At 37.1% G+C, this 68,164-nt stretch overlaps 9 protein-coding genes, 1 long non-coding RNA gene and 1 pseudogene across 20 annotated transcripts in view; 5 read left to right on the forward strand and 6 right to left on the reverse strand.

Moving 5' to 3' along the window:
- The window catches only part of LOC137748827 (transcription initiation factor TFIID subunit 14b-like), a 5,093-nt pseudogene extending 235 nt beyond the window's left edge, over positions 1-4,858 (reverse strand). The window contains exons 1-6 of the transcript XR_015957357.1: positions 4,522-4,858; positions 4,093-4,181; positions 3,789-4,010; positions 3,515-3,702; positions 3,293-3,417; positions 1-141 (exon numbers count right to left, since the gene is read on the reverse strand). The exon at positions 1-141 is cut by the window's left edge and continues 235 nt beyond it. The product of XR_015957357.1 is annotated as a transcription initiation factor TFIID subunit 14b-like (transcript). The remainder of the gene's footprint in view (positions 142-3,292; positions 3,418-3,514; positions 3,703-3,788; positions 4,011-4,092; positions 4,182-4,521) is intronic.
- A 419-nt stretch (positions 4,859-5,277) lies between these two features.
- Positions 5,278-8,617, reverse strand: LOC137747311 (uncharacterized). Its single transcript, XM_068487402.2, has 3 exons — positions 8,365-8,617; positions 6,431-7,293; positions 5,278-5,807 (listed from the first exon to the last, which is right to left on the reverse strand). Exons 2-3 carry the CDS (start codon positions 7,288-7,290, stop codon positions 5,633-5,635), a joined length of 1,035 nt encoding a protein of 344 aa, XP_068343503.2. The 5' UTR covers positions 7,291-7,293; positions 8,365-8,617; the 3' UTR covers positions 5,278-5,632.
- A 3,358-nt stretch (positions 8,618-11,975) lies between these two features.
- Positions 11,976-13,317, forward strand: LOC148698727 (uncharacterized). Its single transcript, XR_015957369.1, has 2 exons — positions 11,976-12,868; positions 12,951-13,317. It is a non-coding gene; the product is annotated as an uncharacterized LOC148698727 (long non-coding RNA).
- A 3,504-nt stretch (positions 13,318-16,821) lies between these two features.
- Positions 16,822-23,861, reverse strand: LOC137747579 (disease resistance protein Roq1). Of its 6 annotated transcripts, XR_015957363.1 has the most exons (7): positions 23,460-23,743; positions 21,802-22,482; positions 20,548-21,640; positions 20,006-20,272; positions 18,412-19,916; positions 17,968-18,143; positions 16,822-17,488 (listed from the first exon to the last, which is right to left on the reverse strand). XR_015957363.1 is itself a non-coding variant. In XM_068487710.2 (6 exons), the coding sequence occupies exons 3-6, from the start codon at positions 22,461-22,463 to the stop codon at positions 18,588-18,590; spliced, it is 3,351 nt and encodes a 1,116-aa protein (XP_068343811.2). In that variant the 5' UTR covers positions 22,464-22,482; positions 23,058-23,078; positions 23,460-23,861; the 3' UTR covers positions 16,846-18,587. The 6 variants fall into 6 exon arrangements, 3 of the variants coding, with proteins under 3 accessions (XP_068343811.2, XP_088543092.1, XP_068343810.2); XR_015957361.1 differs by having other exon boundaries at positions 16,822-18,143; XR_015957360.1 differs by having other exon boundaries at positions 16,846-17,488; positions 17,968-19,916.
- Positions 23,862-23,906: 45 nt separating this feature from the next.
- Positions 23,907-27,241, forward strand: LOC148698728 (uncharacterized). 3 transcript variants are annotated; one of them, XR_015957366.1, is made up of 5 exons: positions 23,907-25,227; positions 25,352-25,530; positions 25,840-25,920; positions 26,233-26,358; positions 26,541-27,241. XR_015957366.1 is itself a non-coding variant. In XM_088686995.1 (5 exons), exons 2-5 carry the CDS (start codon positions 25,162-25,164, stop codon positions 26,279-26,281), a joined length of 375 nt encoding a protein of 124 aa, XP_088543121.1. In that variant the 5' UTR covers positions 23,907-24,694; positions 25,154-25,161; the 3' UTR covers positions 26,282-26,489. The 3 variants fall into 3 exon arrangements, 2 of the variants coding, with proteins under 2 accessions (XP_088543121.1, XP_088543116.1); XM_088686995.1 differs by lacking the exon at positions 26,541-27,241 and having other exon boundaries at positions 23,907-24,694; positions 25,154-25,227; positions 26,233-26,489; XM_088686990.1 differs by lacking the exon at positions 26,541-27,241 and having other exon boundaries at positions 26,233-26,489.
- On the reverse strand, positions 26,472-27,209 carry LOC137747580 (uncharacterized). The gene has a single exon (XM_068487711.2). The coding sequence runs from the start codon at positions 27,207-27,209 to the stop codon at positions 26,661-26,663; it is 549 nt and encodes a 182-aa protein (XP_068343812.1). The 3' UTR covers positions 26,472-26,660.
- Positions 27,242-28,511: 1,270 nt separating the features above from the next.
- LOC137747245 (RNA demethylase ALKBH9B) lies at positions 28,512-31,899 on the forward strand. Of its 2 annotated transcripts, XR_011069933.2 has the most exons (7): positions 28,613-28,919; positions 29,097-29,654; positions 30,176-30,261; positions 30,436-30,746; positions 30,900-30,971; positions 31,074-31,494; positions 31,626-31,899. XR_011069933.2 is itself a non-coding variant. In XM_068487316.2 (6 exons), exons 1-6 carry the CDS (start codon positions 28,736-28,738, stop codon positions 31,426-31,428), a joined length of 1,566 nt encoding a protein of 521 aa, XP_068343417.2. In that variant the 5' UTR covers positions 28,512-28,735; the 3' UTR covers positions 31,429-31,899. The 2 variants fall into 2 exon arrangements, 1 of the variants encoding a protein (XP_068343417.2); XM_068487316.2 differs by having other exon boundaries at positions 28,512-28,919; positions 31,074-31,899.
- A 10,045-nt stretch (positions 31,900-41,944) lies between these two features.
- Positions 41,945-43,812, forward strand: LOC137746720 (protein WUSCHEL-like). The gene is made up of 3 exons (XM_068486721.2): positions 41,945-42,703; positions 42,797-42,900; positions 43,279-43,812. The coding sequence occupies exons 1-3, from the start codon at positions 42,235-42,237 to the stop codon at positions 43,690-43,692; spliced, it is 987 nt and encodes a 328-aa protein (XP_068342822.2). The 5' UTR covers positions 41,945-42,234; the 3' UTR covers positions 43,693-43,812.
- Positions 43,813-48,789: 4,977 nt separating this feature from the next.
- On the reverse strand, positions 48,790-51,562 carry LOC137748210 (protein ANTHESIS PROMOTING FACTOR 1). Its single transcript, XM_068488323.2, has 10 exons — positions 51,379-51,562; positions 51,190-51,278; positions 50,800-51,001; positions 50,614-50,680; positions 50,412-50,511; positions 50,225-50,338; positions 49,977-50,114; positions 49,763-49,847; positions 49,398-49,447; positions 48,790-49,294 (listed from the first exon to the last, which is right to left on the reverse strand). The coding sequence occupies exons 1-10, from the start codon at positions 51,383-51,385 to the stop codon at positions 49,151-49,153; spliced, it is 996 nt and encodes a 331-aa protein (XP_068344424.1). The 5' UTR covers positions 51,386-51,562; the 3' UTR covers positions 48,790-49,150.
- Positions 51,563-55,973: 4,411 nt separating this feature from the next.
- LOC137746613 (WEB family protein At3g51220-like) lies at positions 55,974-57,483 on the reverse strand. The gene is made up of 2 exons (XM_068486622.2): positions 57,194-57,483; positions 55,974-56,849 (listed from the first exon to the last, which is right to left on the reverse strand). The coding sequence occupies exons 1-2, from the start codon at positions 57,335-57,337 to the stop codon at positions 56,325-56,327; spliced, it is 669 nt and encodes a 222-aa protein (XP_068342723.2). The 5' UTR covers positions 57,338-57,483; the 3' UTR covers positions 55,974-56,324.
- Positions 57,484-59,748: 2,265 nt separating this feature from the next.
- LOC137747058 (uncharacterized) overlaps positions 59,749-68,164 on the forward strand; it is a 22,331-nt gene continuing 13,915 nt past the window's right edge. The window contains exons 1-14 of one of the 2 annotated variants that reach the window (XM_068487062.2): positions 59,749-60,113; positions 60,478-61,253; positions 61,399-61,524; positions 61,621-61,706; positions 62,458-62,566; positions 63,247-63,342; positions 63,437-63,499; positions 63,603-63,662; positions 64,521-64,589; positions 65,641-65,722; positions 65,877-65,926; positions 66,005-66,103; positions 66,190-67,422; positions 68,037-68,164. The exon at positions 68,037-68,164 is cut by the window's right edge and continues 877 nt beyond it. In XM_068487062.2, coding sequence (XP_068343163.2) covers positions 60,056-60,113; positions 60,478-61,253; positions 61,399-61,524; positions 61,621-61,706; positions 62,458-62,566; positions 63,247-63,342; positions 63,437-63,499; positions 63,603-63,662; positions 64,521-64,589; positions 65,641-65,722; positions 65,877-65,926; positions 66,005-66,103; positions 66,190-67,422; positions 68,037-68,164 — 3,035 coding nt within the window. In that variant the 5' untranslated portion in view covers positions 59,749-60,055. The remainder of the gene's footprint in view (positions 60,114-60,477; positions 61,254-61,398; positions 61,525-61,620; positions 61,707-62,457; positions 62,567-63,246; positions 63,343-63,436; positions 63,500-63,602; positions 63,663-64,520; positions 64,590-65,640; positions 65,723-65,876; positions 65,927-66,004; positions 66,104-66,189; positions 67,423-68,036) is intronic. The other variant, XM_068487063.2, reaches the window with a different exon arrangement.

Consider the following 68,164-nt stretch of genomic DNA (forward strand, 5'->3'; position numbering starts at 1 on the left):
CGTGATTGACACAGACGAGGAAACTTCAAGGATGATCGAGCATGATCATGCATATTCGTATCCTGGCGGTGGCTTTGACATTTGGGGCTGCCCATCCATCATACTCAATCTTGCTCTCACACCAAGAATGTGGGCTTGGACCTATCAAGTTGAAGGCTATGTAAACAATTTATTCTCCCAAAAATCCATATTTAGAAGTCCGTAGTCAGACCACTCAAACAGGCGCAAAAGGAAGAGCGAAACAAGCCACAACAACTCAGTAAATTGAATTGGACATAGCTAAATGTCAATCCAGGCCGATAATAAAGCTCATCACATGCTTTCTGTATTCGTGAATAACACACAAGACACTCAACAGTAACCCGGCATTAGACTTGACCAACAGTTAGAAGAAAGAGGAACACAAGTTGCAAGAACTGATAAGGGCAACAGTACATGCAATGGCGTCATAGCTACACGTGAAACCCGAGATGAGTTCATACATATATACATGAACTTAGTGACAGACAATTTGTAGGGAGCACATGTTCAACTTGAGTTCATATGCTGCAAAGAGTTCTGGAAATGTCTTACCATTTAAGTCTGCCCATGTTACCTACTTGATAAAACCAAAAAAGGGACCATACGTATGCAGAAGGAGCTTCTAAGTTAAAGACATATATTACTCATAAAATGAGCACCACTTGTTACAGCAGTACTGGTCTCTTTCTTTGTCGCTTTCGAAAGAATTTAGCTAACCTATGTTATAAAGCTCAAAAATTCCACCCGTGGAGCTTCTAGCTAGGTCAGCAGCAGCCGGCATGGCCACTTGTCTTGCTTTTTTCACTTTTTTTCCTTTGTATTATTTCACATTCCTAATGATTACCATAAATTTTGTTTACATACAGATATACAAAGATACAATGTTTCATATCCATGCAAGATTGTCTATATACAAATATGTATGGGTTGGTAGTTTTGAAAACGACACGACAGTCTAAATAGAATAAAATGCGAAATAATCAAGTTCATATTGATCATAATAGTGTCAAATGGGTTGAAATGGTTAATAAACAAATTCATCTATCAAGTCGATCTGCCTAACTAAAAAAATAACACACTTTAACATGTTTACATAATAGTGTAACTTGTTAACACTTATGTGATCCACATAACTCGTAATATAAAAAATAAGCTCATTAAAATTGAAGAGAAACAACAAATTTAACCCTTTTATTTTATATACATTATGTTTTAGCACCCACTATTACGAGACATTATTGGCATTCCAAAAATGTCATTCTGTACTTTCAAATTTCTATATTTGGGAGAAAAATACAATTATAAAAAGGAGTGCACTCACAATGACTTTATTGGAGTGTCAGTAACACCACCTTGTTCTTATAAAGTTTTGTGGGCAATTATTACTGTATAAACACTTTAAAAAACTGTGTCATGCGCGAATTAGGGAAACAAAAATTACGTGTTTATAATCTTGTCGTGTTGAGGTTAACTTTAATCACGTTCGTGTTGAATTCATGTCAACAAACCTTGAAATGCGAATACGAATTGCAACGCTTTCACGTACAACATTCAAACTCTAAATGGGCCCATTATGGTCCTGAGTGTTCATATATCTATATATGCAGCTACACTAGATGTTCCCATTAATTTATCGGCATCTTAATGCCATGTTACTCTTGGCTTTGATGAGATGGCACTATCTTTAAAGAACCTGATGTGAGAGATAAAGAACACAGAAATTGAACAATATATGTACATTGTGTTGCAAATCACTATATCCAAAGTCGGAATTCTCTGCATTTGAATTCAGAGTTCACTCGAACACTCAATTAATCTGACTACGTTCATTGCCGCTGCATCAGCAGAAGTTAATGAACAGATTAAAGCTGTTTGAAATGACTAAAATGTTTGTTGTAACAGCAACTAAAATGTGTGAAATGACTGGAATCGGTTCGAATCATGTATTCAACTTTTAGTTGAGAGCTTATCTTGAACCTCTTGCATTCGGTGAAAGTAAACTCGGCTCGTAAGACCCAAAAACATCAAAATTACTTGGACAAAAATGAGCAAAGAAACAGAGTGCCCTCCTTATGATACTCACAAATTGACCAATTAAAACATAATATAACTGTAACATATGCATAAGTGCATTCATACGTGTTTTACATTCATCTGTTCGTGCATGCAAACTTCTAATTCTTGTTCGGTCATATGCTTCGCTAGGACCTTTCGTTGTTCCTATACTAACCTTTAGTTAGCTATAAAGGAGAGATAAAACGTCGAGTTTACCATAACTGTGGAAGTGTGGATACACATGTTTACATCAACAACCATTCCTTGATCTTCTGTGATTGACACTGACGGTGAAACTTCAAGGATGATCTAGCATGATCATGCATATTCGTATCCTGACGGTGTTTTGACAGTTGGGGCGGCCCATCCATCATACACAATTGTCTTCTCGCACTGACAATGTGAGCTTGGACCTATCAAGTTGAAGGTAATGTAAAACATGTTATTCTCCCAAAAATCCCAATACGGTCCAGTCAGACCAATCAAACAGGCACAAAAGGAAGAGTGAAACAAGGCACAACTCTGTACATTGAATTGGACATAGCTAATGTGAAGCCAGGCCGATAAATTAAAAGTTACAATCATTGCATGCTTTCAGTATTGGTGAATATCACACGACACTCAACAATAACACGGTATTAGACTTGACCAAAAGTCAGAAGAAAGAGGAACACAAGTCGCAAGAAATGACAAGGGCAACAGTACATGCAATGGGTCATAGCTACAAGTGAAACCTGCAATGAGAAAACTAAATCAAATGCATTCAAGATAGTGTGGGACATGTAAGACATCCAGCAATAACCACTCAGACTTGAACACAATGGACAGACCTAGCGAGGATGCACATACACTATAAGGGAAGAGAAACAGATCATAATCACCAGCCCAACAGAAGCTAGTAATAGAACATAATCTCTAGTAAGTAATCTTCTAAAGCAGTACCCTAAACATGACCACAATTTGCATGATCATATAAGCTCTTGCATTAAAAAAGGTTAAAAAGAAAAAGGAAAGGGCCATATTAGGTCCCCCCCGGGGGGGGGGGGAGAGGCGGTGGAATTTGAGAATATGTTAGTTCCAAAGCATTAGCACTTTACAACGAGACCAAACCAAAAAACTATTAGCATTGTACAATGCACCAACACAGAATAAAACTTACAGCATTGACCACATTGATTAGTTAAAAAAGAAAGAGAACACATCTACTAATTCTAACCTCTTGACGAGCCACTGCAAGTTTTAAGAGCTCATCTGCCTCTGAAAAATTCAAGAACCACTGACCAAGTGTATGATCCTTCGTGTTCCCTCCTCATTCCTTGTCATTCTTCTGATCTATCGGCACTGAAAAAAAATCCAGGTAAGACAAATAAAATCCATGGATTATAAGAAGCGAAGGTTCAAAATGATATAAAAAAGATACCAAAGCTATAAAATTTACCAGGATTAGGCAAGTTGAAATCAGCAGGTAAACAGGGCACTATAACAGCTGGATGGTTCTGCACACGAGCAAAACAGGCCTCTAAAGGATCAGGGAAAACTATTTCATTGTAAGACTCCACAACAACAGGTTTCTTGGTTGACTGGGGACCAGATTCATCTTCAGTATATAACTTCAAATGGTGATACCTGCATGCTATGAGCTCAGGTAATTATTGTACTATCTTGTGGATGTTTTCAAGTAGATGAAATCAATATCAGAATACGCAACTCACAAGTCTAATTGTCTCTCACAGACATCATTGTGGAAGAACAGACCGATGGAAATTTCAAATTCACCCCAACCACATTCCGTTAACTCAAATGGGGGCGAATCAATCACTCTCATAGGGTTATTGAAACTAGGATGCAATTGAAATATAACTCGCTTTACCACCACTCCAAGGTCCTCGTTTGTTGCCCCACGAACATAAACCATCCACTTATGGGACTGAGACCTAATTAACGGAAAACATAAGCGGAAATTATTCAAAGGCACAAAAGGCATAAACGAGGACCCAACCAAATGAAAATACTTACTCACTGACCTTCCTGCCGAGGTAGAATGCAACTGTCCCGTATACTATTGGCACACATATATCAACATCCTTCAGTCTCCTGCTTGTGCTCTATGATAACCGAAACGGAAAAAAATCATCATAGATGTTATGCAATTACATCGAAAAATGAAAATTAAGCGGCATTCAAATATATGGAACCAACAAATGTATAAATCTTTCGCCCCTTCCCGTTGCTCCCTCAAAGTCAATGAACTAAAAATTTACAAATTGCAGAAATAAACAGCAAAAGGCTACGATTTGCGCACGAAAAAAGAAGAAAAGTTCAAAACTTTCAGCTTCTTAGTTGTCGTTCACAAGAAACCCACTAAATTATTGAGCTAATTTACAAATTTAAAACCAAAAAAATTGAACCCAAATGTTAAGAACGAACAGCAGAAGAATGCACTACCTTCTTGTCTCCATCTTCTGCAGGATTTGAAGTTCGGACTGGCTGGGACAGTTGGGCGGAGCCGCCACCCTCCTTCGGCTGAGACGGTTCAGTTTCACCTGCTTTTCTCACTGACATTGTGAGAAAATGTCAAGCTATTCGTTTTCCAATTTAAACAAAGGAATCCAAACAAGTAGTTCGTCGAATAAAGCAGAAAAGGGTTTTTCAATTGGGCATATTTGCTAATTGGTATTGCAATTCCCTTGCAATTAGGTTTCAGAAGGGGAAAATTGGAGGAGTAAAGAGGGGTTAGGGTTTTCGTTCGTTTGCCTTTGTTTATTTTAAGCGGGATTTCGAATTTGTTTGTTTTTTCACAAGGAAATTTTTTTTTATTAATTTAGAATCTTATTTTTAAATTTATTTATTTTTACTCGTTTCGTAACTACTTTTAGTTTTTAGTTTTTAGTCAAATTCTATAAATTAAAAAAAAAAAAAAAAAAAAAAAAAAAACCAGCTTTCAAACTAAGTTACCAACAATGAGAACGAAATGATGATCAAACGGCTAGGACTTGCATAAAATAGAAACGCCAAGGTAACGGTATCTTAAATCAACAATGTCATGTGAAAAATTAAAACACACAGCAGCACATTATAGATTTGGGACATTGCCGCCTCGGCATCTCTCTCTTTCCTGCAAGCCTTTCTCTAATAATTAGACTTGTTTAGAAGCCAACACAAATGCTGAGAAAACAGGAGCCGATTAAACTTCACGTAGCCTACAGATTAAATCACCATGCTTGATATAAAACTTCACCGGAGTTTGGACAAATGCAGATCATTCACCAACAATATTCAAATGAAACCTATACAGCAAGTGATTAATAATTTAACAATGAGATCGCATTCCAATCAATGTATGATTTTCTGGGTTCGGTCCAGCAACAGCGCAAACGCAGAACTAGATAACGAGTTCAAGGGGCTCTTCACAATGTTACAATTGAAAGAAGGGGTCTCGGACATAGATTTCCATCTGGAGTCGCTCATTCCTGCATGCCTCTCTGGTATGTTGATAGGTGGAACTGATCCAAACTGTGTTGCAAGGCAAACCACCGGCCAGGTGAGCGTTAGCAAATTAGATGTTCAAAGCACTCAAAGCCATCACCTTGCATTGTTCATTCATGGCCAGAAGTTGGGCCTCTTTCTTGTCAAGAAGAGCGCTCAGCTTCACATTTTCTTCCATAAGTTTCTGGACTTCGGTCTCTTTCTGGATTTTCTCACCCTCTAACTGTGTTGTTTTTGCAACTAGCCTGTTTCAAAGCAGTATCAGATAATAAAGCACCAATATTTCCAGGTAGGGTAGATGGTTGTACAGAAGGACGAGTTTCGATTACCACACAGGCATAAACATATTACGACTGCTGCTTAACTTAAAACCTTGTGTCCACAAGGAAATACACTCATGTGAATGAGAGTGCACATATGCAGAATAAATTCAACAGATATGTTTTAAACATCATCAGTAGCATAAATACTTCAAATACATTTTCTCCGTCAATAATCTATGTACTTTAACCATGTAATTGAGACCAAAACATGAAAAAGCCCGAGAAGCTAAAGCTACTTTCTTAATGAAAGGATCTAACAGTACCAACCTAAAAATCTTTTTCTAGACATATGGTGCCTAGCAAAGCACTCAATCCATGATAATTACCATGGATTATACCAAGAATTATACTTAACCATTTCATGTTTGATGTCACTTGTCATGACACAAGCAATAAAGTACCTAGCAAAGCACTCAATCCATGATAATTTGTAGGACAAACAAGAGAAAAACAAAGATAGCAAAGAATCTGGCATAACCAACTAAATGATCTAGCAGAAGCACTCAAGAAAAATGAATATGTATTTCAGAAGAAAACATACTCACCGCTCAAACAGTCTCTCTATAGTTTGAAACTGCTTCTCTGATGAAAGCAGAGTTTCTCGCACAGTGATAAGACTGCTGACATATGATTTGAGAGACTCAAAGTCCTGCTTCACACGACAAAGCTCCTGTTCGTTTTCTGCAGCTCGTAGCCGCTGTCTAGTAGTTTCTTCAACCAAATCCTCAACTCTCTGCCGCATTTCATTTAAAATACCATTTGTTCCTAGAGCGAAGCGTTCCATCTCCTCTAACTTCACAGACATGTTCTCAATTTGAACTGACTTTTTTTTAATTTCTTCCTGACCAAAAGTCACCTTCTCCTTCTCAATTGCAGTTTCAGATTCTGCCAGTAAAACTCTCTTGACAAGAGCTTCCATTACATCCGTAACCATCTGAACAGATTTAAGAAGTTCACCAATATAAGCCGCATCTTGTTTATCCAGAGGATCATGTTGGTTGCTAATCCCAACCCAAGTCTCTTCATCTAGACTATCAAAGGAAGTGAGATCAACATTCCTAGACCAACCAGACAACGGTGTACCATTTTTATCAACAAGGCCCACCCCTTCTAATTGTTTGATGCCGCATGATGTATGTGCTAAATGCGGAACAGCCATTACTCTTGCTTTTGATTTCAAGTATGTTAACACAGTTGCAGTAGTTTTAACTCTACGCCAAAGAACCTCTAATTCCTTTTTTGAATCTTCCTCGGACCCCTCTATGCAAAGCTGTACCTCCATAAGCTTTGTTTGTAAAACATCCACTTGGGATTGGCGCTGTTCTATCTCCTGCTTCCAAGGTTCAAGTGTTTGACCCAGCTGAGACTTCAAGGTTGACAAGTCAACATCTTCCTCTGCTGCCATCCCCTGTCCAAAGTTACAAAAATGAAAACTTTGAAATTTAATACGACAGTGACCAGTTCCATATCAAAGGAATAACTACCAGTAGATCCTTCAAAGGAATAACACATGTGATAAGCAGAAAGCAAGGTGCCTAGTAACTCAAATAAACTTTATAGCATAAAAATATATACGAAGTTTCCATCTTGCAATATTTGGCATAGTGCTCTAGTTAATGCAGCTGAAATGCACACAAATCAAAATAAATCTAAGCTTAATCATATTAAACACATTCACCACTCCAAATTACTCAATCACGGAAAAAGGCTTAAATCCAAGCAGCATATGCGAGCACTAAGAACTGGGATATCTGAATGATGTAGTTGTTCTAAGCTTCAAGCAATGTAGGTTATACACTCTAGCCCAACGAACCTAATACGTTGCTTAAACAAGACTTAAAGTCGAATAGAGCTACATCCACACCTCGAGAACAAATATTAACATGCATAAAAAAATGTTTTAGTTCGTCAATAGAGGAACAAATGGGTGATCATCACCCGAGCACTTTTCAGTATTTCACTGAAAAGCTACACAATCACTCAAACATGCAATCAGATGACCAAACAACAACAGACCATCAAGTCATACGCATCCCTCAACTACGACTCGGTGAGTATTACGCAAAATAAATCTACCCAAAAACAGATTCAAGAAGATCCAAAATGTGAATCATAAATCCAAGTCCATTTCCAGTTCAAAAAGTCTGAGAAATGGAGGTGAAGATTAAGGAAAATATTATTTGCACGGAAACTTAAATTACGTTTAATTAACACCAATTCCAGCAACAATCACCAAAGAAAACCCTAATTATAATATGTTGAAATTTTGCTCTACAGTTCATCAAACTTTGCAGACAAACAATCCGATCTTAACAAAAGACCTAAACTTTGACCAAATTACAAAGCAGAAACTGAGAAAAGCACGTAAATTTCGAAAACAAAACGGAAAATCTAGCATCGGACGCACCAAAGAGAAGGAAACGATGAACGATTAAAGCAAAAAAGTAAAACATTGAGAGAGAGAGAGATGAGAAGGGACCTTCGGAATCGAGGAAAAGGCGAGCAATTCCGACGGAGGTTGGAGTGTGAGAGGAGCAGATGGGTGGGTGGTGGGCACCGTCTTCGTTCGTCTTCGTCCAGCACGCCGGTGTTTTTATTTTTTTTGGCTGGAGGGTAAGAGAGGGCAATGATAACAAAGAGAGAATGTGAGAGGGAAAGAGCAACAGTGCCAGCTTTTTTGGGGACAAGGACTGTGTGCCCTTTGGCCCCTTTCGTTTTCTGTTTTCAAACGAGCCTCTGCCACGTATGTGAATTGACTCTCTTTTATTTATTTTTTTTAATTTGTAATGTATTTTTGTTCAATAACTATATTATTTATTGTTTCTTTTTAATTATACATATTTTAGTTATTGTTTTGTCACATCCCGGCCGGGATGGATCATTTCTCAAGTCCGCTCCATCACCGTAGCACGATATTGTCCGCTTTAGGCTTACTATTTCCTCACGGTTTTGTTTTTAGGAACTCACGAGCAACTTCCCAGTGGGTCACCCATCATGGGATTGCTCTAGCCCCTTTCTCGCTTAACTTCAGAGTTCCTACGGAACCCGAAGCCAGTGAGCTCCCAAAAGGCCTCGCGCTAGGTAGGGATGAGAATATACATATAAGGATCACTCCCCTGGGCAATGTGGGATGTCACATGTTTCTTATAGATTTTCAAAACAAAAAAAAAATTGGATCTGCTCCGGACCTTAGTGTTCAGATCCTAAGGATCAACTAATCTAGGCTGTACAAAGTGAATTCAATGGTCTCCATTAACTCATTTTTCTAGCCCACCACACACAAATCAACAGCTCTGATTTCTTTTACACATAAAATCATCACCTAGATGGATTGATCCTTATCCGAACACTAAGGTCCGGAACGGATCCAATTCCAAAAAAATGAACTTATAAGGGAAGGGGAAATACAATTTACTTAGGTATTATGAAAGCTTCACTTTTTTATAAATTGGGTAGTGTTATTCACACACTCCATTCTCAATATTCGGCAATCAAATGAAATTAAAAAATATCAATGTCCAAAAATTCTAAAAAGTACATAGAAGGTAAAAAATGAAGGTGTGAACAACACTTTTCTATATATACAGATAACAAATATAAACTTGAATTTTTCGTTTGTAATGAAAAATGTCACATTTGAAAAAAAAAATTAATACAACAGATATGGGCGAGAAGGAATTGAATCTATTATTCGCTTACAATGATAAATGTTGTTCCCTTCATGCAAGCGATGCTAAAAGAGGACGAATCGAACTTATGACCTTAGGGCTTTTTTTTTTTTTTTTTTTTGTTATAACTCAATAGTAGGGTTCAAAATCTCACCAAGGTGAGGGAGTCTGAATAAATATCATGTGATTCAAATATTCTTACCACTTGAGCTACAAACTTATTTTTTATGATAAAATAGACAAGGCACATCAGTATAATTAGCATTATGAATAAAATTTGTTGACTAATTATGTAATTTAGCGTGATTCCTCACTTTCAATATCAATGTATAACTATAAATAAGTTCTAAAAATTATGTTAGGTTTAGGTTTAAGTGGTCCTTGACTTCTGACTTTTGAGCAACAAGCTTCAAAACTACGTTAGGTTTTTTTTTTTTTTTTTTTTTGGAACAAGTTCGTTTCCATTACATAGTATTTGTCGACAACAGTAGGTTGAGATAATGTGTTTCTAACTAGTTGTATATTTTTTTCGTGTCGTTTTCTCTCATCACGTAAATAATAATTAAAATTGTCTAAAGATCTGGAAAAAGACGAGTGGAGCTTAATATGCTTATATAGAATCCGAATTTTTTTGTGAGGATCTTGGGAATCTGTGAATCATATCCGTTTATTGTATATTATGCGGTCAGAATTTTTTTTAAATACTTTTATTTAAACTTAAATACAAACAATACCTGTCAAAAACTTATCGCAAGATGCACGATGAAAAGACACGATTTACGAATCTCTATGATCTCACCAAAAGGATCTGAAGAGGATCTTGTTGGGTTTATATATACCGCATAAATCATTTTCTCTAAATATTACAACTTATTAAACAAAAGTTCTTCAACAGTCGCACAATCCCCATGAGTTATATCTTTTGGAACTGTCGTGGACTTGGGTCGGACACGGTGGTTCATGCCTTTTATGGGCTTATCAGGAAATATTAGCCCGTTATGATTTTTCTAGCAGAAACGAAGATGAATGATAATAGAGTGGATGGCGTTCGGAGAAGAATGGGGTACCCGTCTGGCTTCAATGTTTCTCTTATTGGTAAGTCTGGTGGTTTGACTCTCTGGTGGGATATACACTTAAAAGTTGTTATCGAGTTATTTTCAAAGAACCTTGTAGATGCACATGTGCGAACGGTTGGGGCATCCACCTGGATGCGAGTGACAGGAATATATGGTACGGCCCATAGATCAGAGAAAGCCGAGTTTTGGCAATGGCTGCAGCACCAATTACGACCTACCTCTATTCATTGGCTTTGTAGTGGTGATTTCAATGAATTTCTTTGGGAATCGGAGAAAACAGGGGGCTCGCCTGTTTTGTATAATATGCCTCAGTATTTAGCTGACTTTATGTACTCAGCGAAGCTAGTTGATCTTAGTTTCAACGGTCTTTCCTTTACTTGGCGTGGAACTCGGAATGGTGATCTAGTGGAATAGCGGTTAGATAGTGGACTTATCAATCAGATATGGCAAGATTCTTGGCCAGATACAGTGGTCACTCATGGAACGTTGTTGGGTTCCGATCACTGCCCGTTAATTATTCAAAGTGAGTACCTAGTAGGGAGGAAATTATTTCGATTTCAAGCTTTTTGGGCAAAAGATGAGACTTGTAAACAGGTGGTGACCAAGTGTTAGGAGCATCCGTGTGGTGGCAATGCTTTGGTGAGATGGCAAAATCGTCTTGCCAATTGTAGATCTCAACTCATCCACTGGAATCGGCGTACATTTAAGAGACGGGAACTGAATATCACGGCCCTTATGTCAAAACTTACTAAGCTACAACAGAATTGGAGTGCCCATATTGATGAGATTACGGAAACAACCAAATTGGTGGATCGGTTGTTGGTCCAAGAGGAAAGTTTTTGGCATCAACGTTCCCGAGTGAAATGGCTAAGGGAAGGAGATGTTAATACCAAGTTCTTCCATCAATCTACTTTGCACCGCCGGAGGAGTAATCATGTGCTAAAACTGAAAAACGGAGAATGGTACGTGGGAGGAGAGGCCGCATAAAGTAAAAGGGCTTATTGATGATTATTTTATATCGCTTTTTACCTCTACGAGGTGTAGGGAGTAGGGAACCATTTTGGAGTATGTTCCTCCTTTAGTCACTGACAGTATGAACATGTCCTTGTTGGCTTCAATATCTGATGACGAAATTCATGAGCCTGTGATGCAAATGGGTAGTCTCCAGGCTCCGAGACCCGACGGCTTTTAAGGTATATTTTATCATTCCTTTTGGGAGGCTCTTAAGACGGAGGTTCGTGCCCTCATCCATCTGTTGGAGTCGGGTGAGGTTATCTTTAGCCGAATTAATGCAACTCACTTACTGCTAATTCATAAGACCATCTCCAATGATGGATTATAACCTAAGTTTTCCCTTCTTTTCCCCGCCAAAATCCACTCCAACCCAAAACCTAAACCAAACCTAAAACTTAAAACTTAAAATGAACTCAAATACCGGTCACAAATTTAGCCCACAAATTGAAGTGGGACCCACAGATGAGAGTGAAAAGTGGGTTGTGAAGCCCACACCCCAAAACCCAATCTCCCTTACGTGCATAAGCAGTGCAGCTGAAGGCCCACCCACGTGGGTTGTCCCATCAGCTGTCATTTTTACTGTAGCCCAACGACTACTTTTCTTCATCCAACGGCTCCATTTAAATGGGCCGTTGGTTAATCCAACGGTCCAGGTTCAAATTATTTTTTTTAAGTTTTATATTTATATATTTATTGAATCCAACGGCTTAGATCGAATATAATCAAATCTAATGGTAAAAAAAAAAGATCTAACGGTCCAAATTTAAATCCAACAGCTAAAATAATTTAAAAAAAATTATTTCACTTAAAATTCAACCAAAAACTCTATAAATACCTATGTATTTGTTCAAACATCCACACAAAACTCACTTTTCTCCTACAATTCTTCCAATTCTTCTTTCTACCATTTCTTCTCATTTCCAAAATTTTTGAGATTGCAAAAGAGCATCTTAGAGGTCGCAATTGGACATTTGACGAAGATACTGCTTTATGTTTGGCATGAATTTCTGTTAGCGAAGATGGTGTCGTCGGCACCAATCAAAATAGAAAGGTTTTGTGGGGTAAAATCGTTGATAAGTTCCATGAAAACTCCAACGCCGGTCGAAGGGAAGTTGATGGTGTTTATGATCGGTGGAAGATTATCAACAAAGCGTGCACTTTGTGGAAAGGAAGCTTGGAGAGAGCCATGGTTGACATGCCTAGTGGAAGGGGCGCCTCAGAAATTGTGAGTTTCTTTGTTGATATTTTAGTTGTCATGTACATAATAGTATTTTGCAACTAATTGTTTTTATGTATTTGTTGCATAGGGTGACAAAGCAATGACAATTTACAAGACAAGAACTACACCAAAAAATCAAGCTTTTAAGTTGCATCATGCTTGAAACATCCTCAAGGATTGTCCGAGGTGGGGAACAGATGCGAATCAACAATGTGGAAGATTATTTCATAATGAAGTTCCACCCCCAAATGATGTCAATGAAGGTGTGAATTTTGCCGACAATGAAGGTGTCGACCAAATGAGCCCAACTTCTTCTTTTCCAAGGCCCCCAGGTAGAGATAAGAAAAAGGAAGTAAAGAGAAAAAGAAAGTCCCAATATCCGATACGTGCACAATTTGCTAGTGAAATGGCAAGAATGAACGAAAACCAGTGCCGTCGGCAAGAAGAATCGACCCAAATGTTTTTGGCCATGAAGGAAGAAGGGGATAAGGAGCAAGAAAGGTACGAAACTAATTTGATAATGGAGAATCTCGACAAATACACTCCAGAGAGGAAGAAATACTTACGTGGTAAACAAAAAGAAATTTTACGAAGGAATGCCACAAAGAGTATATTTCAAGATGATGATTCATCTCAAGACTATCACCCAAGTCCATCACCAAGTCAAGATGATGGATATCATTATTAAATTTATGTAGTCTATGAGTTTTCGATTGTATTAAGTTTATGTGGTTTATTAATTGTCTTTTTTTTTTCTTTTTTTTTTCCTTTTTTTTTTTTTTTAAGTTTATGTGGTTTCTCATGATTTTCATGTATTGATTTAGTGATTTTTCAAAATTTATCGGAATTTAAATATTTTTAGGTTAAAATATTCATAAAATTAATTTAAGATAGTCTACATAATTTTTTTTTTTAAGTTAATTTAAAAAAAAAAATTTAAAAAAAAATAGCCTTAATTCATTCTTTGATAATCTGGGGCTAAAATTTTAGGCCAGAATGGTTGGAGTAGAAAAACTGTTTCTGGGCAAAAACCTAAATTTTCTGGGCTAAATATTTTTAGGTTTTAGGTCACCATTGGAGATGGTCTAAGGTTCCTAATCCGGAGATGGTCTCCTATTTCAGACCAATTAGCCTCCGTAACTTTTCTTATAAGATCTTAGCGAAGGTTTTGGCTAATCGATTGAAGCTGCTGCTACCAACTCTCATCTCTCTTATGCAAAATGCATTTGTTGGGGGTTGCCAAATTTATGATAATGTTGGAATTTCTCATGAACTATTTCATTTTCTCAAACTTTGGAAAACTTATCCTAGATTTAAGCTCTGCATCAAGTTGGATATGCATAAGGCAAATGATCGAGAGGAATGGGATTTCCTTGATGCAGTTATGGCAAAGTTGGGGTTTCATGCTAGATGGCAGCATCTGATTATGACGTGTGTGTGTGCTTGGTTACTTTTTTTATGCTTCTTAATGGACAACTAGGCCGTTGGTTCGTTCTGTCACAAGATCTATAACAAGGGGATCCTTTATCTCCTTATTTAGTTCTATTGGTTAATGATGCTTTTTCCAGGATGCTTTATTCAGTGGTGGACCAGAAACAATTGGAAGGAGTGCAAATGAACCCGTATGGCTCAGTAATATCTCATATTTTCTTTGCGGATGACACACTTATCTTCTTGAGGGCAACTTGGCATACTCTCTTCTTAATCAATATTGTACAGCTTCGGGTCAGGGTGTTAATCTGCAAAAGTCTTGTATGTTCTTTGGGGCTAACACGCCAGCCACTGTGGTGTCGAAGTTAGGTCAAGTTCTTAATATGCCAACAGTTTCTGATCCGAGCACTTATCTAGGCGTTCTTGCTTTATAGGGCTGATCAAAGCGGCAAGGTCTTACTTATGTTAAAGGCCGGATTTTACAGAAATTACTAGGATGGAGGCAACGTACTATTTCTCTAGCAGGCAAGGAGGTATTAATCAAAGTTATGGCCCAAGCGATACCTATTTATCCTATGGCTTTATTTAAGTTCCCGGTTGCAGTCTCTAATGACTTAGATTCTCTAATCTCTAGCTTTTGGTGGGGACAAGGTGCAATTGAAAGGAAAATTCATTGGGTCTCTAAAATACTTTGGGCATCTCGAAGCAGGAAGGGGGTATGGGGTTTTGGAACTTTAGTGATTTTAATGATGCCTTACTTGCTAAATAGTGTTGACGGTTGATTTATTACCCTCATTTTCTTTGGGCTCAGGTCCTCAAAGCTCGATATTTTCCGCATTGTTTTTTCCTTCACGCTAAGCGGGGGAGTTAGGCTTCTTGGGTGTGGCATAGTCTTTTAGTTGGTCGAGATCTCTTAATGAAACAGGCACATTGACAAATCATGAATGGGACTTCTGTTCCTTTATGGGTGGATAAATGGCTACCCTCTCTTCCGTTGGGTCATATGTGTGTGTGGGATCTTAGCTTCTTTCACCCTTTTTTTGTCGTATGAGGAAATGACTGCTATTTTGGCTACTCCTCTTGGAGATCCTCGTTGTGATGACTGTTTAGTTTGGCCTTCCACCAAAAATGGATTATATGTTGTTAATTCTGGGCATTACTTGGCGCGATCTCTACATGACCCTCAGGTTGATCCTCGGCCCTCTTCTTCACATTCTCCATCTCGGCAGGTTTGGCATATTATTTGGAAATTGCGTACTCCTCTAAAACTTTGACACTTTATGTGGAGACTAGCTCACTGCGCTATGGTTACAATGAAGAACTTATTTAAAAGGAAATGTGCTCCATCACCACAATGTCCGATCTGTAATTCTGAACTAGAATCTGTGGAACATCTTCTCTTCTTATGTCCTTGGGTGGAACCTATTTGGTTTGGAAGTGTTCTTAACTTTCGAATTGATCGTTCTCGCATTTCTTCCTGGCTTTAGTGGTTCCCAACTATTGCGAATGCGCAATTTGGGTCGAATGTGGAACATTGCTTTTTCCTTGCTCATGTTGCTTTTACTTGTTGGCATATTTGGAAAGCTAGATGCCAATTTCTATATAATCAATCTCCAATCAACCCTTCTCAAGTCATTTTTACCATTTCTACCTCGGCTTCTGTGTTTTTGCATGTTAATGCTCATCAGTCTATTTCTATCCCGGCTCTCTCAGGTGTGGCGGCCCCGATGGTTGTTTGGTCACCCCCCACATCTCCCTTCCTCAAGGTTAATATGGATGCCAGCTTGTCTTCATCAACACGAACTGGTTTTGTCTGAGTTGTGGTTTGTGGACCCCATGGTCTCTTTGTTGCTGCGGCACGGTATGCCATTTTCCCTCCCAATGCTACTACTGCAGAGGCTTTGGCTATGATGCGAGGCTGTGAACTTGCTTCTGCGTTGGGGCATCCTCATGTAATTCTTAAATCCGACTCAAATGACACGATTTCATTTTATCACATTCGTTGGATGTTGGCAGATGTGAGGCTTTTCCCACCTTATCTCGGGTTAAACAGTATGGGGAAGCTTTCCACAACTGTCGCTGGTCTTGGATTCCAAGATCAGCCAACCAATCGGCGGATTTCTGGCGTCACCACGTAATACGGAGATGTGCAATTGAGTTTGGGTCATCCGACCTCCATCTTTGTTGGTTCATGTTCTGAGTAGAGATGGTTTGCCTTGTCCCCCTTTATCTTCCTGAGTAGTTCATGGGGTGACACTTGAATTTGGTTCCAGTGTCTTTCTTTTATCCCATTTGCTACTTTGTTTGTGTTGCTTTTGTTGTTGGCCTCGAGTTAGGCTTTCTTTGTATCTCTCTAGCTTTTATGCCCTGGAATGCTAGCTTCCGGTTTTCTCCCAAAAAAAAAAAAAAAAAAAAAAAACCAAAAGTTAACTTCTTAGTTGACAAATGGCACATTGCTCATCATGAGTGAAAAGTGATGGCCCTTGAAACCTACATGTTAACTTGGTAGTTGCATAATCATTTGAAAATAACAGAAGAACAAAACCCTACAATTTCAAACCAAAAGTCTGCTTATATTACAAGGAGAACAACATAAAAAATAAAAAATAAAAGATATTGTACGAGTGCAAACCTAACGTAACCAAGCTGGTTGGCCAACGCAGTGTGCTCACCTTCTGCACCCAAGTTTGAATCCCTTACCCTAGTTTAGACTACATTAAAATATCGCTCAAACTTATACAATCAAATCTACATGCTACATATTATACAAAAACACGGCTTGCCATAAGTGTAGTAGAAAGAGACGACTGCTTAAGGTGGCTTAAGGCCTCGCATCGAGAAGGCCCCATAAAAAGCTTATGTGTATATTAGAAAGTCTTGCCTACTGGAGAAGTGGTAACTAAGCCTGAGATGAGCCACAATAAGGGCACTATTGTATGTGATGGGTTCACCTTGTATTGGATTGTTCCTGGAATCAATGTAGGTCTTATTCATGAAAGAGCCACAAACTAACGCACCAACAGCTACACTTAGGTTCGGATTGGGAGAGTCAAGCCACTTAAACTTGTCGCTCCAGCCAGTTTTTGCATCAACTGGAATTGAAACTTCCATGTGGTGAACATATTGAGGGTACCTGCTTTCGTACCCTACAAGGTAGCTCATCCTCATAGGGTTTTTGCCTGGCACATAATCCGCCTATAGTTTGCAATTAGGTCAGTTTGGTGAAACCATACAAGAAAAATCAGCTTATGAAGATCGTCGGGCTTGTAGGATTTCCCAACACCATACAGCATTTCAGTTTTAGATTACGCGTGTAGTCACTATAGAGAATGGCTAGAAATGCTGAAGCCACAACACTTTGTAGACTGTTCCGTTCTATCACCCAAACAGACCGCCTAATGAATTGTCCCGATTCATGATCTAGCCGCCCCTAGTTATTCTAACAAGGTACTAACATAATACTAAGAGTGATGTTCCTCCCTTCTTATATCACAAGACCAACACTTTTCGTTGCTAGACTGTGAATCTAGATGACAAATTTAGGCAATGACAAACCTAACAAATTGTCTCGATTCACAATCTAACAACCTAAGCATCGTGGTCTATTCAAGATTAGAGTTAACACCATGTCAACGGAGATTTGAAGTACATATTAAGCTAAAAATGTAACTAACCTCCACAAAAAGCACATTTGGAGAAGGATGTTCATTGATAAGGTAACCAATGATCCGCTTAAAGTAGTCATGGGCATGATCCATTTGCTTCATAGCTTTCATTTGGTCTCCATATTCAAGAATTGCCCAGGACAAGACAGTTGCAGTGAAAGCCAAGGGAAACCCAAACTTACAAGCTGCAACAACAAGAAAATACCACAACATCATAACATGCTTGGTTTACAACATACAAATCAAATCAAGGGCCTTTAGAGATTGTTCCTGTCAAAATAAGCGTTTTTGCTAAAAGTGTTTTTTATGACTCAAAAGCGCTTGTAAGTTTTTCCGGTAAACATGCAAAAACGCATTTATTGATGTCAAAATAACACTTTTAGTCTTTTTCAGAAGCAGTCTAAAAAAAACCGCAAAAACAAGAAACGGATAATAAGGGGTGTCGAATGCAACCGGGGGGTCAGCATGGCAGGTGGAAAGACGTGGCCGGAGAATGATGCCGTTACGAGCGTCAGCAGGCGTGGCTTGTCCGTTGTTTTGAAAGAACAGCTAGAGAGATTGAGTTCCTCGAGATATTTCAACTTACAAATGCTCTTTGGGATACTTGAAAGCCTTTTGCAACCTTGTAGTTAAAGTCTTTTTAGCGCAGGGAGAAACTCAATTGATGAGTGTAGCTCTTTAATTGTTGTTCCAATTAAATTTAAGGACTTCAAATGTTTCATTGGCTCCAAGATCTCTGGAAAGTTTTCAAGTTCAGAGCTACAGAGGAGATTGAGTTCCTCAAGATATTTCAACTTACAAATGCTCTTTGGGATACTTGAAAGCCTTTTGCAACCTTGTAGTTCAAGTCTTTTTAGCGCAGGGAGAAACTCAACTGATGAGTGTAGCTCTTTAATTGCTGTTCCACTTAAATTTAAGGACTTCAAATGTTTCATTGGCTCCAAGATCTCTGGAAAGTTTTCAAGTTCAGAGCTACGAGAGAGATTGAGTTCCTCAAGATATTTCAACTTACAAATGCTTTTTGGAATACTTGAAAGCCTTTTGCAACCTTGTAGTTCAAGTCTTTTTAGCGCAGGGAGAAACTTAATTGATGAGTGTAGCTCTTTAATCGCTGTTCCACTTAAATTTAAGGACTTCAAATGTTTCATTGGCTCCAAGATCTCTGGGAAGTTTTCAAGTTCAGAGATGTTGAAGAGATTAAGCTCTGGGAAGTTTCCAAGTTTAAAGCTGCTGGAGAGATTAAGTTCCTCGAGATATTTCAACTTACAAATGCTCTTTGGGATACTTGAAAGCCTTCTGCAACATTGTAGTTCAAGTCTTTTTAGCGCAGGGAGAAACTCAATTGATGAGTGTAGCTCTTTAATCGCTGTTCCACTTAAATTTAAGGACTTCAAATGTTTCATTGGCTTCAAGATCTCTGGGAAGTTTTCAAGTTCAGAGCTATTGGAGAGATTGAGTTCCTCAAGATATTTCAACTCATAAATGTTGGCCGGTAAACTCACTAGTTTCTTGCAACCAACCAACGATAATTTACTTATATCCCTAGGAAGCTCAGAAAACTCACCAAGAGATATGCAGCCATCTAGATTAAAACAACCAGAGACTTTCAGCTTACACCTGTTGCTTGGAAGTTTCTCAAGGTATTTACAACCAGTAATATCCAAGTGAGAAATATTTTCGTTAGACCAAACTGATTCAGGCAACTCCTTTATACCACTGTTATGTAAATCTAAGTATTTAATATTTCTTGGCATCTCTAGAAGATACTCGAGGCTGGTGCAGCCTCCAACATCAAGATGAGTAAGCTTGTCAAGATGTTGAAAAGACCAAGGAATTTCAACCAAACTTGTACAGCCAAAGAGATCTATGCTCACAACTTTTAGACTCCCAGAGAGATTTGGAAGTTCAGTTAGATTCCAAGAGTGCTTCAGATCGATCACTTCTAAGTTCACTAGTATCTGCAGCAAATTAAATAGAAATATGAAGAATTAAAATATAATTTCTACACTTCATTTAATACAAGAATTAAAATAGGCACATAATATACCTGGTCTTCTTTACAAAGCTTCTTAACATTGCTATATCGCATATGAAGCTCAACTAGATTTTCAGGAGAAAATTTTGACGGCAAAGATTCCAGTGGATAACTAGGCCAGTAAAGATAACGAAGAGAATCGGGAAGGTCTAGAGAAGCAACAAAACTATCCACAATTAGCACTTTTAGGTTAGACATCACTTTGAGGTTTGCTCTATTCAATGGTCGCTTTTTAATCTTTGACCAATCAAACGCTATGGCTTGAACAGTTGGAGCTTCCTGAAAATAAGAACAAAGTTTGTAATGCTGTACAAGGGTATCCTCCTCTAGTTGTCTAAAAAAATAAAAACATTTGTTCCTATTCCAAAGACTTCCAACACAATAACCATCCAATCAAATTATTATTATTATTATTATTTTTTTTTTCTTTTTTTTTTTAAGAATCTGACTTCTTTATTATAAATGAGTTTTACTTTGTTATGTCATCATCTAAAGTTCGTTATTTGTTTTTCTAGAATAAGAAAAGAAAAAAATTGAACGCATTTGGCTCTTACCTTGTTACTCTTCAATACACGATATATATCCTCATCATTGAACAACCTATTCCGTTTTCCAGGATCGTCAATGCATTGTTCCTGAACAATTGTTCTTCCCATTTCTTCAAGCAGATCATGCATCTCTATAATTTCCCATCTTGATGTTAACTTAATTGATATGAGAGACATATCAACGAGAACTTTGATTCCAGCCGCTGCAAAGCGTCCACGGATAGCTAACCTTTTCCTTACCTCTTTCACTTCATTCCCTTTATGAAAACATGCTATATCCAAAAATATCTCCTTCTCGTTTCTTCCCAATCCATCAAAACTTAGTCTCAACACTCTCTGGAGCCTTTCATATGGAAATTCTTTCAGTTTGTCCAATTCATCTTCCCAGTCTGCTTTGCTATTGCAATTGAAGAACAAGGACCCCAGAAGTTTAAGAGCTAAAGGAACGCCTCCCGCGTAATCCACCGCCTTTTCTGCCAACGCCTTATAACTTGTTCTAGGAGTACTGTTATTCTTGAAAGCACGCAAACAGAAGAGTTGAAGAGCGTCATTCTGTTTTAATCCCTTAACCTCATAGATCTTACCCTCTTTATTAAGTGTTCTCCTATCTCGACTTGTGATAATGATTCTACTTCCAATGCCATACCGAAGACCTTCGCCAGCTAAACGTTCCAGTTGTATTGAATCACTCACATCATCAAGAACGATGAGGACCTTTGTACGCCTGAGCCTATCTCGAACAAAAGTTGATCCCATGGATAGAATTTCTTCCTTTAATATCTCTTTAAGAAGTGTTTTTTCCAATTGTTCTAGCCCATCATTTTGTTCTCTCTCTCTAACATTTCTAAGAAAACAACAGGCTTCAAATTTAGAAGAGAGTCTGTTAAATACAGCTTCAGCAAGGGTGGTCTTGCCAATACCACCCATTCCCCAAATACCAACACTGATGCAAGCGTCTTGTGAATGAATGGCCAATAGCTCTTCAATTTGCTGAATGCGGCTTTCAATTCCAACCAGGCCCTCTAAATCACATGATGATTCACAAATCAATTTGGTCCAAATACAATCAACAACATTCTTAATTAGATCTGCTTCCGTCCTGGCATATACATATATATATATATATATGTATGTATGATTATGTAGAAAAAGGCAATAGTTAGTCTTAAATATGCTTTACCAAATTTTAGCACAAATCGAACTGTCACAAGTTTAAAGAAAATTTATAACTTTAGACAAGTTAAAGAATGAGTTAGTTACCCGGATTTGTTTGAATGATCAAACCCAGAAAGATTGGCTGCAGTCGTCAAAGCATCCCTCCACTTGTGCACCTTGTCGATACTGTTATCGAAACGTTTTTCAAGTTGAGCAAATGCATCTGCATAACTCCCGTGTTGTTTTCGTATATCAGATGGATTGATGTCGTAGAATACGGGTATAACCAGGCCTTCTCTGTTGTTGCATTTGAGTATATGCACAAGCTCATCCAAACACCATGTGGAAGAAGCATAGTTTTGTGAGAAAATAATCACCGAAATGGTGGATTTCTCGATTGCTTCTAGAAGGGCAGGTCTGATTTCTTCTCCTCTCTGAAGTCTGTTATCGATGTAGGTTTCAATTTTCTTCTGAAGTAAGGCAGCATGAAGATGGCTGGTAATACCAAGGCGGGTGTCCTCACCTCTGAAACTGATAAACACATCATACTTTTCTCGACGTGGGGGGTTATCAGCATCAGCATCATCAACAACAGCAGTAGAATCAGCAGCAGAATCAGGTACAACAGAATCAGCTACATCAGAATCAGCCGCAGGAGACGAAGAAGAAAATGATCTGCAACACATGTACAACAGAGTCCCGATGGCGATGACGATGATGTTGAAAACTTGAATGAAGCCAATCAACTCCATCTCCGTATTAGGCATGTGCACAAAGTTACAAACGCTTCAAGAGGACAAAAATTGAAAATTTAGAGAGACAAGGATTAGTCACTTTCACATACTTAAAAATTATTTGATAATTGATAATGCTAAACTAACCAACGCTTTCACAAAGTTACAAACGCTTCATGGAGGACAAAACATATTTGTCGAAATGGTTTGTATGGTTTTTATACAAACAATATTGGTGGAGGGGAATTAGACCTCAAACTCTGTCCTCAAATGTAATTCATGTTTATGAAGAAACATAGCGGGTGCAATTAACTGAACTGAGGTGTCATACAAAATTAACTTGAACAATATTTAAGTAGTCACTAGTAAGTATTTTATGTACTCACTCATGACACGTGTTTTATGTTTTAAAAGCCCAAGAAAAATTAATGACATGTACATTATATTATACAAAAATAAAACATGTGTTAATTTATCATTGGACAAAATTAAGACGTGAGTACTCATTACACAAATATTGTCCTAATAATTATATTTTGCTTTCACAGTTTCCTAATTATGTTACAAAATGCATGTCGAATGACTACATGTCCACTAGGACGAAGAAGCAGTAGCAATATCCATTACCTTGAATTGGCTTTTGGCTACCTGCACAAAGTTTCAAAGGCTCAAAAATCAACGAGCGAGAGATGAACGAAGGTGGAAAATGGGGCACATGATACCCACATTTTTTTTTTTTTTTTTTTTTAAAACTATAATTTAAAGAAAGATATTCATATATTTGCAATCTCAATATGAACAATGTCATCTCAGCATGTAAAGGAAGACAATTGATGAAGATGCGAACAAAACAAAGTGACATCCGGTGACAGGTCACCAGCGAAGAAATTAACAGCAGACATAATAAAACTTAATTAGCAAATTAAATGCCAGCATAACATAACACCTAAACTTATTAATTAAAAAGAAATGACAAAAAATATAGAAAGAGCCTTAAACAGTATCAGTAAACATTAAACACTGACTAACCTCTGGCAAGTTACCAATTTGACAATGGCTTGTTTGTTTTCTCCACCTTCAAAACAAGAAAACTTCACCTTCAAAATAATAAATCCAAAACAATTACTTTTTTGTATCATCAGCAGGAGCGGCAGCGGATGACGACGAAGAAGAAGAAGAAGAAGAAGAAGGCATATCCATAACCTCTAGTTTTCAGATCCAGGAGTAGTAGTTGCAGAGAGATTAATTGTGAATAGAGAGAAAGAGAGACTGGTTCAAAATTACGGAGGATACAATAAAGCGAGAGAAGGAGAATAGTTTAGAATTAAGGAGGATCTAATGAAACAGAAAAGAGAGAGGAGAAGTGGGAGACTAGCTCAGATTTTACTTGAATTGGCTTTTGACTAGATGCACAAAGTTCCAAAGGATCTATGAGAAAGAGATGACCAGTTACAAAAGCATAAAAAGGGGTGAACCCGGATCCCTATAAATCTGAGCCTAAGGATCCAACGATCTGAACCGTTCAAATTTGATCCAACGGCTATAAATAAATATTCTTCTAAAGTTATAATAATTGTAGTCATTGGATCGAACTTCAACGGTTTAGATCTTTGGATTCTTAAGCTTATATTATTAGGATCCGGAGAGGATCCGGGTTCAAAAAGGGCACATGGGATGAGGCCCCTTTACGCGCTTTGCCCACTCGGTTTTGAATTTTCCTTGATTAGTATGTCACCAATTTCTTTCAAGAAATTTCCAAACAATTTCCTGAGAGAAAAACTGCTTGGAAATTGTTTGGAAATTTCTTGAAAAAAATTGGTGACATACTAATCAAGGAAAATTCAAAACCGAGTGCGCAAAGTCAATGATCTGGACCAAAGAAATTTCTTTGAAGAAATTTCCAAACAATTTCCAAGTAGTTTTGATTGAGAACTTTTCTAGAATTTTCAAAAGAAGATATGTCAATTCCACACTACAAAATCATAAAGGAATGAGAATATTGTTCACCAATGAAAATTGAACAAGATTTCAATTTCAAAACAAAAGTAACTTTTGTTCTTAAAACTAAAACTAAGAACCACATATGCACACCAAAATCACAAACCTTATTTTCCAGACATAGAGGTCAAAATCTAAATGAAGTCTACCTTCTCAAGGTGTAATTCTTCACATGGTATTGCACCCTCCCTAATCGTTTGCACATGGTACACCGCAATGCCTGCCAACCATTGCAGGTTCCACAGTTCCTGCACTTCAAGACTGCAGTTAAGAAATCATTCAACTTCAATACACTATGAACCTAGTAATGTCATCAAGTACACCGAGAAAAAAATTCACAGCTCAGATTGTTGTTTTTTTTTTTTTTTGCACCTAATTTGGCAGCTTAGAGAGCAACCATCAACAGTGCCATGATTTTGAAAATTTACACATAAAACGTTCTAAATTGTTGTGTGCAAATTACTTCTGAATGATAGAGAATAGTGCCTAGCATAACAAAAGTATACCGCAAAATAATAGAAGGGCAACACCTTTACACACTAATACATATAATTTTCATTTTCTATATAGTTTAGCATGTTTTTTGTTAGATGATTGAGCTACACACACACACCTACGCATATGTACACGGATATGCTGCAGTTATGTTGTTTTATTATTACGCAACTGGTACCGTAGATTGTAAATAATGCTCACTTTTTTACGTCCTCATTTTTCGTATAAAGCTCTTGGAATGAAGCGATTAGCATCCGAAGAGCTTGTTCATGACTGGGATAACAAGAGACTGAACGTAGGACGTGTAAGGATGATCTATCTATTCTATGGAATTCTATATTATAAGTTTATAAGATTGTTACATACAGTATCCTTTGCTTTCTTCTCCTCCTCCTAGTTGTTTCCTTGTTCTTTTCACTAAATTGCAGACAGTTGGGCAGCAGCAATCCTATCCTGGGTTTGAGCGAGTGGTAGGGACCAGTGGTAACCTCGCAACTGGACCTTACGCTCCTTATCATCCCAATATAAGCTCAGGCATGGCTCTGAATTTGCAAGTGCCCATGCCATTCACACAGCAAGCAATGACACCTGCACTCCTTGGAAAAGGGTAAGTTCGGAATCAGCTTTTCCTTTTACATATGCATACTTAGGTACCACATTCGGTTGGTTAGATAACTATTTTTGGTCTTTGAGTCTTTGTTCTGATATGCATATTAGATCTTACAGATTTGTGTTTATTTAACTGTTTTCAGTGTGCTTCCACTCCTTTTTAAACGTGGATAATATCCCTAATTCCGCATACGGCCCTGATAAATGTCAATTATGAAGAGCCTATATTTTTAGCATAAATTCAGCTTATTGTGAGGTTAGCTTCTTTGATAAGGACTTTCTTACTTATAGTTTATTGACTTCGCAGAGCAAAGCAATGGCGTGATGGGGATTGGATGTGCACAAATTGCAACAATCATAATTATGCATCTCGATTGAACTGCAGTAGGTTAGTGTATACACTAAGCATTGATTCCTCTTTTGCTTAACATTCATTACTTCATCCTTTTCCTCGGGTTTAATCCGAACTTAGCACAGTAAACTGTTTTCCAGTATGGCATGGAATATATCCTGATAGAGCAGTGAACCTCTTTCTCAATATGTACCGATAGAACAATAGTTTCAAATCTGTGTATCAATTATTTTTCCAGAACTGCAATTAACGAGTGTACTTTCTGTTGCTTCAAGTTGAGACGCGTAAATGATCTGTGCATTATACATCGTAACTTGCTCTGAATGTTGGAACCTTTGTTATCTGCAGGTGCAAGACTGAAAGAGATGCGACCGCTCAGCCGGTCAATGCCATGTAGCCATTCAAATTCATGAAGTTGCATGCTTAGTGCTCATTCAAGTTTTGATTTAGCCTTTCATTTTGTACTATATTGAGGTGAAAATGAACCTTTTGCATTAAGCGGCTCGTTATCTCACATTATTCAGATAGCCTATCAATATTTCAATGTTAATAATTGCTCTCCAAGAATGTAATTTACAGCTCCATGGTTTCGTCTCACAGAGAAAGCTATGTGTATACTTTATTGATCGAGTAATATTACAGAGTCTCCGATGCAGGTGAACGCTTTTAACCAGTTGAGCTACAAAGCCTATGCAAACGATAAAGATTTGGTATGCAGTCATCGAAATCAAAACGAGAAGTAGAAAATCTCTTGGAGAAGAGAGTGACTGAATCAATCAGGAACCCTTGAGGATGGAAGTGGGAGAGAGAGGAGGTGCATCCAACTGGTAAAGATTAAGAGCCGGTCCAACAAACCTGAACAGAATCCAAGCCCCAATCACTATGTAAATTGAAGCATAAGCAAACTTGTTTAACCAAAACAAAGCACCCTTCTCCCCCACATAAAGCTCCCATGCCTTCTCCCCCAAGCTCATATCTTCCCACTTCTTTGGAGCGTCACTAGCTTGAGCCTTCATGACCCGTCCGCCGTCCCCCTCATTGCCCTCCTCTCGCTGCTGCTTCGTCCGCCTTCTCGACCTCTTTTTGAACCGCACTCCAGTGGGGTCCGGTGCTGCCACGCTGTTGCCGTCAGTGTCCGGAATGCTAGTGCTGCCACCACCATCACTGCCGGTGGTGTTGTAAACTAGTGTGCTGATCCTGAGAGGCCGCGGACGGGTGGCGGGTGAGAAGATATGGTTCAGTTTTGTTGGAGAAGGTTTTGAGTGGGCGAGGTGGGTTGGGGAGGCTGGTGTTGAGCTGAGTAGGTGGAGGAGTTTGGCCTCCATTGCTGAGGAAGTTTGGTGTTGCAGCCGAGTGATTGAGTGAGTGGTTGGATTTTGGTTTTATCACTTTATCTTTTCGTTGTTTTTTTTTTTCCACTACGAAAGAGGCCAGTCTGATTAAGAAAAGTGTGGTTGGGCTTCAACTTTAAGTGGGCCTTAACAAATTTTCAATTTACTTGTAATCAAACTCAAACTTCACCAAAAACTAAGGGCACGTTCCTTAACGTTTTTCAAAACAGTTTTTCCTTTTTTTGACGCAAAAATGGGTGAAAATGCATTTAGTAGATAGATAATTTTGTGAAAATATACTTTCAGACACAAAAAACAATATTTAGCTTGAATTATGTAGAACATCAAATTGATGTTTCTTTTGTTTTTCAAAATAATATAAAATAAAATGTACATTAGAAAATAAATGAGTTTTAATAAAAAAATTAAAAAAAAAAATCATGTATGCTAACACTACCATCACCAAGGCTACCACCACCATCACCATCACATTTTCCATCGTCTCACCATCACCACCACTATGACCATCATCTTTGACACCACCATCGTCGCTACTATCATATCCTCAATTGCCATCACCCTTGCCACCATGGCACGCCCCCCTCCCTCATCTCACCTTCGCCACAACTGACATTACCGCCACCCTCTCAGCATGACCTCCACATGTACCTTTGTTGCCATTATAACAGCCACCATATTATCCATTGTCGCATTATTGCAACCACCACCATTACCACCATCGTCACCACTACCACCACCACCACATGCTCCATCCCATTACCCTCACCATATCCACCACCACCTCCACCATCTCTTGTCACCATCATCCCTAGCATCTAAACTACCATTTTCACAACCATCCCTATTCACTGAACTTCGTGTTTATAATCGGAACCGTTCATATTATAAATCACTCTGTAAATACCATTTTTATAAAATAAAATAAAAATCAATTAACACAAAGATCATTTTGTCAACAAACTGTATAAAAATAGAAGAGCGTATTCAATAAAAGTATTACAAACCATCTATCATTTTGTTTCAGTTGATTTACTAAATTATTTTAGTTTTAATTGATTTTTTCACAGAAATTAACCTTACAGAATAATTTAAAATATAAACAATTTTGATTATAAATACGAAATTCTATAACTAAGCAACGCTATATTTAAAAAAAGAACCCTTCTTCAACCTTAAGGAGCCAAACTCATTCTCGTATCCCAATTAGGAACGAAATCATTGATTGGACTTGGACAAGTGGGCAAGCTTTTATTATAGCCCAACGCAAGATGTTGGACGAGGATCTAAAATTCCAAATCCTACCCGGATCCAACTCTCACCACCCCGCATAAATACCAAACTACCCCTCCTCTATCCCTATTATTACAAACCCCTCGCCGAAGGTTTTACAGTCACTAAAGTACGCTTTTGGCTACCCGCTCTTTAGCATCTCTCTTTTCCAAAGCAAAAACATCCACTCACCCAGTCAACAAGCCGGAGCAACCCAGCCCCACCAATCCATGACCGACAACACCACCGATAACAACCGGGTCGAACCGGTCGACCCGTTCCTCGTAGGGTATCAGCCCTCGGAGTTCCGAATCGCCTCGGAGTTTCTCACCACCTGGCTCTCCTTTCTCACCAGAGATCTTTGTCCACACTGCTCCGCCAAACTCGCCGATCGCGTCCGCTCTCTCGGCCCAGGTACGATTTTTTTTCACTTTCTGTTTGTTTCCTGGGAAAATATAGGGCTAGAAAGTATGTAGAAGTAAAAAGTTTCAGTCTTTATGTTGTCCTGTACACAGAAGAATTTTGAATGTTGAATTTTGAATTTGTGTTTTGGCATATCCTTAATGGGATTTTGTGATTTGGGAATTGAAGAACTTGGTGGGGATTCGAAACCCGTTAACCCGGATGAGAATTCGGGTGATTTGAATACGGAGAGCAAGGAATTGCAGGTGGGTAGTGATAATGATAATGGTGAGGATCATCATGATGATGACACAAAGTCACTAGGTAGTTGGGACGACGGAGATCAGGGGATATCGGAACCCGACCCAGAAGCTTCTAACAGTGGATTGGCCCCCTTATTAGACACTCCAAGCCCTCGAATGTCGTGGGCCGATATGGCACAGGAAGATGAGCTGGAAGAAGAGGAAGAGCATGAGTTTCCAAAGCGGGTGGTCAATGTGAACGAGGCGACTGGAAAGTTGAGGATTACGAAGTCTACATTGTCTAGGGAGCAGAGTGAACGCATTAGGTTCATGAATGTTAGGAGGAAGAAAGATTATATTTGTTTGGAGAGGATTAATGGGAAATTGGTTAACATTGTCGATGGGCTTGAGCTCCACACTGGTATCTTCAGTGCGGCGCAACAGAATAGGATTGTTGATTATGTTTATAAGCTTCAAGCGATGGGCAGGGATGGTTTATTAAAAGGTTAGTTCTTTGCTTTAAGAATGCCATTACAGTACTTGATCTTCCTGTTGATATTTCTTCTTGTTTTCGTACATGTTATATATGTTTGTAATGTTTCCAATAACATGTTTTCCCTATCTATGATGACTTGATACATAGGCCTTATTGGTAAACCTTCTTTACCTAGCTAAAATGTTAGTTGTGTGGAATGCACATAATGTCTTCGATTTTCTTTTATGAATTTACATCTATTTTGTTCCTCAAATTTTATTTATTTATTAATTTAGTTCGTTGTAAGATGCCAAAGAACTTTTTTCAGTGGTATGTATGTGCCAAATGTTAAGGTTCCCCCTCTCTTTTCACGACGAGTTGTAAGTTATCTTTTATGTATTTTTTTCTCTATACAGAAAATATGAAAGGTCTATTATTTAGCTCAAACTTGTTTCAGGATTTTCTAGTTGCATTTTATTATATTGATATAATTTAATTCTTATTAGGAAATGTATGATCTTTTTGGCTAACCTGTTCTGAAATTCTTGCAGCACGTACGTATACAGCACCTCAAAAGTGGATGAGGGGCAAGGGACGAGTAACCATTCAGTTCGGCTGTTGCTACAATTATGCAATGGTATGCCTTTTTGCTATGGCATTTATATTTAATTTCATTTTCTTACTTGACTAACATTTTGTAGAAATCAGTTACATTGTTATTCTAGTGGGTATAATTTCTGAACTTTGCTCAAAGGAACTATAAAGTGATACTGATTTTAATGTTGCATCTGTTGTGCTGTGTTGGTTGCAGGATAAGTATGGTAATCCACCTGGTATCCTACACGATGATGTTGTCGATCCCATACCAGAACTTTTCAAGGTGATCATTAGGAGGCTGGTAGAATGGCATGTGCTTCCCCCGACCTGTGTACCTGATAGTTGCATCGTCAATGTATACAATGAAGGGGACTATATACCTCCGCATATTGACAACCATGATTTTGTTCGACCTTTCTGTACCGTGTCCTTTCTTAGTGAGTGCAACATAGTTTTTGGATCAAACTTAAAGATCATTGGTCCTGGCGAGTTTGAAGGTTCATTTGCCATTCCCTTGCCAGTTGGGTAAGTATGCCATCCTGATTTGTGCCTGTGAATTTACTGCCCATGTTTAGACTCTACCTATTGTTTGCCATTACATTTTATTTATAGTTTTGATATATGCACCAACCTTTTCATGGATTCAAATATCTCAAGAGTCAGCATTTTCCCATGCAGGTCTGTTCTGGTTTTAAACGGAAAGGGGGCTGATGTAGCTAAGCATTGTGTGCCTCCAGTACCTACAAAACGGTAAGAGTTAAAAGTGTGCAATATAATTATTGTCTTTTTGTGGTTGCTTGTATTAATTATTTGTCTTCAGGATATTTACCTGTTTGTTATTGTATGTATTAGGATATCAATCACATTTAGAAGAATGGATGAAACCAAACGGCCGAATGGTTATGTTCCAGAACCTGATCTACAAGATCTTCAACCACTATCCTTTGAAGAGGACAAGAAAACTAGATTAAATTCACCTAGGAGCCAACGTCGGATGAGGAGGCAGCCAATTAGGGGATCTGCTGACAGACGTGAGTTCCACTCAGAAATTAGGGGATCTGCCGACAGACGTGAGTTCCACTCAGAAATTGGGGGATCTGCCGACAGACATGAGTTCCACTCAGAGCCCCGAGAGTCAAGTTGGAGTCGACGTGGATCTGGAAATAGGTGGAACCGGGGAAGGGTCAACTTGAATTTTGAGAGCTAGTTGACGATGGCTAACTTCTTTGCCAGTACAAGTGTTGCAGCTGGCCCCTTTCAACCTTTCGTCAAGGTTCTTACATTTAATTTCCTAAAGAGATAAAAGATATCGTTTGGATTTGTATCTTTCTACATCTACTTTAGGCATGTCAACTGTGCTTTGGTTTCTTCTTTTACAAGAGCAATATGCATGTTTGAGTATAGATGGAAGTTCAGAGGATACGGCGAAGGTGGTGGACATAAATGCAACTAGCTGGAATGCCACCACAGTTTTATTGGTATTATTTTTCTATAGCTTATAAGGCATATGCCCCATAACTAGATTATCACTTCGCGCTATCGGCTTTGTGAGTTTAAAACATATGGATGAGTTGTACTATATAGTTGATGAACCAACTTAAAGCTGGTTGTTTGTAGCATATTGTTGCTTATGTACCCCAGCAATTGATTGCAATCTATTGAGTGTGCTATTGTTTGATGATCGGAGATATCAGTTGTTCTTTCCTCGGTTTTATGTTTATGAAACTGAGTTTTTTACGCATGCTCAAGTGTCTTGTGTTTGAACGTCTAAAATTTCTGGCCGGTTTGAGCCATATATTTTCATTGTTGAGATGAGAATGAAATGTAGATTGGTAATTGGTACTTGTTGGAATAAGAACACAGTATCGTTGTTGATTTTGAGCTCGAATGTTATTCCATATTCTTTACTTTTCCCTTCTCTTTTCGTTACAGACGCAGTTACAGTTTCTGGGAATTTTCTGCTTCTCTTTTGTACCTTCAATTCCTTTGCTTTTTGACTCCTAAAAAGAATGCCTTTATTCTTATTTCGTACTCCCTTGGGCCATGGCCTTGGGCTGCCTGACTGGACTGGCCATGGTTTGGGATCAGGGTTCCATGGCCATGATTTCGGGTTCGCTTCTTGAACCTAACCAGGGCCATGTTTTCGGGTTCACTTAATGGGATCGTAAGTGAACTGACCCGGATTTACAGCCGGGTTCTATCGGGATTGTAAGTGAACCGACTAAGATTTACAACCGGGTTCTATCGTAGATCCACAGCTATAGATTAGACCAGAAAACAATCTCTCCTTAAATTTTAGGATGGCCAGAAAAAAGCTTTTAATTCTCACTTATAAGAAACAAATCTTGCGAACATGGTATTCTGTGTATTGATCACATCATAGATAATCCATCGGAATAGGAGCTTCTCATCTCTATCACAGTGTGGTGCAAACAGTTTTAGGAGCCGTTATTAACATTCTAAAAAAGAGGGTGAATCCTAGCTCAACCAAAAGGTTGCTCATTTGTGACTTAAAGGTCACAAGTTACAGTTGTAGAAACATCTTTGCAACGAAAAAGTAAGACTACATACGAAAAACATTTCCCTTGATCCTCACAAAGTTGGAAGCCTTGTTGGTTTGGTATCGCCATTTGTTTTTATTAACATGCTAAAATAGTCCTTTTGCAATCCTTCCTAGCAAAGGGAGGAGTTATGACTAATTTGAACTGTTAATAACAATTTTCAAAATTTTTTATTAAGAAAACTTTTATTGTCAACATAATTAATAAAATGTTATGTATTTGCCTTTATTCTCCTTCCATCATAACAAATAGATTTGTTACTAATGAGACTTTTGATTGGTTTCTCACTTTTTTCTCGTAATTTTAAATTTCAATGAATCTCCTCATTTCACATGCCCCGCTTCTTTTAACTTTCCAAATTCATAGCATGTGACATTTTTCTAATAGTAAACACACAAAACATTGAGTTTACCGTCATAAAATTTGGTGTTTATATTACTACTCAAACACTATAGCATCATAGTTGTTTCCAAACATTCCGTACGTAGACGTTTTCTTTCATTTATTAGCAAATGTCGCCAACGTAATTTAATTCAGGACATCTTCCAACCAAGTAAAATTTCATTGATCATGAGATTTGTGCACCTTTTAACCTTTAATATCACTTGAGTCGAGGCACATGTACATTCCATCTTATATGTTTGAGGATTGTAATTGTATATATTAATACATACATATGATCAAAGGTGGATGCATATTGAGATCTCAGTGGTCACATGATCTCCCAAAGTTCTTTCGAAGATTCTTTTAATGTTTTGTATGGATCCTTTTGTACCTACTAAGTGTTTGATGTAATACATGTTGGATATATCTGGACATGTCGCATGGATAACACTTGACAAATTCTCTCGATATTACTCATCAAGTGTTTGACGAAATGCCTCTGTGAATAAATTGAAAATTTTTTTGGGGGGGCTTCGCTCTCTATTTTCATCTAAAAAACTTGGACCTTTAACATTGAGACCATCCAAGATTCGAACCATAGATCCGCCACAAAATATGATATAATATGATTTGTTTAATTTTATCTTAGATTAGACCTAGCACATTTACGCCACAAAATATTTATGGCATGAATTCTACTCTCTTTTTATTTTTACTCAATCAACCCGGACTCAAATTCAAACTTTGAGATCTCTAGTCCTCCTCCTATCATTTAGGTCATCTTCAACCGAAAGGTCTAGAGGGCTGAAAATAGCTTGAAAACTGCCTCCAACTGAGGATCAAGCCAAGGGGCTCGTGGGCGCCACTGAACAAAAATGGGCCAAAGGGCCAATCGGCTGACCTAAAGGAACCAGCCAACCAGCCCCAGGCATGGACGAATTTTGAATTCCAACAATAACTAGCTGACCTCATCTAGTCGTTATGTTTGAATTTTTTTTTTTTTTTTTTACAGTTTTTATTTATTTATTTATTTTTTTTCCGTATAACTTACTAAACCATTAAACAACATTAAATAATATTAAGTAACATGAAACAACATTAAACAATGTTAAACAACATTAAATAACATTAAACTACATAAAAATTATACAACATAAAAAAAAAACATTTAACAATATGAATTGTAGCCCAATATCCATCCTATTTATAGGCCAAAAAAATTCAAATTCAACGGCTAGCTAACGTCAGTTACCGTTGGATTTATTTTATTTATTTATTATTTTTTTGCCAAAATTAAAAGAAATATATTAAAAAAATTCTCATTTTTCCTATAAATTTAAGTTGTTGTAATTTTTAAATTTAAATAATAAATTATGTTTGGCTCTATGGCCCTTTGACCCCTTAGTTGGATATGGTTTTTTTGTCACAAGGCTATGTTTGGCTCAATGGCCCTTTGGCCCTCGGTTAAAGATGGTAAGAAATATGATCTTACGCTATTCATTAAAATATTAATTTCTTGAAATGTCAGAGAGCTAAAACGAATTTTAGCCTTCTAATCCTCCTTCGATTTAAGTTGACCTTAAGTCAAACCACAGGACCTCACTATAATTTCTCAACAAAAAAATAGAAAACGAAAACACCTTTACACATGCAATACGATCATAGAGGGAGGCATGAACTTTGAACATAACAGTGGCCGATGTTGTGGTCCAATAAAACCACAAACGCTGCAACTTACATGCCAAACCTGAAACTCCCAAAAGGGCCAAACCTGCATCAATTATATATGCGTGGGGAGTGGGCTCCACTCTAGCTCCCATGGTGCCACCCCTACTACCCTAGTGTGCTGTGCAAACAAAGCATATTAAACCACATGTAAGGGGCAAACTGCGCTCAGCTGCCATCAAACATCAGAAGCATGGAGTAGCAGCCTATGTGTAGCCCAGCTAGTAGGCAAAGGCAAATAGCATTCATATGATATGTGAGAGATTCTAACTATTCTAAGCAAGTTTCTTGGCATGTATATGTTCAACATATTTAAAAGGAAATGCGCTTATTTGTATACGAGCTTTTAGTATGCATCGGTGTATATACACTGATTTTTGTAATTGTTTTATCCTTACTGTTTGATTATTAGCTGCACATTCAACTTCCTATTCATCTGTGCATATTAATATTTCATATACTGGAGTACAGTAAAACTTTTGGTATGTACATGAACATGGACGGAGCCAATAAAGATTCACTAGAAGCAGTTGCCCATACTCAAATAATTCATTTGTTAAGCTGCAAACCGTAGTTATATATAGACACACACACGTGTTATCTTTGAAGAAAAAATATATATATCTAATATTCATACTACTTTTCCTCTATATCATATATTATAAAAGCAAAAGTGTTCTTGTTCCGTCATTCAAACCGAAAAACCCATCTCCCGCCTCTCATGTATTAATATTATTTTTCATCATTTTGCCACTTTCCACTACTACACTGAAATGGGGGGAAAAGTCTATGTTCCTGGTTTTATTGTAGCTAGATCCTCTATAACCACAAGAATCCTTAATTAGAATGGGATTCCAATTCATCACCCTTTCCTTTTGAGATTTTAAGAAGAGTTGCACAATACAATGAAAGTTGTAAGCTGTGTTTCAGGGGGGAGGGGTTATTGTCTATCGTTGGCCTCTATAGTATAATTAGTCGGGGGCTTGAGAGATGGTGGTTTACCCTGTGGCGGATGTCAACAGTTCGAGTATGCTTACCTCCAACTCGTAAATTTAATTAGCTAATACAAAGCTATATGATAGCACCCAATTTTTTCGATTATGCAGTTTGATCTAGGCTATGATTTATCATTCATGGACGTTGATAAGATTCTTCCATTTAGCAGCACCTTAGGAGATGGCATGACCTTAAATAAAGTTAAGGGCAAGGTTCAAACGAGGAATGGCGTAGTAAGCGACGAAATGATTTGGGAAGTTAGAAATAAGTGTAGATCCGAAGATTCCCAAATAGCTTAACCTTTCGAATTGCTGCTTAATCCATAGTATAGGCAAGAGACAACTTGACAAATTTGTAACTTTGAAATTGTGATATATTATCATTTAAAATCATTCCCATTAATTATCATATTGGGTATTAGCATGGACGAAGCTAATGAAGGTCCATTGAGGGCAGATGCCCTCAAGCAGTTTGTTTATTAAGCTGCATATGCATTTATATATATACAAGCATTATCTTTGAAGAAAATGTATGTATCTAACATCAAGTATACCTTCATAATACTTCGACTCCATATCAGATATTTATATGACCAAATGGCTCTTGTTCTGTTATTCAAATAGAAAAACCCCCACCCGCCTCTCATATATTAATATTTTGCTCCACTTTGCCACTTTTCACTATTAGACTAAAATTTTTGTAACATTACATTATCATTTGAAATCATCCTCATTATTATACTGAGTATAAGTCATACTATAATAAAATTTTCTTAATTATTTTTGGGATTGTCCACACTATAAGAAACTCTAGTTCTGTCCTGATATGAATATTTATTCTGAATTAATATTTCAAAGACAAGAAATAGGGAGGGAAACTTGTGGCTAGGGTTTGGTCTAGATTGTTGCAAGTCTTTGTCTTAGACTTAACAGAAAGGAACCAAAAGACAGTGAGACTACTTACCATAGTAGTCTAGAGAGAGAGAGAGAGAGAGAGAGGGAAATCTGGGGTGATATTATTGAGATGTATCTTGAGAGAGATATGGGAAGAAAATAACATCCAAAAGATGATTACAAGAAAGAAAAGGAAGTGTACTCACAGCGGCTATGCACACTAAAGCCACTCAATTATGAGGTAAGCAGCTCAGAATTTGGATAAGAAGGGGACAGATATACAATTTCAGTGGCAAATCAAGTCTAAAAGTTGATCATCAAAGAATTACAAGACTGACTATTTGGACAAGGGTAATGCTAGGGAAATTTAAATTGTAGATTGGATTTGTAAACTAAATGATGTGTCATCAATATTAAATAAGCACGTTAATTAATACTTAAATAATAATTTAATCATCAACTTCCATGTTATTTAGTTTACAAACTTTAGTCAACAAATTTAATCTTCCTTACATTATCCATTTAGACAAAGTAACAAAAACCCACGTCTCTCTACACTCCTCCTCCTATTGGCTTTGGCTAATTGGCTAGAGAGAGAGAGAGAGAGAGAGAGAGAGAGGCTCAGAGTCCCAAACCCTCCATGTAAATGCATGAAAGGGAAAGGAAATCTCATGATGATAGCACTGTCAATATCAAACATATTATGCAATCTGTAAAAGTTGAAATGAGAGAGAGACAGAGGAGAAAGAGAGATGGGCATGTACAACAGTAGTCAGGATTATTGAGAAAGGGAATGAGACAGGTTGAATTCAAGAAAGAATGCTTCCATTTTTTCCAAAAGTTGTGTGTAAAAAAAATAGAAGATGTAAAATTGATTCTTGTTGGTTTGTAATTTTGTAAAGTAATTGAACTTTTTTTAATAACATGGGTATGGAACAATAACACGTTTAAACTAGTTCGCCAAGGAAAACAATGAAGGTGCAATACTAACATCAATACAAGTTCTAGCAATGTGATAGATTAAGGGTTCGATCTTTGTCAACGTAACTATATAACACGTACAAGTTTAATGTTTAAACAATGCTTCAATTTGTCCATTTGGCCAAAAGTTTAGTGAGAAAAGGAAAGATGTAAATTTCTTCTTGTTCGTTTGTAATGTACTGAAACTTTATAATAACATAAAGTATACAAGAATCAAGTCTTATCTCACCAAGTGGGATCGGTTGAATTTTAGAAGGTCACTATACTCAATTTTGTACTAAGACTTCCGTTAACTCTAAATTTAAAGTAGGTCTCCAATGACCAAAAAAAAAAAAGAGAGAGATGCAACTGCCTCCTTGAATTTGTTTTGGTTTTGAAGGCTCTCTCATAGTCATACTAATATCAATACAAGTTCCACATATAGCAATATATAGATTTAGGGTTCAATCTCTGGTAACTATATAAACATGTACAAGTTCTTGCTTGCTTAGACATACGCGATTTAGTCTCTTATTTGAAAAAATATGTATGATTAAAGAGGAATATCGTGAATGAAAGTCATTGGGTTAGCTAGTGCAATGGTGAGAATGGATAGGGTACAATAACTAGAAGTAGGTTAAAGATTCAAGATTCGAAACTCTTTGTAATCGAAAAAAAAAAGAGTAATATTAATGAATTAAGAAAGTAATTACATAAAACCCAATTAAGGTTGAGGGCATTAGGGTTAGTCTCTTATCTTCAAAGCACAGACGCATGTACTTAAAGAGGAATATTGATGAATTATATATTAGGAAAAGGATATAAACCCCAGTTCGGGTTTAGGGTTCATCTATATAGTGCAGTAGATTGCGTGTGTGAGAATTATATAGAGATGATGGTACAAACAAAGTGGCAGTGGCAAAGAATGATTTGATGATGAACCTAGAGACATGCATGCATGAGAACTCCAGAAACCATGACACACACCATATTTAATGCTTTGGCATTTATTTTGAAGCGCGTGCTCCGTCGCATAAAGGACTGCTACAGACATATGATGACACCATGGATTCTTTCTTTTGCACTTTACTCCTTGATATTTGCTCTATCCTCCCTCATCTCTCCCATCTCTCCCTCCCTTTCTCTCTCTGTACTGAAATAGGATCATCGCTTCCTGCACTTGTGCTTGTGCAACACTCTTTTAATAAATAAGATTTCTTTCATGTTTAAGGTATGTTTACGAATGGCAGTGTCCAAAAACATCTCCTGCTAACAGTAGCGTTTTTTTGCAAGTGATGATTAAATTCTAGTTGGTTAGTTTTGTTCAACAAATGAATCCGTTAGAACTATGAAGTATTTTAATTTTTGACTTGTGTTCTCTAAAGCATTACTAAGTTTGTTATATTTTATTTTGATTTTTGAGATTTGAACTTAGTCACACATGCAATTTTCCATTAACATGCACTACAAGAAACCCAATTATAATAGCGCCTATACCTTGTTTCGCCACTGAAAGTATAAGCGATGAAATAATAAGGTCTCATGGAAAAGTGCTCATATACCCAAACAAAATAAATTTTGATGAAATTTCTACCAAAGATTGATTTTGGTGGTACATTCACGCTAAATATAATATGTGGTAAATTGACAAAATTTTAAGTTTGGATGGTATATATTTTCATACACCCCTTATAATACATCTGGTTGTTGTGAAAATTTCCATAAGTAATTTCATAGGCAACTAATTTTAAATCTAGGTGATGATTTAGGCTCCTTCTTCCTTTTTCACGCTCCACGCAACTAATTAGATAAATTGAAGAGAGAATCAAAGAATGCTTTGGTGGTTGAAAAGTGATTAGTTTGTTTTGTTCTTTAAGAGTATAAGTCAAAAACATAGATTAAAAAGGGTTTTTAAATCAAGTTCGTTAATGGTTCACCCATTAACGAAGCATTTACGGGATCAGGCTTCAGTTGAGCATTCTATCGTCTTTGTAATAGATTTATACTATTTGCTTTTTGTGTTTATAGTAGCCTTGTAGTGGTTTATCTGATGTCTTAGTACAATTTTCTTTTAAGATCAAAGAAATTGGTCAGTGAAAAATATGTACCCTCTTGTATATATTGTTTTTTTTGTCAATAAAATCACTCTACCCTTGCTTGTCAAAAGCTCAACGGTTTGTTAACAAATGACCCGTTATTCTAATTTGGGAAACTAGTCATGATCTTTCAAAGAACATATATATATATATATATATATATATATATATAGAGAGAGAGAGAGAGAGAGAGAGAGAGAGAGAGAGAGAGAGAGAGAGAGAGAGCTATTCTTTCACCAATAGCATAGTGATCATGTATTTGATCTTTATCTTTCATAGTGGGAAAAAAAACATTAGTTTCAATCAAAAGTATAACAGTACATGCATGTTACCTTAACAATAATGAACAATATGAAATCAGGGTAAACCAATTGGGGATAATTATATACTGGTTTTTTTTTTTTTTTTTTGAATAAATGATATTATCTACGTTAAAGGGGGAGGTGAGCTTAGCCTCATAATAAGCTAGCAGTAATGTGGTTCAAATTCGGTTTTGGCAAGAATCGAACCTAAGACCTATCACTTACAAATGAAGAAGAATATCACTAGATCATAGTACTAAATGGCGAGGATAACTATATACTTCAAAAACGTATTTTTTCTACATATATATATTTATGTCAAGAATCAGATTAGATTGCACAGATGAAGATGAAAAATAAGAGGCTAGGAGCTGTGAGTAGATTGCATTGATTACCATGTTGTAATTGGCCTTGCTACTTCTCCAGTTATTCTCTAGGAACTGCGGTATTACTGCAGGTTGAATTTCCTAGAGAAGATATGAGAGCTTTAAGGTGGGGTAAAAGAACCAAATAATAGAAACCCTAATGGCGAAAAGCCTCGAAGTACAGTTTGTAACCTATCTGTAAGGCACAGAGAGAAGTACTTCATCAAGTTCAATTTACAGTTTTGCCCATGACAACCCTAGCTCTAAGGACAGGAGTATCTTTGTGGTTCTGGGGCTATCTAGCTCTATTGGCCTAAAGATAATAAAATAAAATAAAGGACCATTTTGATCTCCCCTCAGAAGAGGTATTCGCAGATTTCCTACCGAACTTGCAAAAAGTTGTTAATTTTTCTTTAAATTATAATTTCATTCAGTTATTTTTCTGAATTTTTATAATTGGTCAATATTTTTAAAAATTTTTATTTTAGCCGATTATCTCTTGATCTTTTATAATTGGCCAATTTACCATCTAAATTTTTATAATTGGCTAATTTACTTCCCCCAACGTTTATGATTCACTAGTTTCTAATAATAAATTTGTTAAAATGAGTAGTTACTTTTCTTATTTTAATTTTCAATTGAAATAGGTGAACCGAGACGGTCATGTGAATCGAGTCTCAAGGAAGGCTAATGAAATGGTATCACAACCCTAACATGTTGTTGAAAAAGCAAGACCATGGATTAGATTCATAGTTGTCCACATTGGCGATAAATTCAAACAAAAAGTGTACGGAGTGAACTAGTGGAAGAGAAAAAGAAAAAAAAGTGTCGTCTGCATTAAAAATAAAATTACTATTTTGTCCTCAAACAATTGTCATGTGTTGTGCACTTGACCAAGATGGATGAAAAATTCCAAAATATGATGTCATGAGGAAATTGACCAATTATAAAAGTTTAGGAAGGTAACTAACTAAAGCTAAAGTTCAGAAGAAATTTAATTAATTATAAAATTCAAGATAGAATCTAGCAGCTCCTTTCAAGTGTAGGAGGAAATCCTTTTTAAAAAAAACCACTAAATCCCCCATTCCATTTTTATGGCCATGGCCATTCATTCATTCATTCAGAACCCTCTCTCCTTTCTTTCTTTCTAATCCATTATATCAATTCATCATCAAATCATTTTATATTATTCTCCCTCTCTCTCTCTCTCTCTCTCTCTCTCTCTCTCTCTCTCTCTCTCTCTCTCTCTCGAAGTGCATCAAAAATAATAATTTTCATATATACCTCTTGGTCATGCCTTTTCAACCAAGTAATTCTTATGCCACTGATGGCTTCCCTTTCTAATCCCTCTTTTGTCCCTTCCCTTTTTATGAACCCCTCTCTCCTCTCTCCTCTCTCCCTCTGTCAACTTCAGTCTCTCTCTCTCAGATATTTCTCTGATTTCCTCTCTTCGTCTCTCCATGTGCCTCTCCACACCTCCCCCTTCCCCCTCTTAATTATAACCCTTTGATCCCCAATCCCAAAATTAATTTCAATTTCATGCACTTCCTCTCTCTCTCCTTCACCCAGCGTTCTCTCTCATTCCCTCATTCTCTCTTCCTCATCATTTTGTTTGCTTCCCTTTGTAATTTCCTTTCTCTCCATCACACTGCATCCCTAGTTCAAACACTCCTCTTCTCCCTTAGTGTAATTTAGGGTAGAAATTTTGCTCGTAATCAAAAGAATCTCTCAATGGACCCTCAACAGATGCCAAATGAACTACAAGACGGAGGCAACAGGCAGGGGGGTGGAATCATGTGCAGGCAAAGCAGTACGCGGTGGACACCCACAACTGATCAGATAAAAATCTTGAAGGACCTTTACTACAACAATGGCATTAGGTCACCCAGCGCTGAGCAGATTCAGAGGATCTCTGCTAAGCTGCGACAGTTCGGCAAGATCGAAGGCAAGAACGTTTTCTATTGGTTTCAGAACCACAAAGCTCGTGAGAGGCAGAAGAAAAGATTCACTTCTTCTTCTGCTCCTGATCACCATCATCATGCAGCACCACCAGTGCCAGCTGTACCACCAGAAGCCAATAATATCAGGCAAAGATCATCAGGGGTTGGGATTGATATTAATGCAACTGCTGCTGCTGCTTATGAACAACTACCCATTAATCACCACAGCAAGTATTCCAACATTTCTGCTCCACCAGCTGGTAATTAGATCCCAGCCCTTTTCACTATTTAATTTTTTAAAATTTTCCTACATTTTTTTTTAGTTTTTACTATTTGGATTTCTTTATATATAGGGTTTTCTTCTGCATCTTCTTCTTCAGTTGGTGTGAATGTTTCTGTTGGGGCACAGATGGGAAACTATGGGTATGGATCCATTGCCATGGAGAAGAGCTTTAGGGTAAGTTCATATATGTAAATGTACATACTTATATTCATACACAATAATGAATAAATGCAGGAAAGATGAAAAAACTTGCAACCCATGTGAGCACGCTAGTGCAAAGTAATCATCAATTAATCTACAAACACAAAAACACCCTACATAGAGTGATTTAAAATTTTCTATATTAAGGAAGAAACCATTTGGCCCTTTGTTTCCTTTAAGAACTAGAAAAAAATTTCCGCCTTTCTCAAATTAAGCCAAACTAGTTGGACCAGAATTAAACAGTACATATAATATTCCTCTCTAGGAGTGGTACTAAAATGAAAACAACAGTTGAAAATGTATAATTGCAAACCCAGCTTTGCCAATTTGGCTAGATTCGGTTAACTGCAGGAGTGCTCAATATCATCTGGAGGAAGTACTAGCACTGGTCATGTGGGTGGATCTAATTATGATACTTTTAATCACAACTATGGATCATGGGTTGGTGTTGATCCATATTCCTCGCCCTACACTATCTTTGACAAGAAATCGTCATCAAAACCAGTGTTTGGTGATCAGGAAAATATGACGGAAGAAGAATACTACAGTCTGCAAGCTTCCCAAGAGATTGAGACTCTCCCTCTCTTCCCCATGCACGGTGAAGACATCCATGGCTTTGGCAACATCAAGTCATCCTCCATGGACGGCTACTACTCCGGCTGGTACCAATCCGGTGGCGGCAACGATGGTGGCTCTCGCACTTCCCTTGAGCTTAGCCTCAATTCCTACGGTCACATGACCCATGATTACTTCAGATCATATTGATTAATGTAATAATATTCCTCATGTCTCTAAATCTAAGTTCTAGCTAGCTAGCTGCTCTAATCTCAGAACAAGACTATTTAAGATCCCCATGTTTATGCTCTGATCTTATAGTTTAAATCTATTATCAGCTTGTAATTATAATCAGTATGGCTGCTAGCCTACTACCTTATATATGATTAACTCCTCCTATTTTAAGGCTTTGTTGGTTTCAACTATTTAATTAGGTTAAAAGTTATTGGGTTTTATATACGTGTCATGCAAAGAACTTAATCTACTGATTTATTAGCTCACGTTTAACTTTTAGTTGTCCCTTTCCCGAGAATATTCCATGATAATTATTTGCTAATCAAGATGCATGGATTCAGTAATGTATAATAATAATAATCCCAAGATTCATTCATAAATATAGAGAGCTGTTTATTAGGACAGATACTTTCAATAAACAATTTACTGTCAGCCTCTTAAGCTACTAATACACAAGTCATGTGAAGAAATTTTTATACGTAATCTTGTATTAGTGATCCGGACCGTATCGGTAGTAGTAAATAGGTTATATGTAAGTTCTTATCAATTAGGTAAGTTATCAGTCTTCATATTGTTCAATTTTCATTGTCACCAAGAACATGATCCGACGGTCCAGACTTTATTGAGATGGTTTGTAGTCACCTTCACTGAATTAAATAATGTATTAATGATGTAGTCATTTGCATGCACTAACCAGTTAATTAAAACTTCATCAGTACAAGATCACGAAGACTTCATCAGTACAAGATCACGAAGAAGATGATCGTAGATATGGAGATTTCAATCTGATGGCCTTCCCTGATAAGTGTGACGTAATTTCTCGACAGAGATTTTAGGTGGGGCCCCTGAACTCGAGGCTAAACTACGGTGCTTTACGTCAAGGATTTGTTGTGTATACATGTGTGTGTTTTGTCGAAAAGATTTGCCAATGATATGAAAGAAAAATGTAAGAAAGACATGCTGTTAGGGCAAAGAAGATGCAAGTGTGTGTGTGTGAATGTGTTTTTATATGCAGCCGTTTTTATAAAGTAGAGGTGGGAGCTAGTGGTAGTGGGAGGAGTATAAATTTTGAAGTTTGAACCCTCTTGGTCTTGGGAAATTCCAAAATATTCTTCTTTCTTGTTGTTTTTGGTACACGCATCTCCACCCGTTAGTAGAATGTCAGGGTAATTAGAAGGTAAGGGTAATGAAATTGCTCTAATTATTCATTTTAAATAGTAATTGTCTTTATGCAAGTCCACACGTTTGGAAGAAATAAAAACAAAAGCGATTACCATTCACAAATATATTTTTATTTGTTTAATATTTTCTTCATGTTATCCTCCACATGTCATATCGCCATAGATTTTTGTTTATTTTTAAATTATTAATTTGCAAGTTTGTTAAACTATGTAAGATTTTTAAGTGTGGACCTTGTAGTTTTTTTTTTTTTTTTTTTTTTTGGTGATTTTTATTTTATTTTTTAGGGCTGATTAAATCAAAGGCTCCTCAAAGCGCCACGTGGTGTAGTAGCAATTTTTTTTTTTTTTTTTTTTTTTTTTTTAAGGGAGTGGGGGCGAGGGGTTCTGTTTGCTGGCCTTCACGCGGGCGCAAGTCCCGTTAATATTTGGCAGGGCAACCGCAAGGGCTCCTGCCTTCCACCAAATCGCCTTCAATTTTTTCACATTATTGGGCCAAGGACAGTTTAATCCGATTGCTTTTGCGGAATTGGGTGACTACTGAAGATGCTCTAAGTTGCAAATTATTTATTTGTTTATATTTGGATTTGGCCTCAAAATATATCCAATCACAATGAAGTTTAAGCGTTGGATCTAATTACTTGCAACAATATTAAAGCGTTGGATTCAATTGCTTTGCATTGTTCATATTTTGTCTAATCATGGACCTTGCATGGTTTTTATCAATTAAAATATTTTCACCTAGTTGCTACAACTTAAGTAAACTTTTGATATCCTAGTAGGATTACAAAATAAAGAGTTTTTCAAAACTTAATAAGTCACCGTTCTTGTTGTTTGGACCAACATCGATTCCCCTTCACTTATTCAAAAAAGTGAGTTCACAAAGCCTACAATATGCCTCTTCATATATATGGATCTATCAGTTAGTGCGTTGAGGCTATATTGAAAAGAACTGAATCCTGAATTTAATTCTAATTGTAACCCAGTGTCACAACCATCGCCATTGAAAGCTGAAACTAACTCCAATTTAAAGTTTTGATATAAGACACTTTCATCCTAAAAGGTCAATTACATATAGGTCAAACTAGGACACAACTAGTAAAATTATCATATGTTCTAATACCGTTGAGTTTATGCGAAAACTTAGAAAAATGTGTCTCAACACCCCCATTTGGTCGAGTAACATGCATGTCCAAATAGTGACTAATACCAACATATTTAAAGCAAAAAAGAAGGCAAAAGGAAAGGATCATCTAGAATTAGAAAATACTTGGTTTCTTAGATGTAAGAAATCATTTCTTTTTATTTTTGTGTAAAAATTACAATTTATCATGCATCATAAATTTTATTTTTAATATTTAATAAGCTACTTATGCGTGCATGTCAGACAATGATTTTTTTATGCAACAAGGAATGTCTTCTTAATTACGTTTGAAGAGCCAAGGCAGCGTCTTCTAAACTTGAAAATTATTTGATTCTATACCCTTTGTATGTATACATGGCTATACATGGCTAGCGTATAGAGGAATACTTAGCAATATACACACACTACATCAAATGTAAGGATAAATATTTTGACCACTTAGACTACATACAACTTCATTCATTTCCTCTCTCTCTCTCTCTCTCTCTCTCTCTCTCTCTCTCTCTCTCTCTCTCTCTCTCTCTCTCTCTCTCTCTCTTTATATAGCAAGTTAACATTTTCAGAGAAACCAAAACAACACCACCAAATGGGTATGAAATGAGTTGAACAAGGCACATAGATAAAATGTGGGTGCAAATAAACATGATACGAAATGAGCCAAATGAGGACACACATTCACAAAGACATTCACCAACCAAAACATATTCACTCTACATTATTCATAATTTTGGGTTTCAGTTTTCTTGGGTCCAGTAGAGCAGCTTGTAGGCACCTCCATAATCTTAAGAGGTCCCCATCACCAAGATTTTGGGTGGGATATGGCATTCCTTTTTCTGGTTTGACCAAAGTTCAAACTTTATAGCTTAGGAGAAACCCTAATGTCGTTTAGGGCATGCAAGGCTTTAAGAATAGGATAATACGACTAGGGTATGGCCTCAATGAGGTAACAATGCTTCTTGTTCTTCCTTGCTGCATATATATATATATATATATATATTTATATTATGGAGAGAAGATTTAGTTGTTGATCGAATAAAATCTTTAAAGCTTTCTGTGACTTCAAGTACGTAATGTCCCTGACCAGCAAAATGAGGGATGCCATACATCATGCTTTTCGGCCAGTTTCATGTAAAGTGTTTCAAATTCGTATTTTCCAAGTTGGTTTGGTTTCCATTTTTATCAGCATTGTTGTGGCTCAAGATTTTCACCTATTAATTGATCCTCACATATGCCTCCCCACATTATTTTTGTTCTATCTTCCTCTTCTTCTCTTCGAATGGAGAACTTCCTTAATTAGTCTCTTAGTTTGAATTCAGGGGAAAATTTAGCAATCTCTCCTATAAATTATAGACCTTGTTTCACTTTATTCTCTAATTTCAATTTGGTTATGAACCCCCTAAACTTTCAGCTTGGGTTAATATCTCACTCGTGGTTTAGATCTGTCAATTGTTCTATCAAATTGAGGACTTTTTCATCCATTTTGTACAGTAGAAGCCTTCGTAAGTTGTATTTCCTCTTAATTTTTATTGATGGGTCATGCTAGTTGCTAGGTAGATTAAAATTTTAAACTAAATGAAGTGGTTGTTGATGATTGAATTATTACACAAGTATTGATTAACGTGCGTATTTCCTATTGGTGATTCATAATTTATTTTGTAAATTTAATTTTAAAATTTAGTCTACCTAATTTACCCTCCTTTATATATAAATTTAGTAATTATTAATAATCTATAATGAATAAATTACTAATATGAATTATTTATGATTTATTAAAATTAATTAATAACTTATTAATTTACCAAGCTATTCCTTGTTTTCTTAAACATTGTATACTATATTTAGTTTTCGTTTTATGAACTAACAATTTTATGTATTGGTTTAACCAAGTAAAATTCACGACTCTACTTATTTTTTTCTCTAAAATAGATTGTACATTGTTCAATGTACTATATTATTCTATTTTATGAACATTTAACCACGCAAAAACTCTATTTAAATAAACAAAAGTCATGGTAACACAACAAATCATACATACAACAATTGAACAATGGCTTCTCATCTCAAAGATGTAAATAAATCAACAATGACGGATGAAATGCGTAGCATTGTGCAAGTACAACATAGATAATCCAGGTAGCACTAAAATACAATTACAATAGTGGGTTTCTTCAACCATTATTAATTTATATATTACGCGGGATCTATATGAATTTTTTATAATGCATTATTTTATACATTTAGCAAATTAATAATCACATAATCTTCAAGTCCAGACTGGCTAGAAATCTTATTTAACCAAAATTATTAATTTATCGGGTATACAATTATCAAAATTCTAACATCAACCTTGTGCAACTCTTATACCGCACCAAAGCGAAGAACTTCCATGTAACGGAGAATTCCGTGAAAAAGTTAAAACACAATAACAATTCAATTGGTTTGTGATACCACCACCAAAATGTTATTATGACAATACATCTAACTCAGTTACACACACTGACATGCGAAAAAGTTAAACCGTAAAATAATGCAATAACATTGTCGTGCGTGTGAGTTTTCTCTCAATCAACAACTTCGAATTACTCACGCATGGGATGAACGACGCCGTCGACAATCCTCCTGGATTTTTGGTGGGCATTGTTTCGTCTAGTAATTCAACAGAAGGAAACACCCATTTTGTCATGCGTGTGAGTGTGGCCCCCACCTATGATCTGACACTTCATCTCCATAAAGCAAATTACAGTCAAGGAAGAAAGAAAGAAGCATATACTAATACTATCACGAATTTGGAAGTGATAATTCTGCAAAAGTTACATTCAGGTCCCTGACACCGACTTTACAAAGGCAAGGTAATACTACCAGGACATTACGTGCAGAGCATCTGCATACACTTTCAGAGTCTACTTTGTAGGAGTTAAAAAGAATGACTCGTAATATGCAGTACAATTGTTTTTTTTTTCTGTTACTGGGGTCCCGAAGGCAAGAACGAAACACGACAACAGTTTTGATGGAACTCTGGCGGTAACTTCAAGTTTCAGTAACAAGTCGACGGTTATATGGTATCCTCGAGCTGCTTTGGGCTAGAAATTTGCGGGGAGATGACCGGAGATTTCTACTTTCGTCCAACGTAAGATCCCAATTTAGACAAATCTGGAATCCAAAATGATAGTTCAGACGATCCAGTTGCAAACATTAGGTTTCCAGGAGCCCATTTAATAACTGGAGGTTCATTTTCGGTGCTCTTCCAGCTTGTGACCTGGATAGGTTACAAACACAATTAGCAGTGTTAGAACCATCACAGACTGTATTAAAGTGGGTACAAATCATTACAGATAAAAGAAGAATATTATTTATCTTACTTCTTTCCCGCTCCGAACACTCCAAGCATAGACACTACCATCACCTGAACCTGCCAAAAGTTTAGAAACCAATAGATCACTTGTAGTCTTGTATGCCAATCTGGTGATCATGCAGGTTATTGTTGTCATGGATAGGTTTATGGGGAACGTTAGGGAAAGCAAGTATTTTCTGGGAAGTCTAATTAATAAAATATATGCATGAAAATGAAACGACAGCCTTCAAGAAACTATGTGTGAAAATGAAATGAGGGCCTTCAAGAAACTACGCAAGAAAAGATGAATTTCATTAACAGTACGCAGCCAACAAGATGATATCCCAGAGCTTACTCACATGGCATTAAAAATGAAAGAGGAGAAGTGCATACCTGATATGACAAACATCCCCTCGGGGCTAAAAGAAGCCTCTAACGTTGAACTGCTGGAGACTGGCTTTACATTGTATGTGGTTAACTAAACAACAATGATAGGGAAGCCATATCAGAAAGAATAAATCGTGCAGAGTCTATCAATTTAAGATAATCTGAGTTAATTCAAAGCACTATTATTTACGCTAATAATGAGTTGTTGTCGAGAACTTACAAGAGTTCCACGGAATGAATCAAGAACATGAATATGTCCACCTGTGGTTGTCAAAAGCATAAGTCTCCCATCGTTACTGAACTTGATAACATTTGCATCTGACATATCTCCCCCAACAGAAAAGATTTCAAAAGGACCCTAACAAGATAAAACAGTTTAGGCAATCAAATCAGCCATGCTTAACTCTACATAACTGCAAACTTCCCAATTTTCATTTGTACTCAAATACAAATTACAAAGCAACTAACCTTTTCGTACATTCTGGCATCAAACATTCTTATGTAACCACCAAAGGCAATTGCAAAAACTAGCCCTTGATCATCATAAGCTGTGGCAGGCCTTCCTTGAACGCGTAAAAGACCCTAAAATACAGGTAAATATTATAAACCATTTGAAGAAATAACTTAAATGTAAGAAACCATACCCAATAACTACCTGGCACTTCTCGGCACGTTGATCCCAAAGCAGAACAGTTCTATCAAGAGAGCCTGAGATGAAGCAGTCTTTACGAGAACACAAGCTAAGCGAGACTACCCTACAAAAAACATATAAAACCCAATTTTATAATTGCGCATATAAGCTCACTAAAAGCACCCACTTAGGAGAAAACAAATAGCCATTGATCCTGAAACCAAACCTGTCATGGTGACCTTTGAAGTAGCGCAAGTACTTGTTGTCGTTCAACGAGAGAAGCCTCAAGGATTCTGAATGAATAAATCATAATATCACATTAGTAACTGGCCAATTCTAAGTAAACACATGATATCAAGCATATATATCAAATGCGAATGGTGAGATAAAAGCGTAAAAATGCAAAGCATACCATCCCAGCCATTTTTGGAAGAGTATATAACGGTTGTCGGATGTGAAGTAAAGCAAACCAAATCAACTCCATACTTTTTGCTATTGATGGTCTTCAAGCATGTTGCAGTGGAGACATCATACAGGCGAATCGACTCGTCATCACTAGCAGTCACTACATAACTATACGCCTTGTGAAAGTCCAACGAACTAATTCTACCACTCTGTGCATAAAAACCCAAACAATGACTTAAATTTCATTTCTTTTTAACACGACGGTGTTCTAAAATACTCTAATACGAGAAGGCGGATTCGAACTCGAACCCACATATGCAAATAATTACTCAGATTCAAATAATAACTGATAAAATTAAATAAAACAATCAAGAAACAGAAGGGTAAACGGAATTACATAGTCTCTGAAAGCTAACCCAACTTCCATGCTTTGAATAATTTCCTCCGTCAGCTCCAGAGACACCTTATCTTCTCTTTCGGATCCCCCTTTTCGCAGCAAAAATTATACCAAGTTAAAGTAAATTAAATCAGTAATTCTACACCAATTCGCAACAAATTAAAGCGAAAAATATGAAAATTTTCATACCAGCCATTTGGGATTGTTGGTATTGTGATGGGTTTATCTCATTTGGCGAAATTATAAATTTCAGTGACGCCCTCCGCCGCCTGCCTGCGTTTCAACCTCCGCAACATGAAATCCTCCGCCCCTTTTTTCTTCTTTCTAAAACCTGCCCGGTTCCAACTTTTTTCCGTGAGCTCAAGCCCGGCCCAATGGGCATTGGGTTAGACTTGAGCTCTTTGGGTCCTATTCGGCTTAAACTTACGTCATGTCGTTTAAAGATCTTTTCTTGGTCGTGTTGCCGAAGCTTCTGCTTTTGGTCAAGGTCTTTTTAACATTATATCGTATTTAACACTGTTCGATAAGTTTAATTTTTGAAATTTCTGTCGTGGATAGATACAAATTTTAAACTCATTTAATGATAAGATGCAGATATACTGATGGTTAGATGACTAGCAAACATCCCATGAAATAAGTTTATTTCATGAGACTAACTCGTATCATTTCTGCCGCTGCGTTAGAGAGAACTGGGAACTCCCGAGTGTATGATGAGCAATACCACTACTTGAGGATGGGGAACAAAAATGCACCGGTGAAATGATTGTGTATTTAGGTCTAGTAGCGATGTTTCCAACTTAAGTTATGTCATGTATCCAACTTAGGGGATTTACAAACTTATTATGTGAGAGTGATTCGCTTTAGATTCTGGAGGTTGTTAGCGATTCTTTTGTCAATCTGTCTTCCATTGGACAAGTTATAGAAGACATCAAGGCCATTATTTCTATAGTCATTGAAGTTTCTTTTACCCGCACTCGCCATCAAGCTAACGGGGCTGCTCATAGACTTGCTTGTATTGGTTTGTCTGTGGATCAATTTTGTGAGTGGTTAGTATCTCCTCCTAGTATTATCTTGGATATACTGATCGAGGATAGTTCTTTTCCCTAATTTCTCTCTTTGATTCATTATTGCCTTATTATTGAAATACAACTACTATCGTTTCCTTAAAAAAAAAAAAAATAAATAAATAAAAGTCATGTGATGTGTCCAACTTGTCTTTTACCTTATTTATTCAACAAGACTTAAACGTATATACGGATAAAACTAGTTTTAGGTCTACTAGAAGTGTGTTTTCACGAAGTTAGAGAAAGTCGCAGGTTAAACTAGCATAAATTTCAAAAGGATACACCTTGACAGTAAGTTTGATACTCAGTTGAGCCAGTGCATTGTTAATTTAAAGTCGCATAAATTCCAAAAGAATACATCTTGACAATAAATTTGATACTCATTTGTGCCAGCACATTAGCTCTAACACCATTAAAAAAATGGAGTTTTAACGAAAAGCTCACGGTACTGTTTACTTTAACGAAAAATCACATTTTTACATTAAAAAGTTAAACCTGGTACTATTCACTTTACCCTTTATTTTGTCCTTATCGTTAAAACTTAAAATTTTCAAACCATTTTCATTAATTTTCCTTTAAAAAAACACTTCAACATCAGTCTAAACTCCGACGAAGAAAGTTTTGAGTGCACGAGGAGAAAGCTTTTCTTTTAGTTAATAAGCATCCATTGTATTTATTTAGGGAAATGGGTTTTAGTTAATAAGCATCCATTGTATTTATTTAGGGAAATGGGTTTAGCATAGCAATATCACAGTTATGCTTCCAAAAAGTGAAGTGTGGTCGGTATATGATAATTAAACAATAAAAACGTTTTCATTTTCAGCATTTTAAACAATGGTATGGGAATGATGGATATTTGGCTTGACTCGTTTTTTTTTCTTCAAATAATAGCATTAATAGGTTAAATAGTTAATTATTATGGGAAGAATAATTGGTGAAGATTAAACCCTCATCTTGATGTAAATACATAATTGTTTTCCGCCACTACGATAATGCGCCATCTGCTTCACTTGTTTGAGTATATGTTGCATTATTTCTTCTCTCTTCCAAAATTATGAGAGTTTACTATTATTCAGCTGGTTTTTATAATAAATAACGAAGTTAATGAATTATGAATATAGAATCAATTCCCTGTAAATATGCATATCGATAATTTACAATTCACTCTCGCATTTTCAACCAACACTCTCTGTGGAAATAAATTGGTACAAACTCATGAACAATATATACTCTCACATCTCACAAATTCAAGATAAATCAAACACTTAATAACTAAAATCTCACATAACTAGCACAGGTATGACCACGTCTCAATCCGCTGCTCCATCAACGGAACTACTAGCACTAGCAGAAGAGCCGCGGTTGTCTTGGTCCTCCGGCGAAGCCTTCTTCTTGATAAACTCAATGCAATCCGCGACAGCCTCGCTGTGGTGAGAGTCGTTTTGACAGTAATACCGCTGCACATCTGCACTAGATCGGCCACCGTGGCTCGCGGCCTTGTTGGAAGAGACTGCCGACAACATGATCAAGCGAAAAACAGCCTCGCGAAACCGGTCGAGGAGAGTCATGGGAGACAGACGTTTGCTGATCTTGTTTGTGCATGAGGGGTTGTTGCTTCTCATCCTTGGAATGCATAGATGGGTTTTCATAGTTTTCGTGGAACTTGCTAGCTTGCTCTATGGCTTCCTTCTCTCTTGGTCTCTCTGTGTCTGAAATTCTTAATTCAGTTGTGGTCGTTGAAGCATGAGAGAGTACTAGCTACTATATTTATAAGAGAATCTATTTGCATGGGACGACAACTCAGGATTTGTGTGTATATATATTATAATATATATGTGTGCACATATATATATATATATATATATATATATGTGTGTGTTTGTTTTTATGTACAATGTGTTTGACTTGGTTTGTTTGGTAATGTTTTCTTCGCAAAACTTGGTTTCATTTTGAAGAAGTTGGAACTTTTTTTACTGTATCAGAGCAAGTTGTCTTATGCGCATGCGAAGCTCAACGACCATCTATACTCCACATCATGACTATCTATACTCCACATCATTCAATTTGTGTTGTCCACGTCCTAGATTTGAAAATTCGCCACACAGGACGTGCTGAGAGTATTAATTAAACATCGGGGAAAGAAGGAATCTTGCATGTGCTTATAAGTAATTAAACTATCTCCTGCACTGCCAATTGATTTTATGATGAAAGTCAAACTTCTTCACATTATACGGTGAGCTTCAAATAACCAAAAATGCTTATGATAACTTTTGACAGAAAATCTAGTGCTTCATGGATCGTTAGAGTATTTTTTTTTGTGGTTTTTTTTTGGAAAAGCAAATAATAAAAACACTTGATTTAAAGATAATCAATATCAAATTTGGGGGTGTTTCTAACAGAAACTTTGTCAATAAAAGTGTTTATGAGCATAAATTGTTAGAAGACACATTCAAGTAATAATCAACATAACCGATAGATTTTCAATATATTAGATATTATCTACGTAAGGGTGGAGAGTCAAGAGTGTGATGTCTTCACAATGGGTTAACAATAATAAATTGGTTCGACTTTATCTTTAACTAAAATCGAATTTAAAATTTCATATTTATAAATGAAAATAAGCACATTAAACCGTGATAATAAACGACGACATAATCGATTATTTAGATTCAGCATATGCATCTATCCGGAAAAATAATAACATTTAATATATATTGGTTTGTTTGGGGCAGTTGGGAAGAAGTAGGGTACTATAACCATGCATGCATGTTACTTGAATAAAAGTTGTCTTCATCACTGATGACCTTCACATGGCCTCATGTGCATGGTACATAATTTAATCAAATCTATATATCAACCGCATGGTTTCTATTCGATTCCGCCGACTTACTGGCCAGGAAAAATTAAAGGACAATCGTTTTTGTTTAATTCTGTGAACTACCACCACAACCCCAAGTTACTGTGTTTGTAGCTTCCACAAATTTCTGTGTGCGTTTTTGCTCATTGTTTTAAAGTGGTGTGGTGCTGATCAGTGATCACCCTATTGTTATCATTATATTAGTTTAGTTTTCGAAACTTTTATGGTAAATAGATTAATCAAACTTATCAAGAGTCACACTCTCTTAAGGTTTTCATTTTAAGAACGTATGAGAACCAAATACATATTAACTACATGATTATATTAATTTATATCAAAAGGCTTAAAATATTTGACAACTTAATAAAGCAAAACAATAAAATGAATTTTCTAAACGGTTTATGGATTTTATGTTGACTTTGCTTTATCAAATTGTCGAATATTTTAAACCTTTGAATCTAAACTAATATAATCTTATAATTAATATACATTTGGTCCTTACTGTTCACAAAATAATAACATTAAAAAAACAATACTGACTCATCAAACGATAATTAATAGAATGATAGCATTGTCACCGACTCACCATCACTTTGGTAGTGAGCAAAAGCATTTCCCAAATTTCTGGGTGGGAAGATAAATAAATTACAAATAATAAAGAATTGGGGTATATATGTGAGAGATGGAGCATAGTAACTAGGGTTCGTGGGGGGTCAATGTCTCCACCATGCTACCAATTTGCTGTCGCTCTGTTTGTTGCTAGTTTTGTATATACAAAATATTGAGGGAGTACTTGCTTTGACAATAGATAGCAATGGAATTCATGCCATGAGTGTGATAACAAGATTAAAGTTATAAATAAATAAACTTAATAGTTCTATCCTTCTTATTCACTCAATTGATAGTTGAATTTTACTTGTAATGATTTAAAGAAAAAATTTAACAATCAACCGTCATATCATATGGTTCCTAAAATATTAGGGGTAATGCTAGAAATATCAAAAAAATTTAAACTAAACTTGTAAACCAAATGATGTGGTGTTTAATCGTTGGATTATTACATAAGTGTTTATTAATATGTTTATTTCCTACCACATTCACAAAAACAGAGCTCTTATGTTTTTGTTTCAGTCGTTTCCACCCGTAATCTCATCCCCTTGAGAGAGAGATTGCATGCGTCAATTGTACACAATACTTTCTCGCTCGTGGGAGCCTTACGCTCTCGGAGACCCACCTTCCTGAATTGCCTTACTTTTGTGAAAAAGCCATCCAATCATCATAGGCATCAAAGGCTTCTTCTTATTTGGCTTTCTAACAGAACTAGGGTTTCCATATCCCTCATGCAACCCTTCTTTGTTAACAATAACCTGAGCCAACGAAGGAGGACTTGCAAACTTCACATGTCTTTCCTTCTGCACAAATTCCTCAGCCTCTTGGCTCAACATTTTTTTGGTTTCGAACTTCGTGTCTCCGGTCGCGATGAACTTAAAATCTTCTTCAATCTCAGGATCAACTCGGTGCTTCTGATCATCAAACTCTCTTGCCTTCAAGTAATTGTGGAGCTCTTGTTTTGAAAGTTCAAGATCTTCTCTTAGTGACTTGATGCTGTACGCCATTAAGTTGTTTTCTTCTCTAACTTTCTGTAGACTTTTCTTTGTTTCTTCGAGCTCGACCATTAAGACCTCGATCCTCGACTGAGCAACATGTCCATTAGTGTCATTTGACCCTGCAGCTCCAATCTAACATAGAAAATAATACAGTATAAATTTATAATATGTGACAAAAAAGTTGTATATTGAGAAATGAAATTCAAGTAAAATGGTTTGGTGGTGATGGGTTTTCGGTCAGTCGCTGACATGAAAACGGGTGACATGATCGGAATGGTGGGTGGGTTTCAAAGAGTGGTGATGGAGGAATGGTTCTAGTACGTGATCTGTGGGTGCACGAAGAACTTGAATAGGCTCATGCCCACAGAAAATGCGGGGTTTAGCCAAACGCGCACATATGATAATTACGCTTCGACACCAATTTAATTCCAAAAACTCGAATAGTTAAAAGGAGCAAAGCTAGCTAGCTAGATTACCTCTTTGAGCTTATTGGCATATATTTCTCCGACCAAAACTCTTTCGCCGAACAACATAACTGCTTCTTTGACTGACCGGAAAGGTGCTCGGGTGTCGATCTCTGCCCGGCCCATGACCACCAGTTTACCCTCGTCGGCGTTCATGGTTAGGCAAACTAATGATGGATATTAATGGTGGAGTTGACGAGTGAGGGACCTTTTAATACAAGTTTCAAAACGGTGGGCTGTAGCTACAACTGGAGGTCGTTGGAAGCGGATGGTGCGGTGTGAGATTAGCTTTCTACTTAAAGGAAGTTAAGAAAAATGATCATATGAGGGGTTTTGTTTCCTTGGCGTCCACTTCACTGAATTTTGTTAATTGAAGTTGACAAGGGTGGTTGGACCATCTTGATCATTTTGTTAGCTCTTGACTTCTAGCAAGAATTTGGGCTCCATCCTTTTTACTAATAAAAATTCAATGTGTCTTTAGATAGATTGATCTAGCCGATAATGTCTTCTTTTTCAACCCACAATGTTTCGTATTCATGAGAATTCCGTAAAAGTTCCATTCCCAGTGGAGAAAGTTTGAAATAATTGGGATCTTTTGGAGATTGGATGCAATTACTAATTAATGATCTGAGCCAAGGATCATAGGCGGATCAAAGTTAAGTATTGCAAATCCTAGTTCGCTTGCTAATCACTTTAAGACCAGTCTTCAATTGCATGAAGCTTTAGTGGCATAGAATTTGTTGCCTGGTTGGACATATGAAAGTAGAACTATCTAGTGATGAATATTTGAATCATTCTCTCTCTGTTTCATATGCTTATAATAGTAACATCGCTTGTAATGAAAAAAAAAAAAAACAAATTCAAGTTTTATAAATGTTTATAAGGGTTATGAAATCGTTATTGACACTTCAAATATCTTATTATGCACTCCAAATTTTATATATTTCTAAGAAAAAATATACTTGAGTGCAGAATAAGGTTCTTTGTGGAGTGCTAATAACAATTCTCGGTAGGTTAGGATATTTATTGTTACTACTTCATTGTTAAACACATGTGGTACAACTTAAGAAGTGTGCAATTAACTGTAGAGTCCTATAAAAGAGTTTGACATACCATTCTCATACGTGATAAACTCAAGAGAGCGCTCCGACCAAATAATGTAGGACAACTTTGCACTCCGGCGCTACCGCATTACTTCGTGGCGATGTGATACTTGCCACAATGATATATATGAACTTGCTATGCAGGGGAGGGAAGATTCATACGCTTGGCTCTCCTTGGGAAATTTCCTTCTACTTGGAAAAGCATTTAACGCAATAGTATTATTGGAAATAAATTTTGATTGCTAAATATGGGAATGGAATAAACCAATACTTTTTGGTCGCATTTTACACCGTCTCCAAACACGTGATTGAAAATGGTAGTTTCAATTCCAAAGAATCTAATTTGTAAATCAAACAACTTAAGAAAATAAATTTAAAATTACTCTATTACCATTACGATGTTTATACAACAATAATATCTAATCCTAAGAGGCACGATAGAACATCAGCCAAAAAGAACACCGGTCCAAAAGAAGGTCTTAGCTTGACGTATTTGGTAGAATGGTCCCAAGCACTTTGGGAGCTCATGGCCTCCAAATGTCCTATCAACAACTAGGCCGAATGCTTCACATAAAGTACTTTTGAACCCTGAAGGGCAAGTTGGTGCACTGACAGCTTTATGGCACAAGGTTCCAAGAGAAAAGGGGCATGTCTACTAAGACATGAACTCCAGGCCATGTGGCGGTCAGCCAACGGAATAGAGGCATATGAAGGGACATAAAGGTTGATAGGTATGGCGTTCAGGTGTAGATTTCAACCAACCCGAGAGCCCCAAGCAAGGGGCTCAGCTGTGTTGTCCCAAGAAAGCATGCAAGTAGACTTGCACAAATGTCACCTCATTACCATGTGTCCGCCAAAACGGAGGGACAACTAGAAGGTCAAATTTGTATATTTGGTGCATTAATTGCATATGAAGTGATAGGCTTGAGCCAAGAGACAGAGGGCTCATTGAGGCCTTATAATAGGAGGACAAAGTATTTCTTAAAAGGGGTCAAAGGAATGGAGAGGGATAAATTATTGTGTTAAGCTGCACGCTATTTCTAACCTCATATTCAATATACTGAAAGAGACTCATTACATGTAACCCAATTTTGAGAGGTAAACCAGTTAAATCTTGCTATCAATTTCCTATTATTTTCCCCTAATGAACTTGTATTAACTGTCGATGTTCTGATAAACTTATATTTTAGTAAATTTTGGCATTAGTTATTTTAAATGGCCAATTTTTACACACATCTCACTCAAATTTTCATTAAAAATTCACTAAACATTATTCTTTATTTTCCTTTTCTGAAATATTACTCTTAATTTTTTTTTTCTTTCTTAAGACAAAATATTAGAAAACCATTGATTGGTCAAATAAAAGATGATCCATATGGGCCACATCCAAGTTTTTGGGCCTCTAACGTGCCACAATTTCGTCAAACTACTATATAGAACGGCCTTCGTCCCCAAAAGACCACTATTCCCCTCAAATGTCGATTGTCGATTGTCGATTGTCGAGTCCTCCCCGAAGGACCTGAGTCTTTGACAGAGACACTGTCAGCGTAAATAGCTTAACCCTTACGGAAATTAGAACGATCACGAACAACTCACCAATTTCCAAAACCCTAATTTCCCAAACATTCAAAATTAAATCCCCTTTTTCTACAATCCCTTCTATTTCAGCCACTGCAGCAAGTAGCGGAGCTCCGGGTTTTGCTTGGAGTGCGGTAATTGGAGTGGAAGAAGCGAGGGTTTTTGGGTGGTTTGTGCTCATGCTACTGAGTCCATGAGTCCTGTTCAGAATTTCGAGCAACATGCTCGGCGTCTCGTCGAGCCCGACCTCCGTACTCTCTCTCTCTCTCTCTCTCTCTCTCTCTCTCTCTCTCTATATATATATATAGATATATAGATATACGTATATTTATCTGTCAAGCATAATTCAACTATGTTTTTGAACTTTTAAACCTCCGTTAGTAATAATTTGATTGAATTTAATCGGACGAGCCATTTTAAATTGAGAAAAATTCGTCTTCCTGTCCATTGAAGACTTGGAATTTTAATATTTTCCCGTTAGTGCATGTCTAGTAAACCAAACACAGCCTCCGTTTTCGGACCCAATTAACTATGATAGATAAAGCTTAATTTTGATTCAACCAAGTTTGATTGATGGGTCTTTAAGATGTTATTGTTCGTTTTTATTTGGAACAGCAATTCAGGCAAGGCTTCAGATGGCAATGGAGGTTCGGGACAGCCTAGAGATTGCACACACTGCAGAATACTTGAATTTTCTAAAATGCTACTTTAAAGCATTTTCAACGATTCTTGAGAAAATTACCAAGCCACAGTTTACTGACAATCCCGAACACAAGGTCCGGAATATAGTGGTGGAGATTCTCAATCGTCTCCCACACAGTGAAGTACTCCGCCCTTTTGTCCAGGAGCTATTGAAGGTGGCAATGCATGTACTTACTACTGACAACGAAGAGAATGGCTTGATATGTATTCGTATAATCTTCGACCTCCTCAGGAACTTTAGGCCTACTCTGGAAAATGAAGTTCAGCCATTCTTGGACTTTGTTTGCAAGGTTTACCAGAACTTTAAGTTGACTGTTAACCATTTCTTTGAAAATGGGGCGGTGGGCGGGGAGGATATTAAGCCGATGGATACTTCTTCAGATCAATCATTGAGTGGTGGTATTGGAGGTGGTAGTATCGGTGGTATTGGCGGTGGTATTGGCAGTGGTATCGGTGGTAGTGGGTATGCTGGGGGTGGGCAGCTTAACCCCAGTACCCGTTCTTTCAAGATAATTACCGAGAGTCCCCTGGTGGTCATGTTTTTGTTTCAGTTGTATAGTCGACTTGTGCAGACCAATATTCCTCACCTATTGCCTTTGATGGTTGCTGCTATATCTGTTCCTGGCCCTGAAAAGGTTCCTCTACATTTGAGGACTCATTTCATTGAGTTGAAGGGTGCACAGGTGAAGGTAAGCAGGTGTTTTTGCTGAATATATATGTATTAAATTCTGTGAGCGGGGCACTGTTCTTTCTTACTTATCATCTCATGTTTTTGTCCACTCATCAGTGTCTTCTTCTTTAGTTGTTTACTAGTTTGTTTCTCTTCTGTTGCAGACAGTTTCATTTTTAACATATCTGTTGAAGAGCTTTGCTGATTATATCAGGCCCCATGAGGAAAGCATATGTAAAAGTATAGTCAATTTGCTTGTTACATGTTCAGATTCTGTATCGATTAGAAAGGCAAGTATTCTTGTCTCTAATTTAATCTTTCTCCACTTGGATCCGTTTCTTCTTTCATGACTGTAGTCTGAATGACCAATATTTTGTTGGGCGCAGGAACTGTTAGTAGCCTTAAAACATGTTCTTGGAACGGATTTCAAGAGAGGTTTATTTCCTTTGATTGACACACTATTGGAGGAAAGGTAACACTGACTCAATCATACGGTGACCTTGAAATTGCAAAAAACATGATACAGAAAGTTTACTTCAAGCTGACTTGTGAAATCTTTGATAAATGCAATATCTTCATATAATGGAGAAGAGATGTTCTTGTTTATAGCCTTCAAACATATTCTTAGAAAAGATTTCTAGAGGGGTTTGTTTTCTCTGTAATGAATTCATGGTTAAACGATAAACATTATGTGCCAGAGATGTACAGAAATGTGGCTGCTAAGGACAGGCAGGCTGGAGAAAACATTTGGCACATGGTGCATATAGGTTGCTCTTTTAATATTTATGGGAATCTCTGCTTCCACCTAGACCAGTCTTATGCTAGAAATTAATGTCGGTTGCCAACAGAATGAAGTGATTTCTTTTTCGGTTTTGCTGAGATATAGAAATAATTGGTTAGCTTCGTATTATGTGTCATGGAATGTGCTAAGATGTTGACTTTTATAGCATTTATATATATATGTTCAATTATATTCTCCCCCAATCAGCTTCCTGTTTGAGCATCATTTTTCCTCCTTGTAGTTTGCAATAATCACAAACTTGCCAGAACTGTGGTGTCCATTCCCACATTTTTACATGTCAATTATTCCGACTTGTTTCAGTTTAAAACCTCAGTTTCACCTATATGCTAACCTGTTTCAATGGTGACAAGAAGTAAGAATATTGTTGTAGCTAACTTCTGTTCCAATTTTATTTAACCCCTATATGCTTTAACATTTTCAGGGTTCTGGTTGGAAGTGGTAGAGCCTGCTTTGAGACGTTGAGGCCATTGGCATATAGTTTACTTGCAGAGATTGTTCATCATGTTCGTGCGGACCTCTCTTTGTCACAGGTATTTCTATTGTGTTTTGCCTAATATAAAACTAGACTGCTGTTCCATCACTGTCTTCTCATTAATGAGGCTCGACCCTTCATTATACACTTTTCATTCACTGTGTATTGGATGGTCTTACCTCCTTATCATCATCTTCAATTAGGCCCGGTGTCAGCCTTCAGTTATGCATTCTGAGAATTATGGATATTGACTTGATTGTTGCACTTCTGCAAGGTGAGAGAAGAATGCCGGTTTAGTAGTTCATAGGTGGGAGATTTATGTTGATTTTTTTTCGATGAAAGGAGATCTCCCTTTTACTTGATTTCTTTTTTCAATGAAGCTCGTTTTTCCTATCTAAAAGAAGTTGGTTCAACCTGAATCCTTAAATGAACTTTGTTTAAGTTTAAGTGCATTGTCCAGCGTTATGAGTATGCTTCCCAATAAGTCTTTTATGAGCCAAAGTAACCTTCCTTTAATATGATTGAGAAGTGTGAAATCAATCAATTAACTGGGTTTTGTGTTTTTCTTCTGTATTCTTCCTTTAATGATCAGTGCCCCATTTGGCACTTCTATTCCTTTTTTATTTAGTTTCTTAATGTTTGATGGTTGTTAATCGCAACAGTTGGCATCATACTTTCAAATCACACATTCACACAGTATTTTCGAACAAACTTACCTTTATAACCTTTATGCTGCAGTTATCCCGAATCATATACTTGTTTTCAAGCAACATGCACGATGCTTCATTGTCGCTCAGCATTCATACTACTTGTGCTCGCTTGATGCTGAATCTGGTGCATATGCTAACTCTATTCTCCAGGAGATTATGTCTGTTTTGTTTCATTTGGGGATGCACTTTATGTATTGTTTTTTTGGTACACTATGCAGGTGGAGCCAATATTTGAGAAAGGTGTTGACCAACCATCTATGGATGAAGCACGGATTCTATTGGTCTGAGTTACAGCCTAATTGTTTGCCTATATTGGCTTGACTTGGATAACAGTACGAATTTTCTCTTTCCTCCATTCTTATAAAATATTTTGGTTCCTTGTAGGGGCGTATATTGGATGCTTTTGTTGGAAAATTTAGTACTTTCAAGCGCACTATTCCTCAGGTAATCTTTGATTGCTGTACCACAAGGGCCTCTTGTTTAGTTGATAATTTGGTTTCATGTGAAAGCTTTCATATTAGCATACGGGCTTATGTCAACATATAATTGTGTGTGTCGTCTTTGTGTGGTTGTTGTGAGTAAAAGAGTTTTGTGTTGCATTTCATACTTTTTGGACCTCAAACAATGATGTGTTTTCCAACAATGTGTTTAGATTTATATTTGAGGGAGTTGGTTTTTGAAAAGAAGAAGCTTAATTCCAAACCAAAGAACTTTACATATAAATTTATAAAGTGAACAAGTAATCCACCATACACAGGCAAGATAAATATAATTGATTACGCTACATCGATCTTAATACACTCTATATTATGATATTACAGCTTTCCAATCTTGAATATGATCAGATAAAGATATGTTCCTAAAGACAGGAGAAACATGAGCCCAAAGTGCCACCCAAAACTTAACCTTCTCTGCACGTCCTCCACTTCCATCCCTCTGACATCTTCATAGATTTGTTGATTCCTTTCTGACCAAATAGCCCAAACAACAGCCAGCATCAAGCAGTTCCAGAAAACTTGAGCCTTTTTTTTTGCCACCTAAGATCATAAACTTCCCACTAAACAAAGAGAAGCAAGGTTTTGGTACCACCCAGCAAACATGGATACCATTAAATAAAAAACACAATAATTTCTGGCTAAAAGGGCCTGATAAGAAGACATGATCAGCACTCTCTCCTGAACTTTGGGAGAGTCGTTGGCTTGTGCGGTTCTTTGTATTTGCTTATATCTGGGTGGTTTTGGTTGATTGTTATTTGTTTCATGCTTATTTGTCAATACTGACATGTATTCTGTCAACTGATAGTTGTTGGAGGAGGCTGAGGAGGGAAAGGACCGTGCTACTCTGAGGTCAAAGCTCGAGCTCCCTGTGCAGGTAGTTTTGTCAACTTTTCTTTGAGATGCTGTTTGTGTGTGCATTAATGCCTTATGGTTTCCAGTTGTCTGTTAATATTTTGTCTTGTATCACTTGTCCGAGCTCTCTTTTCCTTTTAATGATAGCTATAGGTTTATCACCTATGTTGCACTTGTGACTGATGTTAAAAAATGGTAGTAAATATGGTTACCATTAGGGATTATGAGCCAATGGAATTACATGTAGCTTTCAGTTTCCTTTTTGAAAATTTCTGGAATTATGAGGAAATTTGAGTGGCACAGGTTTTGAAACTGCTTGTATTGATGTAATTCTTTGGAAAATCAGGTCGATGTTACTTTTCGTATGGAAATAAAATGCAGGCATATTAGTTGTATTGCTGTGGTTCAAAGAAGGAGGCCCCATTCTAGTTTATCCCCTCACTGGTGCATCCTTTGCAAATCCGATTTGGAATTGGTTGACCATAGTTTCTTGCATTGTCTGGTGACTTTGAGTTTGTAGCTGAAGCTGGTTAAGGAGATGGGCATCACACGGGTAGTCCCGAAAAATTATCACCCCCCCCTTTCTCTAGTGAATTGGAAGGGAACGAAAGCCAAGTTCATGTGGGGTTGTATGTTTCATGTGAAAATTTGGGTCGTTTGGATGGAGAGAAATAAAAGGATCTTGGATGATTTGAAGGAGCTGGTTTCACAAAGCTGTGGGATATAGTTTTGTTTTTAGCTGCTCTGTGGGCCTCCGTTTCCTCAGAGCTCAGGGGAATTTCTCTCTATTTGACTAGGCTAGACTAGAAAGCCACCGTTCTAATTGCTTTTTGGTGTTTGTTTGTGCTGGGTTGTTTTCTATGTTCTAGTTTCTAACCTGTGCTGTTTTCATTTTTTGGTTCAGTCTTCTTGACCAACCTCTTTGCTGTTTTCTTTGATCTTAATACAATCGTTTACTTATAAAAAAACTTCTTCCATTTCTTTAATTGCTTGATTGAATAGCCATCCTTTTTCATTAAGCACAGGATCTTTTTCATTTTTTATTTACTTTGTGGCATATCATTTGGTTGCAGGCAGTTTTGAACTTGCAGATAACCATTGAGCATTCTAAGGAAATCAATGATTGTAAGCATCTGATTAAGACATTGGTCATGGGTAATTGATCCTCACCACATTTTTGCTATTTCTCTCCATGTCATAGATAATAATGATACTTGTACTTCTGATAGTTATGTTCTTCAGTTGGGTCCTTTTTGTTTTTATTTTTTTAATTTATAAATAATTGATCAGTCTTTGCTGTATTTGTCAGGAATGAAGACTATCATATGGAGTATCACTCATGCACACTCCCGTGCACAAGTATTATTATCTCTGTTATTAGTTTTTCCTGAGTTTGTTAACATTTGTTATCTTATTCAACATTTCTGATGGTTTAAGGTTTCTCCTTCCACGCATGGAACACACCCACAGGTGCTTGTTTCACCATCATCTAATTTACCAGCGCCTCAAGCATTTAAAGGGATGCGAGAAGATGAGGTATTACAAATTTACAAATTCATATAATGAAATTTAACATTTGTATTGTGGTCCCAATTACTTGATACGACTTCGTTATTGGGTAGGTTCGTAAAGCTTCTGGTGTTTTAAAGAGTGGGGTGCATTGCTTGGCTCTATTCAAGGAGAAGGATGAGGAGAGGGAAATGCTGCAGCTCTTTTCCCAGATTCTGGCTATTATGGAACCTCGAGATTTAATGGACATGTTCTCGTTGTGTATGCCTGAGCTATTCGAGTGCATGATTTGCAACACACAGTTGGTTCACATATTCTCGACACTTCTGCAAGCTCCTAAAGTATACCGCCCCTTTGCAGATGTTTTGGTTAATTACCTTGTAAACAGTAAACTTGACGTTCTGAAGCAGCCAGATACACCTTCAGCAAAACTAGTATTGCATCTCTTTCAGTTTGTATTTGCTGCAGTTCCAAAAGCGCCTTCAGATTTTGAACGTATTTTGCAACCTCACATTCCTGTTATAATGGAAGTGTGCATGAAAAACGCTACTGAAGTTGAAAAGCCTCTTGGTTATATGAAACTTCTTCATGCAACATTTCGAGCACTTGCAGCATGCAAATTTGATCTTCTTCTGAGGGATTTGATTCCTATGTTACAACCTTGTCTTAATATGCTGTTGATGATGCTTGAGGGTCCAATAGGGGAAGATATGAGGGACCTTTTGCTGGAGTTGTGCTTAACCTTGCCAGCACGCTTAAGTTCTTTGCTACCCCACCTTCCCCGTCTTATGAAGCCTCTTGTTTTGTGTCTTAAAGGAAGTGATGATCTTGTGAGTTTAGGTTTAAGAACACTTGAGTTTTGGGTAGATAGTTTGAATCCTGATTTTTTGGAACCCAGCATGGCCAATGTAATGTCTGAGGTGATTTTGGCCCTATGGTCTCACTTGAGGCCTGCTCCCTATCCTTGGGGTGCAAAAGCATTGCAACTCCTTGGTAAGTTAGGAGGTCGTAACAGGCGTTTTCTCAAAGAACCCCTTGCACTTGAGTGCAAGGAGAACCCAGAGCATGGTTTTCGCACAATTCTTACATTTGAGCCTTCAACCCCATTTTTGGTGCCACTGGATCGATGCATTAATCTTGCCGTGGAAGCTGTTATGCACAGAAATGGTGGAATTGATACTTTCTGCCGAAAACAGGCATTGAACTTTATTCGCGTTTGCTTATCGTCCCAGCTTAATTTGCCTGAAAAGATTAAGGACGATGGAGGCACACCTAGTCGGTTGTCAACTTTGTTGGTCTCTGCAGTTGATTCTTCGTGGGAGCGGCCTGAAACATCAGACATGAAGGTTAGTTTGGTTTAATGTTATTTGTTAAGTGCTGAAAGCTGTCTTCTAGTGATTTGAACCTTATGATAAAAACTTTTATTGCTTTATATGTTAGTCATATTCATGTCTGGCCATGTAGTTGTGATAATGGTGCTAAAGTGAAAGTTGAATTGTATGGTCATCCTGTTATTGGTCTTCACTGTAAGACCATCTTCATTATTTAGTGCTTTACTGAGAAGATGCTGCAAAATACTTCAGTTAATGCACAAGTAAATCTATGTATTAGAATATACCTGTGTGGCTATTAATTGTCTGTATACCTTGACTTATCTACATAATGTTCATTTTTACACCATTGTTTACTATGCCTGATCTTTTCGAAACTTTATTGTCAAGATACTTTTAGTCCCCCCTCTCCCAACCAAAAAAGAATGAAAAGTGAATACTCTGTCAATGGCTTACTGGGTTTTGTATTCTCGTTGTTTGTCTATTACAATTGTTTTATTGTAACTTCTATTCCATATCTTCTTTACCTGTCCCTTAATATTCTTTCCACTGAGTTTATGTTATAATAAATCTGGACATGATTAAAAAAAAATAGTATTACGTTGTAATAAATCTGAACATGATTGCAGGCTGACTTAGGTGTAAAGACGAAGACCCAACTTATCGCTGAAAAATCTGTTTTCAGGACTCTCTTAATGACTGTTATTGCTGCCAGTGTGGAGCTAGATCTCCAGGACCCCAAGGATGACTTTGTTGT

This window comes from Pyrus communis, chromosome 2 (genome assembly GCF_041283825.1).
Source record: "Pyrus communis isolate YQ-2024b chromosome 2, ASM4128382v1, whole genome shotgun sequence".
In the NCBI taxonomy this organism is placed as follows: Eukaryota; Viridiplantae; Streptophyta; class Magnoliopsida; order Rosales; family Rosaceae; genus Pyrus; species Pyrus communis.

What these genes read in the sequence shown, in the direction of transcription:
- LOC137747311 (XM_068487402.2), bottom strand. Translation starts at nt 7,290, where the DNA reads ATGGCAGCAGAGGAAGATGTTGACTTGTCAACCTTGAAGTCTCAGCTG. An exon ending in ATAGAGAGACTGTTTGAGCG is followed by an intron (nt 5,808 to 6,430) that starts GTGAGTATGTTT and finishes GCTTTGAAACAG; the next exon opens with GCTAGTTGCAAAAACAACAC.
- LOC137747579 (XM_068487709.2), bottom strand. Translation starts at nt 23,569, where the DNA reads ATGATACAAAAAAGTAATTGTTTTGGATTTATTATTTTGAAGGTGAAG. An exon ending in GTGTATTGAAGAGTAACAAG is followed by an intron (nt 20,273 to 20,547) that starts GTAAGAGCCAAA and finishes TCTTATTTTCAG; the next exon opens with GAAGCTCCAACTGTTCAAGC. An exon ending in AGCTTTGTAAAGAAGACCAG is followed by an intron (nt 19,917 to 20,005) that starts GTATATTATGTG and finishes AATTTGCTGCAG; the next exon opens with ATACTAGTGAACTTAGAAGT.
- LOC148698728 (XM_088686990.1), top strand. Translation starts at nt 25,117, where the DNA reads ATGCTCACTTTTTTACGTCCTCATTTTTCGTATAAAGCTCTTGGAATG. An exon ending in CCTGCACTCCTTGGAAAAGG is followed by an intron (nt 25,531 to 25,839) that starts GTAAGTTCGGAA and finishes TTGACTTCGCAG; the next exon opens with AGCAAAGCAATGGCGTGATG. An exon ending in TCTCGATTGAACTGCAGTAG is followed by an intron (nt 25,921 to 26,232) that starts GTTAGTGTATAC and finishes TGTTATCTGCAG; the next exon opens with GTGCAAGACTGAAAGAGATG.
- LOC137747580 (XM_068487711.2), bottom strand. Translation starts at nt 27,209, where the DNA reads ATGGAGGCCAAACTCCTCCACCTACTCAGCTCAACACCAGCCTCCCCA.
- LOC137747245 (XM_068487316.2), top strand. Translation starts at nt 28,736, where the DNA reads ATGACCGACAACACCACCGATAACAACCGGGTCGAACCGGTCGACCCG. An exon ending in CGTCCGCTCTCTCGGCCCAG is followed by an intron (nt 28,920 to 29,096) that starts GTACGATTTTTT and finishes TGGGAATTGAAG; the next exon opens with AACTTGGTGGGGATTCGAAA. An exon ending in GTTGCTACAATTATGCAATG is followed by an intron (nt 30,262 to 30,435) that starts GTATGCCTTTTT and finishes TGTTGGTTGCAG; the next exon opens with GATAAGTATGGTAATCCACC.
- LOC137746720 (XM_068486721.2), top strand. Translation starts at nt 42,235, where the DNA reads ATGGACCCTCAACAGATGCCAAATGAACTACAAGACGGAGGCAACAGG. An exon ending in CATTTCTGCTCCACCAGCTG is followed by an intron (nt 42,704 to 42,796) that starts GTAATTAGATCC and finishes CTTTATATATAG; the next exon opens with GGTTTTCTTCTGCATCTTCT. An exon ending in CCATGGAGAAGAGCTTTAGG is followed by an intron (nt 42,901 to 43,278) that starts GTAAGTTCATAT and finishes GGTTAACTGCAG; the next exon opens with GAGTGCTCAATATCATCTGG.
- LOC137748210 (XM_068488323.2), bottom strand. An exon ending in TTCCAAAAATGGCTGGGATG is followed by an intron (nt 50,681 to 50,799) that starts GTATGCTTTGCA and finishes TTATTCATTCAG; the next exon opens with AATCCTTGAGGCTTCTCTCG. An exon ending in ATGCCAGAATGTACGAAAAG is followed by an intron (nt 50,115 to 50,224) that starts GTTAGTTGCTTT and finishes TTATCTTGTTAG; the next exon opens with GGTCCTTTTGAAATCTTTTC.
- LOC137746613 (XM_068486622.2), bottom strand. Translation starts at nt 57,337, where the DNA reads ATGAACGCCGACGAGGGTAAACTGGTGGTCATGGGCCGGGCAGAGATC. An exon ending in ATGCCAATAAGCTCAAAGAG is followed by an intron (nt 56,850 to 57,193) that starts GTAATCTAGCTA and finishes TTTCTATGTTAG; the next exon opens with ATTGGAGCTGCAGGGTCAAA.